General features: G+C 39.4%; 5 protein-coding genes across 5 annotated transcripts in view; all 5 read left to right on the forward strand.

Moving 5' to 3' along the window:
* The first annotated feature begins 644 nt into the window (after positions 1–644).
* gga3a (golgi associated, gamma adaptin ear containing, ARF binding protein 3a) lies at positions 645–17,926 on the forward strand. Its single transcript, XM_034688235.1, has 17 exons — positions 645–772; positions 1,436–1,520; positions 1,676–1,751; positions 1,860–1,958; positions 2,053–2,176; positions 6,727–6,830; positions 9,265–9,345; positions 9,505–9,642; positions 9,918–9,999; positions 10,272–10,391; positions 10,956–11,165; positions 11,257–11,330; positions 11,418–11,815; positions 13,024–13,310; positions 15,442–15,611; positions 15,769–15,879; positions 16,351–17,926. The coding sequence occupies exons 1-17, from the start codon at positions 694–696 to the stop codon at positions 16,459–16,461; spliced, it is 2,349 nt and encodes a 782-aa protein (XP_034544126.1). The 5' UTR covers positions 645–693; the 3' UTR covers positions 16,462–17,926.
* Positions 17,927–19,382: 1,456 nt separating this feature from the next.
* sumo2a (small ubiquitin like modifier 2a) lies at positions 19,383–22,900 on the forward strand. Its single transcript, XM_034688933.1, has 4 exons — positions 19,383–19,509; positions 20,585–20,716; positions 20,971–21,042; positions 22,393–22,900. The coding sequence occupies exons 1-4, from the start codon at positions 19,489–19,491 to the stop codon at positions 22,456–22,458; spliced, it is 291 nt and encodes a 96-aa protein (XP_034544824.1). The 5' UTR covers positions 19,383–19,488; the 3' UTR covers positions 22,459–22,900.
* A 935-nt stretch (positions 22,901–23,835) lies between these two features.
* Positions 23,836–36,118, forward strand: jpt1a (Jupiter microtubule associated homolog 1a). Its single transcript, XM_034688620.1, has 5 exons — positions 23,836–24,069; positions 26,472–26,614; positions 32,627–32,724; positions 33,057–33,084; positions 34,651–36,118. Exons 1-5 carry the CDS (start codon positions 24,014–24,016, stop codon positions 34,782–34,784), a joined length of 459 nt encoding a protein of 152 aa, XP_034544511.1. The 5' UTR covers positions 23,836–24,013; the 3' UTR covers positions 34,785–36,118.
* Positions 36,119–37,775: 1,657 nt separating this feature from the next.
* On the forward strand, positions 37,776–52,803 carry zgc:174863 (uncharacterized protein LOC100136852 homolog). Its single transcript, XM_034688755.1, has 8 exons — positions 37,776–37,886; positions 44,255–44,327; positions 44,401–44,739; positions 45,175–45,486; positions 46,979–47,107; positions 49,379–49,417; positions 49,503–49,543; positions 49,642–52,803. The coding sequence occupies exons 2-7, from the start codon at positions 44,264–44,266 to the stop codon at positions 49,535–49,537; spliced, it is 918 nt and encodes a 305-aa protein (XP_034544646.1). The 5' UTR covers positions 37,776–37,886; positions 44,255–44,263; the 3' UTR covers positions 49,538–49,543; positions 49,642–52,803.
* Positions 52,804–58,575: 5,772 nt separating this feature from the next.
* The window catches only part of sept9b (septin 9b), an 83,149-nt gene continuing 70,462 nt past the window's right edge, over positions 58,576–71,262 (forward strand). Inside the window, exon 1 of the mRNA XM_034688403.1 lies at positions 58,576–58,762. Coding sequence (XP_034544294.1) covers positions 58,741–58,762 — 22 coding nt within the window. The 5' untranslated portion in view covers positions 58,576–58,740. The remainder of the gene's footprint in view (positions 58,763–71,262) is intronic.

Genomic DNA, 71,262 nt, shown 5'->3' on the forward strand with positions numbered 1-71,262 from the left:
TTTTTTTTTTTAAAAAAGGAGCTTCATATCATGTCATAGGTTCCACTATGAGACTCATTATGGCGAGAAATACAACAGCTGTATTTCTAAAAAGATAGTTCATGTAAAGTGGACATTTTCAGAATGTACTTGTACTTTTTTGCACTAAAACAAAGGGAAAAATTTGTTGTTGTTATTTATAGTTTATTAGGTTATGATTTTACTGGACCGGCCCACTTCACTTTATGTGGCCCCTGAACTGAAATTAGTTTGACACACCCCTGGTCTAAAGCATTTTTATATCACATTCACTGCTTGTTTAACTCTCAACTACTCATAAAAGTAACAGGTCCTTTTGTTAAAATTCAAACTGAAAGGTTTAAGATGGGGTTTGATAAAGACAGTTTTAGAGACCGCAAAATGTGCTCACATGAACATCCACTGCCCGAGTGTAAGCACCTAAACTATTTTTACAGCAAACGTCCTGATCCCTCATTAGCTTTACTTTTTGCTAAGAGAGTATGGCAAGACGGATTTCTAATATGTTCGTATTAGTGTGCGTGTTGAACAGTAAAACAGATTACCAAAATGATCCAAATGTCATCATCAGTAGCATTATATCAAAGCAATAAAGCAAACACAGCCATGATCCATTCACGTAACATGTAGTTGAGGTCGCGAACAACAGCTTCTGTATTCTCCGACAGGAATTGAATGCAGCAGGAGGAATCACGCGTTGTTTTCCTGGGTGCAAATATGGCGGACGATGGAGAGTCTTTGGAGTCTTGGCTCAGTAAGTTCATACTAAAAGTCCTTTTTTTATTCAAGCCACTATTTCAAATTGTTGATTTCCAATGAATGCTAAACAACCGACAGTGTCTGATACATTAGTTGGTCTCTGGTGACATGTATTTAACTGTCAAAGTATTGCGACAATTGAACTATGTTGTCAGAAAGTGGCTAAGTGTTAGCTAAATGAGCTCTCCTGTGTATGGTTGTGTCTAGTATTCAGAGTCGGTGTATTGCAAACATTGAATTATAATGCGACCTGTGACACATCGTGTGTATTTTGCTGCCCGGAGGTACATCCTACTATTGTAAATATCTGCAGGCGTCAACTTAATCCAAGTTCAGACAGTGCTGTTAATAACAACAACAAACTGGATCTAAGAAGAATCTGAAGTCTAGGAAAGACGGAATTCATAGCTTAAGATAAGCTTTAATCGAAACAAAACATTGCTGTGTATTATTGTCATGTAGTTTCTGCAGGGACGGTGTGTGATGAGCCGGGGTTGAATTCAATCTCTGACAGATTTATGTCATGTTATCTCAAAACTCCAGCTCTCAATAGTTTTCCAGTTTAGTCAGTTAACCACATGTCTTAACCTGTATGCTAATATTTGCCAATCAGAGCTGCCTGCATGTTCATAAGCGATCATCTCCTTTATATTTACAGACAAAGCCACTAACCCATCCAACAGACAGGAAGACTGGGAGTATATAATGGGCTTCTGTGACCAAATCAATAAGGAGCTAGAAGGGTATGGTCACATTATTTCAATAAGCTCACTCACACAATGTTACATTTGTGTTCTCATTTTGGTAAACATGTGAGACTTATTACGTAGCCCATGAACCAGGCTTGCTTTTGTCATTTAACTTGCACTGTTTTGCCTGTTTCTCTTGTATTTTGCAGCCCTCAAATATCTGTTAGGCTGTTGGCTCACAAGATCCAGTCTCCTCAGGAATGGGAGGCAATACAAGCATTAACGGTGAGCAGGTTAATCAATTTACTGTTTTTTGGTTTTTATTTTAACGCCTTTATAATGAAGTGTTTCACAATTAGAAGACGTTTTTGTCAGCTTCTGATTCTTTTTTAGGTACTCGAGGCTTGTATGAAGAACTGCGGACAAAGATTTCACAACGAAATTGGGAAATTTAGGTTTTTAAATGAATTGATTAAAGTTGTTTCACCTAAAGTAAGTTGCATCAATGTTTAACGTCATTCTCATGTGTACATTTTTCAAAAACAATGTTTGGTGCTACTCTAATCTGTGCATCTTTTATGTTCAGTACCTGGGAGATAAAGTGTCTGAGAGAGTGAAGGCAAAGGTGATCGAGATGCTCTACAGCTGGACTCTGTCTCTGCCAGATGAAGCAAAGATCTGTGAAGCGTATCAGATGTTGAAGTCGCAGGGTGAGAGACTCACTTGATAAAAGCTGTTGAAATATTATAAAACTAGGGTTTGGCATCAAGAACCAGTTGTGAAATAGAGCCTGTTCCATAATTTTATATTACTAAGTCAACATTAACGTATTGGAATTCAACCCTGCCTACAGTTTCCTAAATAATGTAACTCACTCAATAAAAGGTGCACTGCAGATACTGGATATGTACCAAGACCTGGCTCTCTGTTAGCTTCAAATTGAATGAATGCTTATGTTTCTGTCCCCTAATCTGGTCTGTTGAATTGTTGTGAACTAACTCCTCTCAGACAAATTTTGTAGTAGTCTTGGATAACCTTAACTTATAATACCAAGATGGCGCCACGGACGGTCGCCCTGGTACTGCGCTCTCTCGTACTTGTTGCGTTTTTCTCCTTTTTTGTATCTTTATGCTCCGCTTCTCTGGTTTCTTTTACCAGAGAAGAACTTGTTAACATTGGACAGTCCTCTGCCGAACTTTTTACACCGGTTTTCATTGAACCTGGAAGTTACACAGAGATTCTTGCTGGTGGAGCCGCAGCTCTCTATGGTCTTTGCCGGAGACGCCGGCGCCGGGGCAAGCGAGCAGGGGTGCTCGTCAGACTGAGACAGCGGGGGTTACGCAGTGCGCTCCCGTCCATTCACCTGGCGAATGTCCGCTCCCTGGCAAACAAGATGGATGAACTGCTGCTCCTCAACTCAAGAAACACGGACTTTTGCAGATCCGCCGCCCTGTGTTTCACTGAAACCTGGCTCAGTGAACACATCCCAGACAGCTCGCTGCACTTACCGGACTTTCAGCTCCACAGAGCGGACCGCGTAAAGGAACTCTCTAGGAAGGCGAGAGGAGGCGGAATCTGTTTCTACATAAACGAAGGTTGGTGTACAGATACCACAGTGTTGAAGAAGTCATGCAGTCCAAATCTGGAGACTCTTTTCATAAACTGTAAACCCTTCTATTCGCCGCGGGAGTTCTCCTCCTTTATTCTGGTCGGCGTCTACATCCCACCTCAGGCCTGCGTAACGGAGGCGTTACAGCACCTGGCTGACCAGATTACAGACGTGGAGAAAAAACATCCTGACTCTCTGCTCATCATTCTCGGGGATTTTAACAGAGCAAATTTAACCCACGAACTACCTAAATACAGACAGCATATTAAATGTCCCACCAGGGAGTCTAACACTCTGGACCACTGCTACACAGTAATAAAGGACTCATATCGCTCTGTCCCCCGTGCAGCTTTAGGACTATCTGATCACTGTCTGATTCATCTCATCCCGACCTACAGGCAGAAGTTAAAAACGGCTAAGCCTGTAGTTAGGACTGTGAAGAAGTGGACGGAGGAGTCAAAGCAGGAGTTACAAGCCTGCTTTGATTGCACTGATTGGAGTGTTTTTGAAGCTGCATCAGGAAACCTCAATGAACTCACTGACACTGTGACTTCATACATCAGCTTCTGTGAGGACATGTGTGTGCAGACCAGGACCTTCCGCACATACAACAACAACAAGCCCTGGTTCACACCTCAACTGAGGAAGCTGCGTCAGGCCAAAGAAGAGGCCTACAGGAGTGGGGACCGGGACCTGTTCAAGCAGGCCAGAAACAAACTGACGAGGGAAATCAAGGTAGCTAAGAGGAGCTACACTGAGAAGTTAAAACAGAGCTTCTCTGCCAACGACCCCTCAGAAGTTTGGAGAGGCCTGCGTGAAGTTACAAGCTACAGGAGACCCTCCCCCCACCCTGAAGGTAACAAAAGACTAGCTAACGACCTGAACAGCTTCTACTGCAGGTTTTCACACCCCACACCCGAACACTCTGATTTACCTGGCCCCCCCACAAGCCCCTCCCCACCCCCCTCTGACCCCCCACCTGCGCTGACGATCTGTGAAGATGAGGTAATCCAGCTCTTCCAGAGACAAAAGACCAAGAAGGCTCCAGGACCAGACGGCGTGTCCCCCTCCTGCCTGAGAGTCTGTGCTGAGCAGCTGGCCCCCATCTTCACAAAGATCTTCAACACATCGCTGGAGCTGTGTGAAGTGCCCTCATGCTTCAAAAGCTCCACCATCATCCCAGTCCCAAAGAAACCCACCATCACAGGACTCAATGACTACAGGCCCGTCGCCCTGACGTCTGTGGTCATGAAGTCCTTCGAGAGACTAGTGTTGAGCCACCTGAAAGACATCACAGGCCCCCTGCTGGACCCCCTGCAGTTTGCCTATCGGGCAAACAGGTCGGTGGAGGATGCAGTCAATATGGGTCTGAACTACATCCTGCATCACCTGGACTCCCCCAGGACCTACGCTAGGATCCTGTTTGTGGACTTCAGCTCTGCGTTCAACACCATCATACCAGACATCCTGCACCAGAAACTCACCCAGCTCACAGTGCCGGCCTCCATCTGTCAGTGGATCACCAACTTCCTGACGGACAGGAGACAGCAGGTGAGGCTGGGGAGCATCAAATCCAGCACCCGGACCATCAGCACTGGCGCCCCACAGGGATGTGTTCTCTCCCCACTGCTCTTCTCCCTCTACACCAATGACTGCACCTCAGGGGACCCCTCGGTGAAACTCCTGAAGTTTGCAGACGACACCACCGTCATCGGTCTCATCCAGGACGGAGACGAGTCTGCTTACAGACAGGAGGTGGAACAGCTGGCTCTCTGGTGTAGTCAGAACCATCTGGAGCTGAACCCGCTCAAGACGGTAGAGATGACAGTGGACTTCAGGAGAAGCCCCCCCCCACTCCCCCCCCTCACCATCCTGAACAGCACTGTGTCTACTGTGGACTCTTTCAGGTTCCTGGGATCCACTATTTCCCGGGACCTGAGGTGGACCTCCCACATAGACACAATCAGAAAAAAGGCCCAGCAGAGGATGTACTTCCTGCGTCAGCTCAGGAAGTTCAACCTGCCCCAGGAGCTGCTGATCATGTTCTACACCTCCATCATCCAGTCTGTTCTGTGTACCTCAATCACTGTCTGGTTTGGATCTGCAACCAAACTAGACAAACACAGACTGCAGCGGACTATAAGGACTGCAGAAAAAATCATCGGTGTCGACCTGCCCCCCATCCAGGACTTGTACCGGTCCCGGGCCAGGAAACGGGCAGGGAGCATTACCGCTGACCCCTCACACCCTGGACACAAATTCTTCAAACTCCTCCCCTCCGGCAGGCGCTACAGATCACTGAGCGCCAAAACAACCCGCCATAAGAACAGTTTCTTCCCCCAGGCTGTCACTCTGATGAACACTAAACCATAACAGTGTCACACCTGTCAGATAAATACTCTCTGTAAATATACATGTAGATACACAATGCAACAATTCTCAAGCAGAATTCCATATTTCTATTTTTTGTATTATTTAACTTCTATTTTATAATGTAAAAACTACCTCTGCAACTCACCACTGCACTTTATCATATTATTTTAGCCTGTACATATTAGTCAAGCCTATTTGTTGTTTCTTTGTATTTATAGCTAAGGTTATTGTTATTATATTTTTATTTTATTTTTTATTGTAGTTCTTATTCTTATTCCTATTCCTATGCCTTGTACAAAGAGAGCACAGTTTACCAAAGTCAAATTCCTTGTGTGTTCAAGCATACTTGGCGAATAAAGCTGATTCTGATTCTGAACTTCACACATGCAATGCTGCTGAGACTCTTGTATTTGTTGAATAGAGCTACCTCAGAAATGTAAGATATTCACAAAACCAGTTATAATTTCCTTATCCAGCCAGCTCAGCTTCTTTCTGCTGGTCACAATTACCTGTGTTAGTCAGCGTGACACACGACTCTGTGGTGAAGAAAGCAGGAAAAGGTTGGAACATTGCATGAACAGAGACTCTTGTTACAGCTGATTTTTTGAACAATGAGCACAATCATAGATTTTCAGGATATACAGTGGGTACAGAAAGTATTCAGACCCCTTCACTTTTTCTACATTCTGTTGTTACAGCCTTATACCAAATTGGATTAAATTCTTTTTTCCCTCAACATTCTACACACAATACTCTATATTGACAAAGTGAAAAATGTTTTGTAGAATTTTTTGCAAGTTAATTAGAAATAAAACACTCAAATATCGTATGTACATAAATATTCACAGCCTTTGCTTTGAAACCCAAAATTGAGCTTACTTAGCCTACTTGAGCCCAAAACTTACTTGTTCAAAAACCTGTCAAACTTTTTAATTCATTTATTTCTTCATGTTTCTTGGCCTTGGTAGATACAAGGAAAATACACGTTCTCAGCAAAATGATTTAAAGCAAAAGTAACACATCGTGTAATAGTGATCCTTGAACTGTTGAGTTTTGCATGGAAAATAGTGTTTTTCAAAAGAGTGAATTATACATGCGTTCTGTTTTGAATCTGCCCCTAAGCGCTAGAATCTAAAGGCAGAGTCTGGATCATAGTTGTAAAAAAACAAACGAAAAAAAATCCTAAAACAAAATCTCCCATGAATTATACAATCAGCACTCCTCCCGGACTGTGCATAGTGTTGCACTGTTCTCATTTTGTCATCTGTTTTGTTTAAGGTATTGTTTTGGATGACCCAGAAATCGCTATTGATGCCACATTGATACCGTCACCTTCTCCTCGACCCAAGAATCCAGTTTTTGAAGACGAGAAGAAAAGCAAGGTAAGAAAAAATTATGAAGTGGTGTGCACTTGTGCAAACAGTACAACTCACTGCAAATAGTGCTCTCTTTTTTGTCTTTGTTACAGATTTGTATTTAATGTATTCTTCTATTGACACAGAAATCTCTGAAATCCTAACTCAGTATGTTCAGTCGAATATGTACATGTTGTTCCATGTAGGGGACACTCTGTACTGCTGCAGCTTCCCTCAGAGCCTTCCTGCTGATTACTGAAAGGAATATTTTGACATTTCTGAAAATAGCTTTAATTGCCCCTTGCTGAGAGTAACACCATAAGATCAATATGTCTCTCATGTCAGCCCGTTATACATGCAGCTATGGGCAGAGACAAGTAGCTCAGCTACACACTGTAAAAAAGGATTTTTGTGAGTGGTAAGTAAAACCCACTCAAATTGTTTAAATTATACATTAGTATATTGGTTAAGGAGTGAACTGTATTTTAATGGGTATAATATACCTATAGTACTCATTTTCTAAAAGTAATAATTGCAACCCGCCAAAACATGATATGTTCTACTCAGAAACATTGGGTCTGCACTAAGGAGTGGGCTTACATTCTTTGCTGTGGGCCAGTGTTGGTTTTTAGAGGGACTCTGGAGTGACTGGGTTGAAGGTAAGAATCATATATTGCTGTGTATCATGTTATGAATGAAAATTATAGCATATAATTATATGATGGAAGATTCGTTGCTAAGCCTCAGCCCAGGGCAATTCAATAATCCGTAATAAATATCCAACCAATCAGAAATGAAACACTGAGTCATGTGCACACATGTTCAACAAAACTACTCCGCTCCTGCTCAGACCATCTCCTGACGTCTCAGCCAGCCCCCCTCAGTGTTGCCTTAGCTGTTAGCTTGTTTGCTAATCACGTACTGCCTGTAATCTGTCTGTAAAGTTAGAGTGGCTGTGGCTCAGTGGGTAGAGTCAGTCGTCAATCAATTGGAAGGTTGGTGGTACGATCCCAGTGTCCTTGAGCAAGACACTGAACCCTGAATTGCTTCCTCTGTTGAACTTCAGAGGTGTGTGAATGTGAATGAATGAGAATAGCTAATACTGATGGTCCCTCACAACATAGCTGCCTCTACCATCAGTGAGTGAATGGGTGAATGCTTGACAAAGAGTTGTTATTACTTATTTTTAATGAGTTGTGAATAAGTTGTAGAGTATTCGTATTAATGCTTTGATTTAATTTTTTTGTAAGTTATATTTTTTGGGCTTTTACATTTTTTACTTTTATTTATAGAGGAGAGGTCAGTGGATAGTGTAGGAAACTGGGAGAGAGTGGGAAACAGGCTGCAGGCTGGATTCGAACCTGGGCCACCCGCTACATGGGCGCGCAAATCAACCATTAGGCAAGGTCTGTGCCCTAACTCATTGATTTTTAGTAAGTGAACAGATATTCGAGCATTCGAAAATCATGTCCCATCCCTACTATGCTTCAGCCTCACATTCAACAGATGGATACCTAGGTGATGCAAGTTACAAAAGGGATTAGACCCCTTTGTAACTTGCAGCATGAATGTTTTTGCATTGATGCACCCAATAGTCTTTTCTGTTATGTTTAGTTTTGGGCTTTGTGCCTTTTTGAGAGGACAGGACAGTGGATAGAGCAAAATACTGAGAGAACGAGTAGGGAAGGGCCAAGCGTTGGAAAAGAAGCTGGGCTGCCCGCTTGAAGGACTCAAGCCTTTGTATATTCGGCTCGGCATTCTGCCAAAGCAATTCAACTGCGCCCTGATGCACTCAGTTCTTTTTTTTTTTGTTTTTTTGTTTTCTATATTTTTGGGCATTTTTGTTTTTGGCTTTATTCCATAGGACAGCTGAAGAGAGACAGGAAATGTGGGGAGAGAGCAGGGGGAGACATGCAGGAAATTGTTGCAGTTTCGGGATTCGTACCAGCGACCCCTGCAACGACGACTGTAGCCTCTGTATGTGTGGCGCTTAGACCGCTAGGCCACCAGAGCCCCAGCACCCAGTTCTTAAAAGAAATGAAACACCCTGTCCCCAGCGTGTGTCATGAAAATTTAGTTTAAATAACCAGGAATTTTTCACCTAAATTTCTAATTTGAGAGGTAATAAGAATCAAAATGGTAAACTGATCTCTCCCTTTTCCCTTCCAACTCTGTTACACAAGCATCCCACAGAAAAACAGTCATTTTTAATGTGCCATGACCACACAAACTGCTCTGATTATTATTATTATTATTATTTGTTCTGCCCCATAACCTCAGTGGTTACTGCACACCACAACAGGTCATTACTGCATGTTTACTCTGTGTGGACTGTGGTTGATCTATGAATGAAGTATGTTTTTTCAGGGTCAGGGAGCTGGCTTGGGTTTGCTGCATGTGTTTCATCATCTGTGGGAAATGAGATTGTTTACACACCGAGTGTGCTCTCATCTGTGCGCAGAGATTATCGGAGCTGCTGAAGAGCAAAAAGCCTGAGGATCTGCAAGAGGCGAACCGGCTCATCAAGAACATGGTTAAGGAGGTGTGTTGTGTCACAACGAGATGATTTGTTTTTAAATATTTGATTTCTGGTGACTTTTTTTTCAGAGACACATGAACAAACTGCTTCACCCTTGTCAAATGTCATTTAAGAAACATGAGCTTCTTGAGTTCTTTCAATGTAATTTATTTTCTTTTTCAGGATGAGGTAAGAACGCAGAAGGCTTTAAAGCAAAAAGGCACACTGGAGGCAGTCAACAACAGTGTCAAACTCCTTAATGAGATGCTTGCTAACTTCAGTCAAGAAGACTCAACAGACGGAGACAAGGAGCTCATTAGGGTTCGTTCTGTATGCAATGTGGCTCAAATAACCTTTGAAACATGTGAAATTATTTATTTTGCACTGGTTAACCTTTTTAGAACATTGTTACTTTTGCTTGAACCTTGCCAACACATCTCAGAGAGCAGTGCAGCGAGATTCATTTTGAAAATTAGTCTTGGCACTCTTGATTTTCAGTGCACGGGAACCACTTCTCTTTTATGTCCTATGATACAGCAGTTTTTGTGAAAGCTTTAAGAATGGAATATTGACTGTTTCTCTAACTTCTTTTCCAGGAGCTGTTTGCTGATTGTGACAGGCTCAGGCAAAGTGTGTTTCAGCTTGCTACCGAGACCGAGGATAATGACAGCAGCTTGGGTAAGAACTTCTGAACATTTAGCCTTGTTATGACTCATCTTATGACATATTGTATCCATCTCAATAAAAAGGTTGAGTCCTCATGTACAGATGTCATGTGCTAATGTAAGACATGCTATCTAGTCAGACGAGAATGACCATGCAACTCATAAAAAATATCCTGCTCACACAGTAAATTGTTGACTTAATCGGGGGGAAATATCATTGTTCATGTTTAAGAAAAATTACAGACCCTTTACCCCAGTCTAACCTTTTGAAAATGCACTCCTCAGGAGACATCCTGCAGGCCAGTGATGACCTTTCCCATGTCATTAGCTTGTATAAGAAAACTGTGGAGGGACAGACAATCAATGGAGAGTCTGGGGAAGCACAACAAACAACTGTAAGACAAGGTAAATATGATCTGAGTTTTCATTATAAAAGCAGTGATGATATATTGTGTTTACATGTATCACCTCTCATTAAAACACAATGAGCACTGATAACACCGTGCTCGTGGAAACGCAACACAAACCGAGTAGAGTCGGTTCAAGTCCAGTAGAGTAGGGCTAAGATGGGCCGGTGGAAAAGGGCCATTAGAAGGCCTTACATGCAAACAACAACCCATGAATTTGCAGGTGAGAACAATAATATCAGCAATGGAAAGTTTGGATGGAAATGTATCAAGTTTGTTGCCGCACATCAAGGTGATGATTATATTTATTTAGGGTTGTGTGTGGATTTCATACCCAAGGAGCAGAACCCGAACTTTGAACATTTTATAGATCTAAGATTGTCTTAAGCAGCTAGGACTGGGCATTGTATCTTGAAGCAAAGACGGCTCTTGAGACCTCCCACGCCAAATAAATAACCATCTCAACTGTCTGCATGGCTGGTTTAAGCCCTCTTTCATTTGTCTTCTGTCAATCACACGTTTGTAGATAAAAAGACTGTTCTTTTATCTCCCCATGATGCAGGCAGCAGTCACACAAACCAGTCAGAGATTCTGATTGACCTGTTAGGTTTGGACAACCAGAGCGCTTCTCCACCAGAGCAGCAACCTCAGATATCTCTTTATTTCCCCGCTGATGTGCTTTGTGGACCTGCTGCGACTGACCCACAGCATCCCTGCCTCAGCACACCCTCTGCAGCACTCTCTCTCTTGGACGAAGAGCTGCTATCTTTAGGTGACATGCATTTTTAGATTGCAATACTTTGTATACACTCTGAGGATGTCTTGCTCGCTTGGAGATGTGACACATCTATGTTCTTTTGCAGGTCTTGATGAACCGAAACCTGTTCCAAGTAAATCAACAAATGTAAACCTGAGCAGTTATTTACCCTCCTTACAGGTATTAAATTGAGGTACTATAACGTATGCTCAAGTCAAGAGTTATTTTATTGGTAATAAAAGTACTCTTTTCACTTTGTATTTCCAGGACTCAAGAAAAGATTTGGATCTTTTTGACACCACTTCATCTTCAGTTGAAGAGTTCCCTACAGCTTCACTTTTCCCAGACTTCCTCTCAGCAACAGCTGGCTTAAACAATTCTTCAACAAATAACTCTGCCTTAAGTTACCCTGGTGACATCTTGTCCAGGCATCCAGCTTCTACAGAATCCATCCTAACAACATCAAACATATTCCCACAGCCCACCAGCTCAGTATTGAACACCCCGGCCCCTGCTCCTTTTCTTGAGTCCTTTCCTCCTCCATCAGCCACCCCTGTGACTTCACATCAGGTCTCTAATTTAGCCACAGGCTCCCACTCTGCTGTAACTTCTCTCAGTCACAACCTGCAGGACCTTGCTTTGCTGGATCTGGGCAGTACTACAAAGTGAGTGAAAGTTTTTACATGACGCAGAATTAAAAGATGGAAAATGTTGAAGCACTTATTTGTACATCTTTCTCTCCCAACATCTTTAATGGTGGAAAAAAAAGATTACTGATGCATGGCCTTTTATTTGTTTTTGTTTTCTTGCTCTTAATTGCAGGGATGTGTGATTTAACAGTTCACTGAGATGCTTAACTGTAATTTTATCAATGCTGCGATGTTAATGTCAAGTGAATGTCAACAACAGCACTCCAAATGATACATCGTCCCCCTTGGTTCTCTTAACCTTTGATTCAATGTGAACTAAGGGTCATACAGGCACTAATGGAGACTTGTTAAGTGCTGTAATTAAGGAGCATTGCTCAGAGCAATGTGAAACTATGATGAATGTTTTCCATAGATATCTCTAATTACAACATCATTGCCTGAGTCTAATTAGAATGCAAAGATTGTGAGTGATCATTTTAAAGTGGTCGGGCTAGCTGCCACTTCAGACATCAGAGTTTTTGTTGTCTAAGTTTCAAATCAAGTACCTTTTCATTCATCTAGAGTTCACTAATCCTGACTGCAGGATGAATGTCCCTTGAGTGTCTCACACAAGCACTGGCCAGAGAGCTTCCTGTTTTTAATGAACCAAAACTGTGGAACTGTCTGCCTCAGGACATCAGAATGGCGAGCTCTCTGGGTGTTTTTAAAAGTAAACTTAAGACTTACCTCTTTAATCTGGCTTCTAATTTGGAGTAATTATTTTAAGCCCTGGACTGAATTATTATAATCATTGTTTTAACATTGTTTATTCATCTTATTTATTTATCTATTCATTTCTTGTATTTATCTGATATTTTTTAACTTAAACTGATTTTTAATTATGCTTTCTACTCCTCCTTTTTTAGATTAATTTTACTGTATTGATGTTATTTTATTTTTAAGTATTTTATCTCTGATTATGCCTTTTATTTACCTGTTCTGTTTTCTGTCTCTCTGCTCTTTTGGGAAGCACTTTGGGCTGCATGCTTGTATGTATGAAAGGTGCTATATATGTAAAGTTGCGTGAGAGTGGTTGCTTTGAGATACCAGCTAATATTTCTTTCGTCCCTCTGCTGTTACCTCTATCTTATTATAAGTCACCGATGTTTACGTCTTTCATAAGTTTAAGCACAAGTTTGTGGCCTGTACTGTCTTTGACCAACTCATTTTGATTATCTTCACAGCACAGCAAGTGCAATGGATGTTGGCAGCTTGGTGGTCAAGGGTAAGGATCTTCATGCTCCAACTACTCTGTCTTCAGGCTTGGGTGTCCCTGAAGCCACTTCTACCTCACTGCTCCCAGGAGGGATGCAAGGCGGGCCCAATCCACCTCCCTTTAATAGTCAGGCAGACGACAGCCCTCTGTTACGCTCTCTGTCCCCTATCCTCCCCCTCAGCCAGCCCAGTCCAATCCGGGGTCAAGAAGTGTCCCTGGCCAATGTTTTTGTTCCTCTTGAAGCCATCAAGCCAAGTGAGTACCACCATCTCAGCTGTTAATTCTTATTTTATGCTATCTATTTGGGTTTTAGATAGTTTTCCAATCAATCAATCAATCAATCAATCAATCAATCAATCAATCAATCAATCAATCAATCAATCAGTCAATCAGTCAATCAGTCAATCAATCTTTGTATAGCGCCGAATCACAACAAATGTTATCTCAGGACACTTTTACAAACAGGTCTAGACCACTCTGTCAAATTATGAACAGAGACCCAACACCAAGACAGGGTAGGACTCAGTCTTACCCCACCCTAATCCATCAAGAGCATTGCACCTCTCAGTATTTGGCTAGTTACAGCGGCGAGGAAAAACTTTGTTTTTAACAGGCAGAAACCTCGAGTAGAACCAGACTCATGTTAGACAGCTATCTGCCTCGACCGAGTTGGGGTTGGAAAGGGGGATAGAGGCGAATAAGAGAGAAAGCGATGATAGTCTGTCAAAATTGTCTGTTGCAGAGTAATTACAGAAAGGGACACCACATTGACTCATTTTTCTATTGCTATATTTGATCAATGCAAATCTACTGTATATCTAAGTATGTATTATAACCAGTCTGCAATCATCATCTGTCATTATTTAATGGCGATAGGCAACATGCCACTGGGAATGCATTCCAATTTCTCAGTAATTCCAGCCATGCCATTGGTTAGTATGAAATAACTTTCAGCCAAGACTTCCTTATCTATGCTGCATCTGCAATGTCAGCCATCATTTCTTGGTTAATTGTAACCCCTAGAGTAGCGGCCGTTCATCTGTTTGCTGTAGGTTTCACTTCAACAGTAACACAGATCCTTCACTCTGGCTTACTTCAGCAGTATGAGGCCAAGAAAAGAACAAAAACAACAACAGCTTTTGATTTAATTAAAATTAAAGGGTCTCAAGTCTGCTGAAATTACATCATAATGCAAATTTACTTGAAGTTAAAATGTAAACTTTGTCAGTTCTGTCCTCAAGAGGAAAAGAAAATAACTTTTAAAATGCGTTTATCGAGGAATGGTGGATCAACCATATTTTGATGCATCTGAATTGTTCTGGAAATCCAAGCACTCATTGGCTTTCAGATTCATCACTCAAATTGTTTTTTTATTTTTTATTAAGAACAGATTGTTAGCTGCATTTGCACACATATGTGCCTATAGAGGCAAATCAATCATCATCAGATTGCCAGGATGCCATTACAGCAATGTGCATTCTGCCTGCTTGTGTTCTCCACATAGACAATTTATCCTACATATCCTTTACAATTTTATGTAGAATCTGTTCATGTAATAATGTTTTGATTCTAACATTAATAAGGGTCCATTGAGTTTGACCTCAACATCTTTAGTGAGAATTTTTTTTGAAGTGCCTTTGTGATAAAGACAGAGATTGTCAGAGCTGTTTGAACTGAAGTAGACTGCAGAAGACATTTGATTGCATTTACCAAGGATTTGATTTAGCATTTTGAATCTGTCACAGATTGTATCATGTTGACAACAAGTGGGTTGCCCTGTAGTTCAGAGCAATTCAACATGAGGTACGAGTTTTGCATCCTTAAATATCAAGCATCTGACCAGAATTCTTAGTACCAATGTCAAAAAATAGCAGTCAATAGATACAAAACTGCTTCATCTTCCAACCTTGGCAAAATGCTGAGGCAAGTATAACAGTAATTCAATTATGTTTTAACTGAGAAGGTTAGTTTATATAAGTGCATATATATATAAGTTATATAAAACAAATAACTTAGTGAAGCCCTAGTCACAAAATAACAGTTTTTTTTAGTAGGGACCATTCAGTGGTTGTAGCTCTGATTGCTGGATGCTACTGCCCCTCAGTGGTGACAGTGGCAAAATTGATACAACTCAAAAGGCAGTGGTTTATATTTTCCCATAATCACTCTTGGTATTTATTTTGAACAATATAATTGTGGCAATCATCCCAGCATGTGGTAAAGACTAAACATGTATCTAAATATTGATTGCACCAAGATTAATGAGTGGGGGTGTACTTCTCAGAACATTGGCTGACTCACCTCCTAAGTGCTGCCATGGTCGGAAGTGGCCTGTCCATCATAGTAATAATCACTTTTTATTTCTTCTGTGTGTGTTGTGCGTCAGGTCAAGTGTGTCCAGTGACAGCCTATGACAAAAATGGGGTGCGGGTTCTGCTGCATTTCGCCACTGACAGTCCACCAGGCAGACCTGATGTACTGGTGATGGTGGCGTCCATGCTGAATACAGCCCCACTACCTCTCAAAAACATTGTTCTGCAGGCTGCTGTGCCCAAGGTAAACAGGCTTACTGCACAGGAAGCAGATCCAGCACTTGTTTTTAAATGTATCTTTTTTGGCACATGTTAGAAGACTGTAGATTTAAATACTTTATGTAAATGAAATTCATTCAGTTTTCTGCCTCTCTTTTGTGACTGTTCTGCTGATTCTCCAGACCATGAAAGTGAAGCTACAACCCCCTTCAGGGACAGAGCTGGTTCCTTTTAACCCAATCCTTCCTCCTGCTGCCATCACTCAAGTCATGCTGCTTTCCAACCCTCTTAAGGTACAGCTGAGCCTGGAGTTTAAAGTGTACATACTTTTATTGATGCATCAAATCATGTATTCAGTACCATTGTTTTTACTGATGTTAAAAGGCATATTGAAACGAAAGTATAAGCCTTTCTTTCAGTCTTGAATGCCAACGAGTAAGCTTTGCATTTTTAATGATGACTGGCATTGATAGAGCATGAGACAAAGAAATGGCGTGCTCACTCTAAAGTACTCAAAAAGTCATTTGTTGCTGACCCAAAAGGACAACAAGTTGAAAAAATGTCAGCACTGGCAATAAGTTCAAAACTTTTATAGTAGAAATAGACAGCAGCTCAAAGAAACGAAGCTGTCTATTTCTACTATAAAAGATTTGCACTTATTGCGAGTGCTGACATTTTGCAACTTATTGATAAAGCATGAAACTTTATGTGTTGTAGCATGCTATTATAAGTAACCAAGCTGCACGTGTGTATGTGTTTTCCAGGAAAAGGTTCGGATGAGATACAAACTGACATTCACGCTGGGAGACCAGCAACACACAGAAGTGGGGGAGGTGAATGAGTTCCCGCCTGCTGACAGATGGGGGTTTCTATAGCCGCTTCTCTGACATGCTAAGACTTCTTTTATCAATTCAGGTTGTTGGGGAGTTCTGTGGTCAACACAAAGGGGAGTATTGGAAAGCTTTTAGGGAACATTTTTGAAGAATCATATATAAACTTTAATGGACCTTGAAGGAGTTTTTCTGCTTGAGATGGCCCTCTGAAGTAGCCAAAGTCCTGTAGCAAACATCCATCTTCACTGCCAAAGGTAGTTGTTGTGGATAATGGCTTTGAGAAAAAAAATCAATTGTAATGTTGAATTTTGTTAAATTATTGATAGTTTTTCCAATTCTATTGATTTTTCTCTCATTTTAAGATCCATATGCACCTGCCCCTCCGTTATGACACAACGGATCAGAGAAAACATTCACATTTAGGATGTTGGGACCATCTTAGAATAGAGAAAACTACTACTTATATGTGGTTGTGGTGACAGGTTTACATGAACAAGTGGGTCTACTTACAGTATACTTCAAATGATCTGCTTCTGACTGTGTATCTTGACAATGGTATACTGAAGAAATTGGACTAATAGAAAAGATAGATATTGTTACCAGATAAAAGCATCATTAAGAGGCAGTCACGATAAGTTTACTTCCTCAATACATCTCACATAATTTTACTTGTCTGAGTTCTTTTACTAACGCAAACTCTGTTTGTTTTCAGTATTTCAGTATTTATTATCATCAATGTGTTATTTATTTTAGTTTTAGGAAGAAGGTGTTGCTATTGACAGCTCCTTAAGATTGATTGACACTTTCAGTATTGCATTAAGAACAGCATGCATCAGTACTTGCTGTCTGAGTGCTTTAATGTTGTAAATACCCAGACAGGCATTTAATGATGTAATATATAATGCAAGAAAATGTAGTGTTTTTAGGAGTTGCGTGTCAAGCTGTGCTATCTGGTTGGCATATTTATTTTTAAAAAGTCATGTCTGCAAGATAAAATAGCAGCATTGTGCCACAGATGATGAAACTACTTTCTTTTCAGGCACAATATGAGACATGAAGGGCAAAGATCAACATGTTTTGTGGAAGTACTACTGGAAGTGAAGGCCAGTAGACAGAGAGTCATATCCCAAGGCATAGGTTAGTTTAAGTCCTTGTATGGCTTTGTTCTTTGGTCTGATGTTGCATATATTTTTGGAAATGAAGCTAAAAGACTAGATGGGTTTCAGAATGTCATTTGTAAAAGTTTAGCTCATGAGGGATTCGCATTGTACTGAAATATTTGTGGTTAATACATAAGGCACACCTAATGTTTTTCAAAAACTGACTTTTTGTCTTTCGTGGGTTATTAGTGCTCTAAAGGGGAGATTCTATATATATTTCGTACAGAATTATTTATTTGTCCTAGATTGTTATACAAACTTATCATTACATATTTTTGAAACGGTATTTCTTTGCATGATAAAAAAAAATAAAGATTGAGATGTACCTATTGGTATTACAATTTTCATATATTTTTGCCTCATTTTTATAATCAGTAATCTAGTAATGTTCACACTGAAGCTTTGAGTGAGCAATATCAGAATTGCTGGTAGTAGTAGCAGCAATACTCATGATCCCTGTCATGTTATACTGTTGGTTTGTTGTTTGATATGTAAACAGTGCAGTAATGAAGCTGGTGAAGTAATAATTTCAGGGTTGTTGATAAGCTTACAATATTCTTTATTTACAAAACCATGCGTTTAAAGGACATTTCATTTATGAAGTATGGTTATATAGAGCAGGGGTTCCCAAACGTTTCAGCCCGCGACCCCCAAAATAGAGGTGCCAAAGACTCGTGACCCCCACTGTCCCTCAAAGTTAATTAATGTGGCTTCATTTAGATGGTCTGCAGAAAATTACCCTACCTACAGTATATGAGCATTTGGCTGTTTCCTGTGCCATTATGAATTAACCTGCTGCTACTGATGCTTTTGATAATTCACTGTTCACTAACCCTAAACTTAGTAGTCATCTGGCAAAAAGAAAGGCAGAAAACTCATTACATTTTCTATTTTCAAAGTTTTATTTCAAGTCGAGCTACTACTTTTGTCGATATTTTTTACTATAATGGGTAAGATGTCCTATTTTTAGATAACTTTGTCATTCAACTTTTTTATTGCATGTTTTCAGTATTTCTTTGTTCACCACAAGTTAACAAATTACATATAAGTTATACAAAACCAACATAGAGAAGAAAAAATAAATACAAAAATTACAATAAAATAATGATAATAAAGAAAGAATAATAATAAACAGTACAAAAAAATGGGAAAATAAACATGAGCAAACTCAAGTACTTCATGGAGTGCCCAATTTTGACATAATCTGAGGCGACTTTGAAGCTACAGTTGAGAGCTGTGGAGTGGCCTTGTTTAAACTAAGCAGGTGTATAAAGACCTTTAGTGAATACACATACACAGTGGGGTCTGCATTGAGTGCACCATTTTTAATGTAGTAATCATCTTTTTTTAATCGATTTGCTGTTTTCCTTCCTTTTAAGTTAAACAAATTACATAAATTAAAGAAAGAATTACATTTTTAGCAGAATTAATTTCATGTTGGTAGATTTCTGTTATCTGATTTTTAATTCTGTGATGTCTTTATTAAACTTTAGTAATGGGCTTCTAATTATTGTTAAATTCTTAATGGTAAAACAACCCTTAGAAGTAGTACGTTTAATATTTTTCATTGATTTATTGTAGAGCTTCATTGCTCTTAATGAAACTCGTTCCTGTAGGACACCACATGTAACAGCCAGTAGGCAGTAGTGCACAAAGTTTGCTCTGAATACATATATGATTTTTAATAAATCAGCCTTAAACGAAGGTAAATTGAAAAATTAATTAAAAAAAGATATATATTTTTAGATAACTAAAAGTTATGGTCTCCCCCACACTTTGGTAACCCCTGATATAGAGAGTGCATTTCTAGCGTGGCTGTGTGGAGTGCAGAGGAGCCGACGCAGAAAGTGGCGCGTCAGACTGCGCAGCCGCAGCAGAACAGGCGCAGACAGACTCAGCAGCAGCAGACATGGCAGACGAAAAACCCAAGGTGAGGAGATGTTTTTGTAACAGGGTCCAATGTGTGGGTTTCTCTATGGATGGCAGTCAAAAAGCCACGCGTGCAACCAATCCAATAACTAACATTTGCATGCAAAGAAGACTGCAGCTGAAACTATATAGCCACAGTGTTAGCTCGCACGCTAACGAAGCGGGTGAAGTTAGCATAATAAGCTAACGTGGCTAACTTAGCCGATTCCCTTATGGTATGGAATAAACGAATTATCTGATTATAGTTATGTACACGTGAGGAAATGAATCTCAGTTGGGGATTTTACTTGTACTGATGTACGTCCACCCCTCAGCGATGAAGTGATCGTGCCCAGGCAGCGTTAGCAGAACCAAATAAAGTCCATAACGTTAGCAACAGAGGTTTTCCAAGTAGAGCCAAGTGAGGAGCTTGAGCTAAAACAGTCATCGGATCAAATATATGTATTTTTTTTATTATGCACATTAGAAACACATCCCAAAATGTAAGAGGCCAATAGATTTTGTTGTTGTTATGAGCTTGTTATAACTTGCATTCTGACCAGGCCGTCGGGCATTATCAGTTGTAGGCCATTGATAAGCTTGCTAATGCTAACGCTAATGATGAAGTGGTTGTGTTGCTTGTCTGAGTTCTGTAACCACAGCTCACCTTAAATTCATTTTCAGCGTGCAAAGATGAGAAAAATGTCAAATAAGAATCAGCTTTTTAAAAAAAGGACCAACACAAGTGATGTTTCAAAGTAATTTTGTATTGAAGTTCTGAGTTGTTTTAACATAAAAACATTTTGTACATCAATTTTCAGAATCAGAATAATAAGAATAAGACATACAAATAATAATAATAAAAAATAACAATAACATCAGCTATAAATACAAAAGAACAACAAATAGGCATGACTAATATGTACAGGCTAAAATAATAAGATAAAAGTGCAGTGGTGAGGAGCAGATTTTACAATGACTTAGGGGAAAACTCGGTTATGCATTATAAATGCTGAAAGTCTTTTTGAATCTCTGTGTGTTTTCAGTCTTTGAACGCATCTTGACTTTATGCAAACTTTGATTTGTTTTCCTTACAGGAGGGAGTGAAGACGGAAAATAATGAGCACATCAACCTGAAGGTGGCAGGGCAGGATGGCTCAGTGGTGCAGTTCAAGATTAAAAGGCACACTCCTCTCAGCAAACTGATGAAAGCTTATTGTGAACGGCAGGTGAGACTGCGTCACAAGTACTACTTCGACTCAAAAAGAGCCATCTCTGAGTTTAGTACAGTGGTGGTAGATTGAACATGTACATGTTAAACTGAAGACCAGAGGATCAGCTGAGGGGTCCAGGGTGTTCCAACCAAATATGTAATAGACCACTATTACTTGTGAATACTCATGTAATTGAATCTTTTATCGTGTAAATTAAGTCATCAGGGTGTCTTGTAATGTTAACACATAATATTCCTCTCTCTGTCCAGGGGCTGACAATGAGGCAAATACGGTTTCGATTTGACGGTCAGCCCATCAATGAAACAGACACACCCTCACAGGTAAGATTGCAACCTCTTGTTTAATCTGTATCAGCCCTTACACTGCTGGATCACCCTTCAGTCTGGTCAATGATCAAATGATAATGATCATCCAAATTATCTTAAAATAGGGTTCAGATCAAAGGTCTTGAGCTTGCTGTGTTCCAAGTGGCTAATTTACTAGCTATATTACAACATTTGCTTCAACAATAAATAATCTTGCAAAGTCAGCTGGTCAACTCAGAGAGACACTGTGGACTGTTTTAAATGGCAGAGTTTTGAGGAAAAGGAAGAGAAGATCCAGTCAGCAGTTTGATTTAGGACACAAGCAAAATAAATTTGCACTCCCCTCCACTCGACTACTGCCAGGTCTCAAAAACAGACAGGCACATAGGAAATTGTTGCAAGTTTCAACTTGTTTGATTACAAATGTCCTCTCTGAAATGCATTTTACCATATTCCAACAGCAATCAGGAAATCAAATGATTTGACCAAAAAAAGACACCAGTTTTTTGTTCCTAAGGCAGAGCTGTCCAATCTCTCCCGACTGAGTGGCAATATTAGATTAGATGGCTTTCCTTCTTGTCTACTAACCTACCTACCTCTGCCATAAACACTGCCAGTGATCTCACTGCCTTTCACAAATGTGAAGCAAACAAGCTAGTCACATTAGAGTGGCAAAGAAAGGTTGTTGGACTCTAGTGGCAGTGTCATCAGCTCCCTGTGTAAAAACATTTCAATGTTTGTGATAACTTGCCTCTAGTATTTAACTTATAATAAACCACAATTAAGCATGCATTCAATATTGAAGATATGATTCTAAACATTTCACCATCATCTAAATTTGATTTAAGAATTGGTCTTTAACCAATTAAACTGTTGAAATAAAGCACAGCTCACCTTACACTTGCTGTGAGGCTACTCCTTATCTGAGAGTCTTGTGTGATTGGACACTTTACGATGTTATTTGATCAGTACATGTGCAAAGATTAAGCACAGGTATTATAAACATCAGAGTGGTTAAAAACAGCTCAAAGTCTGAGCTGCAGCTGAGCTGTTTTTGTATGTTGAACAGATACGTTTACAATTTTGTTTAGAGCAGAAACTCTCCACTTTTGAAACCTGTATCTTTACCTTTATAGAGCTCCATTTTATGTTTTTTGTGCTCAGATTATGTCTGATTTCTGATGCACTCTTCACTACCATACTTTTCAAAAGAGCTATGAAATGAGGTTAGCCCCCTTTGAACCAAATTCGAGACAAATGTATTCTATAAAAGCGAGAAAATTAATTATTAGAGTACTGCTCAACAAACCAATTCAACCACTATCCAGGCAGATTCTTATTTAACATTTGAACTTTTTCTTACAGCTGGAAATGGAGGACGAAGATACGATTGATGTGTTTCAACAGCAAACTGGAGGCTCTTTTCTTTAAAGACTGTTTCCCTACGAACATCCCTACCTCCCCTTTTCCTCCCTGAACATCTCTTGTGTCCACTCTTCAAATGCTCATCACCAGTGTTCATACCATCCAGTGGAATACTTTTACAGAATGCTCAAATGCAGCAGTACAGTTGGTGTAGATAGATATAATCACACTGTCTTTTGTATGTTAATGTGTCTGAGCTGTGCTGTGTAGACAGCATGTAAGCTTCAGTGACTGATGTGTAGAAGAAATTAAAAGCTTATCTTGATTTTTTTCTTTTTCCCAGAAGCTTTGGAGAAAACTCCTTGGTCCATGTATTTGTTTTTATACTGATGTCAACAAAGTTTTGATTTAGGTGGAGTTTTGTTGTTGTTGTCTAGTAAGCCTGCATTTTAAATTCACATCAGTTGTTATGAAATGTACCATTGGAATAAATTGAGTCTTTTTTTAACACATGTCTCTGATGTTTTATTTTTTTACATAAACTTAAGAAAAGGTAGTAGGTAATTTGGTAAATTGGGCGGCAGTAGCTCAGTCCATAGGGACTTGACTTGGGAACCGAAGGGTCGCTGGTTTGAGTCCCAGTATGGACGAAGTTTGGCAAGTGGACTGGTGGCTGGAGAGGTGCTGGTTCACTTGCCAGGGCACTGCCGAGGTGCCCTTGAGCAAGGCACTGAACCCCCAACTACTTGGGGTGGGCTGGTTAATGGCAGCATCCTCACTCTGATTAAGACATCTCTCCCTAAGTGCATGTCCACTGCATCTGTGTGCATTGTATGTATATACCAAACAGTGCGTGTAGCATGAGCGAAAAGGGAAAAAATTGAATTTCCCCCTGGGGATAAATAAAGTGCGTTCTTCTTCTTCTTCTTCTTAATGCCAACTAAAACTGTCCTCTGTGATTTAGTCAGCAGGAGGAAACATCTTAACCAGATGTGTCTGCAAGAACAAATTATAGAATAAGATACAAAAAATGACCTGTTTGAACACATAGTAGAAACTTGTCTTAGACTTTTGAAGAGAGTGTATGCTTAAAATATATTATATCACGGACTGGCTTTAAGTGGCTGGGTAAAATTACAGATTCTGACCTATGGAAGGAAATGTTGAAAGAAGCCCTCCTGCAGCCGCAGTACTGTGTAAAGACCATGGACCTTTCCGGAAGAAAAAAAAAAACATACACAAACCGGAAATGGCTGTTTTTGTTTTTCAAATTTTATTTTTAAAAAATCAAACTTTTTTGTTACAATGTCAGATCATTGTGAAAACATTTTAACTAAAATTCACAAATAAATCAAAAGTAATGAGGTAGGATTTGTATCAAATCTGATGACGGAAAACATAGATTTTTTGACAATTGTAATGTTTTATTCTGAAAGTAACCGGAAGTACAACACCTTCTTGTGTCCAGTTTCCCAAAGATCCACTCAGACTCGAGGCAGGTTGACTATTAGGAACAACCGGCAGCGATAGACAATGATGAGACGGTGAAGTGCTGCTTTTTAAAGTGTTTATCGTGTATTGCTTGTGAGGCTAAAAAATACTCCACGACTTTTAGAATCAAATGACGACGACCACGACATTTCAAGGAATGGAGCCTGGTTCAAAAAGCAGTTCAAGGTAAAAGGCGTCGTTCAGAGCCCTCCATAAACCCTTACTAGCCCCCCTTTGCATCCAGAAAGAACCTCAAAGCTTCATAGTGTTTAATTTAAGACCATTTCCTGACCCCTGCCCGGGTTGAGTTAACTGATGCCTTATGGTTGCAAGGTGCTGGATGCTGCAAGAGGATGCTAAGATTAGCCCAGTACCACACCTTCTCTGTTTGTCTGGTAGGGATGGACCATTCCCATCTTTACGTTAGCTAGCAAGATAGCACACATGTACCCTCCCTTTTGTAGGGAGGCTGCCTCGCTAGCCCTCTCGACACGAAACGATGCGGTTACATTTAGGCCGTGTACACTGGCAGAGTTCATATTTACTCCTTTCTTTGTATTCTGTTTGTTTTGACAAAGAATCATTTATCATGTCTGTCAATTTCAGCTGGGTGCGGCCCACGCGGATTTCAAGATCGACCTGATCAATATGTTATATTAAGACATCTCTTACCACCCTGTCCTGCAGATAACCTCATTGAGATAAGAGCTATGTTGCAGCTGGTTACACCCGATAATGATTTAGAATCGCTGATGTTCTTGTATTTTAAAAATTGAAAAAATAATATCAGAAAATATTTACCACTATAAGGGAGTTAATCTCATGTTTTATCCTACTGAAGGATATTTTCTTTAACAAACAAACAAATAAAAAATGTATTCAGTTCAAAAATCACAAAAATTTAATGACAGCCTTTCTGTTTTTCTCATCTTTTGTCTAATTTTTTTTTGCATTTCACAGTTTTCCTTACGATGTATGCATTTAATTTAATTATAAAGTGCCAATGTATTCTGAAAAAGAAAGTTTCTGTTTGGGTGTGTAAAAACAGACAGATCTGAGCCTGTGAATGTATAGGAGCTAAAAAGGCTACAAAAGCTGGGTGTTTCTCCCAATTTAATCAATGCGTGAAACGTGGTTTAATTAATATTGAAAGGTTATTTTTTTTCAATTTCTATAATTTATTTTTTTCTTATTTTACAAATGATCTGAAGACCTGAATGGCTGTTTATTTATTTTTATTTAACCTTTATTTAACCAGGTGAGTTAATTGAGAACCAATTCTCATTTGCAATAATGACCTGGGCGAGAAGGGAACACAGGTGGCATGACAATAAATAAAAGACAAAACAAAAAAACAGAGAGGACATGCAGAGAGACCTAGAGACAGAACACTACAATACAAAAATATGACAGCAGTGAACAACTTAAAAGCAATTAAGGAAGTGCAGTGATGTTGCATTATGGGGTGTATTAGGTTTTTGAAAGTGGCGAGTGGAGTGAGAGAGGTCAGCTTTAGGGATTGTTGCAGGTGATTCCAGTCAATTGCAGCAGAAAACTGGAAGGAGGTGCGACCAAAGGAGGTCCAGGCTTTGGGTGGAATTAGTTAGCTAATTGGATGCAGATACATTCTTCTCATTGGCCCAGAGGAGGGTATTATATTTTTCACAACAAAATTAAATGTGAAGAAGATAAAAAATATTTCTCTAAATGTGATAAAAAAAAAGTGAGTTTTAAAAATTCACTCTACATTTTTATGACATTTTGGAGCTAAATGTGGAGAAATGTTGCTGTTTTTTCAGTGTGCACCATATAAAACTCCCTCTGAAATAACCACTCTTTATTTTCCTTGATTTAGAGGCAGACTGTTTAAGTTTGAAAAGCCAGGCTTGCTGTTTTATTGTGATTCCAGTCGTCCTGCTGAGCTAAGCTAAGCCCAGCTAACTGGCTGTTATCTATAGCCATATTTTGAGAGAAAGATATTAAGATTCCTCCAATAACCTTCAACTTGAAGAACATGGCTATGAGATTTATTCACTTGAAGCATGTTTCATAATTTGGTGCATCCCTATAAGTAAGTTATGCAAAATACAACAAAATGAATTCAAACCACATGTTTCAGTTTTACCTTTCAACTGAAGAAAAAAATACAAAATCTGTCTGGATATGTAACAGCATAAATATGCAAAAAGATAATCTTCAATGCAGATTTATCAGGTGCACCTTGCTCAAAGTAATGCAGTCCAATACAACAGTACTGCTGTTTATGCTACCATCTTAAAGGGCATATTAGATGCTGTAGCCTGTGGTCCTCTGGAACGGCACATACTGAGTTGTGTTCTCCATATTCAGTGTGAAAAATAACAGAAAACCTGTGATAATAGGACACTTCTTTTATAACAAGTTATACCATTGTAACTTAACTTTTTTGACACAACCAATATTGTGCACAAACAATAAATTCTTATTGATTTAATCTGTATATGTCTTACTTTGAGTAAATGACTTTCTAAAGGCCATTAGACACTGCAGAAAAATCAGCCACAATAATCGATTTTTCAGTGATAACGCCCATTGTCTTTCTTTTCCAGGGTTTTGCGCCCACCCGGTGGCGGTTCAAACATTTCATTTGGGACAGACGAGGAGAAGCCCCCCGCCCGGAAAAACAAGATGGCCTCCAGTGTTTTTGCTGAGCCAGAGGACCCCTATGCTAATCGAAGGAACAACCCACCAGGTACCTTCTCTAACTGATTGCTAGTTTTACATTTTATATACTCAGCAGGTAACTCCAACTTGAATGGAAGATATTACTTAAAATCAGAACCAGAGCATAAATCTAGTGACAGGGAGGGAGTTTGAGAATGTTTTTTTTCTCTTGCTGTTGGATCTACCCATCCGCCCCTCTATATCTCCCCAGGCTATTATAAAAACTCTGACTGCTGAATACATAAGAATAACAAGTTTAGATTTATTGATTTCTCTCTCTCGGGCATGTCATTATAGTCAACCTCTCATGTTGCTCTTCTAATCAGGATCTTTCCAAGCATGCATAAATGTGAATTTTCATGTTGAACTGAGCTGCCTCTAGTCCTCATCACATCATAGTTTATCTCACATTTGAAAGCATAGTTTAGAAGAAAAAAGAAGAGGAAAAGGAACTTCATACACAGTACTTAGGCCGATACTCTGCTTCTTGTTGGGAATTATGATCCCTGTTCATGTGTAACACACACCAATATTAAAAAGTAGAACTGAAACCTGAAATGAAGCAAAGGTGAGAGTGGATTTGCAGTCACTTTGACTCAGCAGTTGTGGATTTTTTCATGTCTGGTTTCAGACATATATGTACAAATACATATATATATATATATACATATATGTCTTTTAATTCTGTTGTTTTATTTCCATTAGAAAGTCAAATTGCTCATGTCTAGTTTCAACAATGTGAAAGAAAAAAATGAATATCAATGAAGTGTATAAAGAATACACACATATATTGTGAAGAAACAACAAATTATGGGAACATTTTAAGGCAACCTTGGATCACCACCTGTAAGTAGGTTTAGGGCAACTGTGGCTCAGTGGGTAGAGTCCGTCGTCCAGGTTGGCGGTTCAATCCCAGCTCAGGCAGTCACATGCCGAAGTGTCCTTGAGCAAGACACTGAACCCCAAAGTGCTCCTGCTGTTGTTCAGCAGTGTGTGAATGTGTATGAATGAGATTATCTAATACTGATGGTCCCTACTATACAGTATAGCAGCATCTACCACCAGTGAGTGAATGGGTGTGAATCATAGACCGTATCATTAATGGACGTAGTATCTGTGATGTCACCCATCTGTTTTGAAGCCAAAGAGACGGGCTTTGAGCCTCCTAGCCAACAGCTACAACTCGGGGTGCAACGGATCAAAAAACTCACGGTTCGGATTGGATCACGGTTTTGAGTCACGGATTGGATCATTTTTCGGATCAGCACAAAAAAAAAAAAGACAAGACAAATATAACTTTGTCCTCCATTTATTTTGTAAACTTTTTCCCATTAAATAAAAACAAGATATAACTCATAATTTACTGCTTGTGCAAAGCACCCCACATGTGGGCCCAGTCCTGCCTCATTCACTGCATTTCATGGCATGGCAAGTGAAGGAGCAGAGGAACTTCAAAAGTTTCACTCCATTCTTCTTTCATTTGCTGATTTTCACCGTCCACTTTTCTTTGAGCTGCAAACTTGGAACAGACCGTTTTCGTGCATTCTAGGGTCCTACAGCTGGCAAAGTGCCAATATGCGAACTGCTCCAGAAACGAAAGTGAAAGTTAAAAATTGCACTGGCAGCAGTGGACTCTAAGTGACCCAGTAACAGCCTGTCTGCGTATCGTTGACATGGAGACAAGTCATGCTAGACACTCAGTGACCCGACCAAAACACAGAGTGAAGGAATAACAGTTCAGGGGCCACAAAGAGGCGGCCGAATGCGGGCCGCGTATTGACGGAATTTCATAACGTGTCTCAAGCACATTCAGCATTCACTGTATTTCACAGGGAAACCAAAATACTCCCATACATGTGACTTAAAAGATGCAGGAGGGTTTTCAAGTTCCTCTGCTCCTTCACTTGCCATGACTACCGCTGCCCTTGACGAGTGAGTGTGGATTGAACATGCGGTCATCACGTGAACATGCGCAACTTTTTTCATCAACCGATCCGCGGTCCACGTCTGTGCCGAACCGTGGAGAGGCATCCGTACGGATCACGGATCGACGATGATCTGTTGCACCACTAGCTACAACGTTCCCACCTGTCAATCAAGTCAGCTGTGCCTCTCATAAAGGAAAACTCGTAATCTTAATATCTTCGAAATTGCCACATTAGGAAAAAATTCACCCCCCGTACAGTGTGCCGATCAAGAAAGGAGCTATCCAGACTACACTCGTTTTTTGTACCAGGCTGTAAACATGTTTATTTCTGCTGTACATATCGTCTTTTTTGAATTTGTGTGTATGTGGTTTCTGGTACTTCCAGAGCCAGCCTCAAGCGGACACTCGAGAAACTGCAATTTTTAGCACTTCCGCATTGGCTTCAATTCTCGCGGCCAGAGGTTGCCGCTTGCTGTGAAAGGGTGAATGTGACGTCAAGTAGTGTAAAAGCGCTTTGAATGGTCAGAAATACTAGAAAAGCGCTATATAAGTACAAGTCCATTTACCATTTAATTAATGGAGGAAAACTTGTAGTTGATAATATATTGGGGGGCTTGTACGGTCTGTTTGACCCTGTCATCTTTTTTTTGAAGTGGTACTATGGTGGTGAACTTACATTAAAAGTCTTTACTTTGTGTCATTTGAGGAGACGTCTGAAAGCCTGGGGATTAGAGTATGCCGGGAACGCAACAGCACAAATTGCAGGTTTTCGAGAGCCTTAAGCCTACGTGTTGCTTTTACAGAATCTTATCAGAGCACCAACAGCTTATCAGTCCCATTAGCTTCTTCATCACCCTCATATCCAAAGCTCAATGATAGTGTTACAACATCAACCTAGATTCTATAACACTAAAGGGCTCATATGTCAGTCATCATCGTCATTTGTTATTCATCTACAAATCAAGGAGTGTTGAGTTCGTTAAAGTAGCCAGTTGATGGATGTTTGTTACAGCATGAAAAAAACTTTCAACATAAACTTGTACCTCAAGATTTACACCTATATGAAGGTGTTAACAAAAGGGTAACACAATTAAAGCTGGATGTAGCAGCCTTCTTTGAAAAGACATTTTGGGTCATTTATGCAATCATATGAACTCTCACACATGGATAAAAATATCTTGAACTGTTTCTTGAGACAAAGAAGTGAGTTAAAGCATCACTGAGCTGCCAAAAACAGAAATACAATCCTACAAAGTATCTTCTTTTGGTCTTTGATACATCAAAACAACACCATCTAGAGAGGATATTTAAAGACTGTTGTTGTCTGAATGCTTGCTGAAGTTTTCACACATTCTTCCTTGAACATTTCCTTTGTCCTCCTTTCACTTCTCACAAATGTCTGATTAAAAATGACCCTGACCTATCTTTTGAACCTTGTTTTAATAGAGTCTGAATGGCCGTCTACTCGTGGATAACTTATTTTAAATCTCAACCTGCAGTTTCCTCATTGAGTTAAACAGTGCCTGCGTCTGATGTGCACAGTCATGTATTTACCAAAGCAACTGGACCTGAACCACACTACGGGGGGTCTTAGTAACTACATTTTTTTTAAATGTGGCGTCCTTCCAAATAGCTGTGATTTATAAAATTATTTTAAAAAAACACAGAGGGAAAATGTGTGGACTTATACATAAGCTCTGACACATGCATGTGAACATCTTGGTGTTGGCACAAACTGGCAATGCAGCTGAAAAGTAGCTGAAGCAAAGCCAAATTGTGTAATGATACCTCTCAAATGTCTAATCTCGCCTTATATGACTCATTAGGTAAAGATCCATGTTTCTGCTAAAATACAAACACGTAATTATGTGTTCCTGTCCATACACTGTATAATATATGGATATAATCTTAGTGAGGTCAAACTTCATGGATTGATGAGATCATTTTGGCGTAGTTTGTTATAGTTACTGGATTGTTGTAAACGTGCGTGAGTGTGTGTGTGAAGTTGCAAGATGCAAGAGAACGTAATAAATAGGAGGTGTGGAGGAAATTACTTTTCAGAGCACAATAAGGTTGGATCAGAGCGTTTTGAGTTTTTGCAAATAAATCACCTCCTTCACCAAAAGCTAAACAAAGACATCAATGATCGAGTCAGTGGTCTGACAAAAAAGAAGTATTTCTCAGAGTAACCTTTCTTATTCAGACAATAGGAGATTGTAAATGAAACACTATATTACATTGTTGGAGTTTGGATAAAAAGGCCTACCCAGCAGCACATAACAGCATAACTTGGGTTGTAAATGACCAATATGATTGTACTAATGACCTTCAAAATGAAAATAAAAATACCAAGATTGGAAATTTCCCCCAAGACACAGCAGGAAACGTGGGAAGTGTGTGGGAGAATCTTGCTTACACCAAAAACTGCTGCAAAATGAGGGTCTCACGAGGAAGTGATCGCAACTGTGAGGTCTGTTTGAGATTGGACTTTCCCTTGCTGCCTTCCTTTTTCATTGGCATGACCGAGATACAATACCCCAAGTTATGTTTATCTGTTTGAAAATTGTTTGCACAATTGTTAGTTTTCACAGTTTCTTAATTTAATTCTTGGATGAAACTGAGTGCTCTCAGTTTGCACTTTGAGCAATTAAGATTCTAGCCAATGAAAACAAACAGTGTTTCCTGTGATTATCTGAGTGCCAAAGTCATCACCCTATTGCCAATGAAAACATGAAAACAAACAGTGTATTGGAGCTTAGTCTGGTACTAAAGCTGCCAGTGTGTTTTGATATCTCCCGGGAATGACTTGGCTGACACGTTGTACTGTCATAAGTTTGTCCATATAATACCTTTTGCTGTAGTTGTTGAAATAACAATTCTCAGGCGTAACTCTGGTTTGCAGCGCAAAACAATCCATTTATTTGCATCACCGTACGAAGTCTTATACAGCGTCCACAAGTTTCCCATTCATTGAACGAACAAACATTTTGAGACACGGTTCTCCATGCCGCCTGCCGATGCAGCGTCGTAGCGTCACAGCATCCAACGTGACAACGTAACAACGTGACAACACGACAATGATCAAAAACCAACTGCCCTTCCGGGTCAAGACACACATCTGATACCTAGGTGGTGACGTACTTTTATACTTGTGCCCTTAATCAGCAAAACGATGACACCCAGTGGCATATGGCTCTTACACAGTGTTTCCTGTGATCACCTGAGTGCCAAAGTCATCATCATATTGATGCAGTGAAAGCACTGTTGGTGTTGTCTTCCTTTAAGAGGAGTTGTTTGAGGCAGTTAGTAATAGAAAGTGTATGAGCCAGAAGATGCCGGTCGTCTCGGCTCTTTTGTTGAGAACTGGCATCGAAGCTAGGCTTCCATTTGTGTCTGACCCAAATATTATTGTAGTTGTGTATGTGACATTTTCAGCGCTTTCCTTTGCCATCAGGATTTCCGTTTGTTTTAACACCCAGGAACATGTATTTATTTTCTCCCTTCAATAGCGCCATATTAATACAATTAAATAAAAATGACACAGTCCCTTCCTGCATCCTCAATATAGCAACACACCACAGCTACACAAGACCACACCTTATGTGTGGCTTGTATATTGTTCTATGGTTATGCTTAATGTCTGTAAAGAATGAAGTAGGGAGAATTGTGTTGCATGATGGTTAATACAGAATATGAAGCCTTTTCTGCATTGGCACAATTTTCCAAGCCGACTTCCCTAAATTGGTTTAGTCTCCAATTGTCTCATACTGTTTATTGTTGACATGCTGTTGCCAAAGGATGGCAATGTTCGTCCGTCAACCTGTCATTCTACCTCTTTAGCACAGACGGAACCAGTTTAACAACTATTGGATGGGAAGACATGGACTGTGCTTCAGGTGTCTTTGTGGTGCCTAAAAGATGGACCCTGTCATTTAAGTGACTTTGGTGAATGAATGTGTTGTGTGATTTGAGAAAATAAGGTTAACTTAATCCCTAACCTCAGCTGAGAACACATTTATTCTGTCTGCATTGATTTTTTGATTGGATTGTGTCTCTGAACCATGAGTTTGAAGGCCCGTAAATCTGAGCTGTTATGTTCGCTTGTTTCTACAGGTGGCAGTGCCACAGGCGTGCTGTGTGGTGAGCCATCGGCCCCCTTGAGAAGAGGAGGGAATCAAACCACCAACAACTCTCCAGACGCCCCCACCACGGTAAGGTCAGGCCTCACATGAGCAGTGGTCAGAAGTCATAAGGTGAAATCATACAGCAGACAAAGACTGTGAGGAAGCAGCTAAATACCATGTTATTATTATAATTATCATGTTTCACTTCAGTCTTTTCTCACAGTGGTAGACTGTGTATCATGTATGAAAGAAATAAGCATCGCCCAGTGACATTAACGTACAACTCAAGAGTTCATCATTCAGTAAATACATGTATGTGCTTTACCTCCAAGACTTTGATGTAATAGAGAATTTCCCGTTTGATTTGTGAAGACTGATATATATACATAATCACTGCCTCTTTTCTGCTCTTTTTTTAGGATGTAGAAAATTGTGTGCACAATAATGGTGAGTATGTGTTCTTTTTCTGGTTACACTCATTAGTTTTTTAATATTTGGATAGCTTAGAGAGGTTTGAGCATTCATTTTAAATGTATCAGTTTAACACCAGCCCTTAAAGGAAATAAGGGGTAAGAATGTGAAAAACACACATATCAGCGTTAAAAGCCGTAATATTAAATCAGTGGTCACAGTGTTGTGTGTCTTCTAGCAGGTTTTTCTTGTCATGAAAAGCTTCAACATTTACAGCCTAACATTATTTTAAACTGCTGATCCTTGGTCATGGAGGTAGACAAAAGCAGCTTGTTATGTCTATTTTTACAAAGTGAAATGACAACTGTTGCTTATAGATTTTAAAAGCAAGAATTTGCATCCATATACTTAATATAGGGCCATATTGTTCAGTAAAACAGCTTAATCTGCTTGTTTCAGGCAAAACGTCAACATCCTCCTTACATGTCGGTGATCCAAATAAAAGGAAATGAGGAAATGCATTTTTTTGTATTGCAGAGTACAAAGGTAGTCCTTGTATTAACAGTATGATAAGCATATGGATTACAAGACTAGTTGGATTCTGAGTTTGTTTGCAGCAATGATACCAGTGTAGCTTAAAAGTAATAGAGAATCAGATACATCTGAATCTGTAATCGTTTAATAACAACAAGGCTTGAGGGGAAGAAAACTGGAATTATTAGTAGATTAGTGGTGCATTCAATGACCAAATTAGTTTTCAACAACTGTAAATGAAATGTTGATAATTGGTCAGTTATGTCGCCACACTTGTTTTTCACGTTTTGAGGCGACAACATTTTCACAAAGCTTAGGTGCTGAGGAGTGAGCCGTCTCACATCCTTACTACCTGCAGAGAGCAGTGCAAGCCAAACACTGACTTTGAAGCAACAGGTAAACAGAACATTGCAAAGTGTTGGCGCTGATTAAACGCCATCACGCCCTAAAACTTTAACATTCAGGAGTAAGGAACATTTTATGTCTTCCTATGAAACATAAAATGTCATTCATTTCAACAGTCCAAAGTTAAAGTCACGCTGGTTAATTTTCAACATTTTCAGTTCCTCACCTCAAAACCTTCCCCCTAGAACACTTCAACCTTTTCTGTCCTTCTCATCTCTTTTTCTTCCTCCTCTCCTCACGCTATACAGTGAAGCAAACTAACCATGAAGTAACCACTCTACATGAAAAAACGGAATCATCTGCAAACGCTAGTTCTGTTTAAAGTTACGCTTATAAGCTAATTGACGAATAAGAGCCATGAAGTGATGGTGCAATTCGTTTTCCATAAGTTGATTAATCCTTTTAAAAAATCAGTGAGTATTTGATGTCAAAAAGTGATTAGTTGGAGACCTTTTGTAGTTGATATGTCTGTTACTGATGGAGTGCAAACATGTTGACAGTCCCATATTAAGTGGATAAATGTGTGTGCGAAAAGACAATGTGCGTCATTAATAAAAGGGTTCAGTTGAAACTGGCACACACTGGACAGGTCAAACCTGTTGACAAAATAACAGTGATCTGATGTTGATTGCTCCCTGTCACTATTTCCCCCTTTGTGCTCAGACATCAGTGCTGCTGAGCCTGAAGCGGCCCCAGCTCAGCAAGATGAAGCACCTCCAGCTGATGATTCGGCTCCAGGTTTACCCTCTGGCCGCAGGAATCCCCCAGGAGGCAAGTCCAGCCTCATCCTGGGTTAAATCCCAGTCATCTGCTCTCCTTACATCCACTCATGTCTGAATTCATCTTTTTTTTGTAACCAAGAAACCCCAGCCCATTTGTGTGTACAGCAGGTACTCTATCTGACGTCTACCAGACAGCAGTCTCCTCCAAGTGCATTGTTTTGATACCTCTTTTTTGAAAACTGTTTGTACTGTTTTTATTATTTGTTTCTTTTTGACAGAAGCACTTTATGTAATTTTAATTACATGGTTCAAAGTCTACCTTATACCCTTGTAATGCATTAAAACTGCCAGAAAGGGTACAAGGATCATGTCTCATATCAACTAGTGGAATATCACCCCTAACTTTGTTGCGACAGCACACAGCCTGTATGTGATTATACTGTAAGAGCAGTTATTAGAACACAAGCAAAGAAAAAGCTGTTTCTTTTGCACTGTGTTCAGTTTTGACCCATCTTGCATGCATGTCTGATCTGAATGTGAAAGGAAACATAACTGTGAATTTTACTTTTTTTCTATTTTAACCTGTTATTAATTTTTTTGTGGAAAAATTGTTGTATCGTTGTTGCATGAAGTTGGAAACTTTCTACTGATTAGACTCATATTGTCCACATAGGAGCCACATAAATTACTGTTATTGTGATCTGAAGGATGCAAACCTTTGTCTTCAGATGATTACTGTAGGTCCCGTGTCAGATAACTGAATTGGAACAAGCCTTTTTTGTATTGTACTCACCAAACTTAGGTTATTGTAACCCCAGTGCCAATTTTGAGTGCCCTGTGTTTTTATAGGTAAAATTTACTCTGAAATAAAGTGTGCCTGTTTGTGTGTTAGGCTACAACATCAAACAAGGTTGGGTTTTTCCAGTTGCATCCTACCAGTGTTACCATGGCACAGGAATGTGGTTGGTCCTGATACTGAAGTGTTTACTGCTAAACCCATCCTAGATTTGACAAGTGACCTTATGACAGCTCAGCCTTTTTTTGTATAGTTTGCCCGCAAATTCATTTTTTTATTACCCCTCTGGCTAACTGGAAATATAATGCAGTCTTTTATGTACATTTCATGTTACATTATTTGAAACAAAATTCAGATCCATTCTTACTCTGGTTCTGTTAAGTCACGTGTGTCTATGACTGCTGTGTCAGCCAGCCGTCACGCGACAAAACCTACATTTCAGGTTCATGAGATGTAGTTCATGTGGTGTATACTTTTCATATGTGTTACAATGCAAGACATTACTGTTTGCACCCTCTGTTGATTCCTGTTGCTGGATGTAAGACACTGCGGAAATTTGAAATCAAGAAATGGCACAAATGGAAATGAAAATTAAAAATCAATTTTGACCATGGCTTGTATTTGCAGTGTGTGTTTTATCTGTGTTTTATGTGTAGCTCAGGGTTCCCACACGTCCTGGAAAACCTGGAAAACAGTTGCGGGTTTTCCAGTACTGGAAAACACCTGGAAAATGGGAGAAAATGTCAAATGTCACGGAAAATCACAGATTGTCCTGGAAAATTATTCCAACATGACTGCGTGCAACCTGAAAAGGTTAAAAAAAACACATCCCCATTCAACATTTGTGGCCATTTTTGTCATTCAGTTCTATTTAGGTCAATTTATGCACTGATCCTTTAATTATTATTATTATTTATTTGTTTCAGTAAGGCAGCTTCCAGAGTCCTTTGCTGGCTCTTTTGTTTTTTACTTAGCAAATTTTATATTTTTTGAGAAAAGAGAAAGCTGAGATGAGAGTTGGCCATCATTGTTACTTGGTTGCACTAATAAAGTGCTTTACATCTGTGGTTGCATTGTTCAATTAATTTGCCATCATTTTGAAGAACTTTCATAGATAGCCATAGACTGCACGTCTTTCAATGTAGACTTCCACTGAGAGGAATATATTAGACTATTTAAGAACTAAATTAGGAACTCAATTTAGACTGTCATACCAGCTTGATCATCACTGAAAATGTCCTGGAAATGTCCTGGAAAATTATCTCTGGAAAAGAGTGGGAACCCTGGTAGCTGTTACATTCCCCCCTCATTATAACGAAAGTGAAACACAAAGCTGAAATTTCTGATAATGAAAGTGCAATATAAAATCATGGCCAGCATGCACAGGAGGTTTTAAAGCAAGAAAAACAATATGAAGACGAACTGTGTCCTGTAAATATTTAAGGGAAAACAGAAAAGAAAGTGTGTAATGCTGGTTGATATGTTCTGCATTCTTGGGACACATTATGTACTGATTTTAATATCACATGAGAGGGTGAAATATAACCCTTCCGTGCAGGGGCGTCGCCAGACCCCCTTTACTGGGGCATGTGCCCCAGTATAAATGAGCTGTGCCCCAGTATCAGGGGCTGACTGGCCATCGGAAGTAAAGGAAAAGACTTTAAGCGCAGTTGTTAATATGTTGCATCCACCGCAGTGTTTCCCATACATTCATTAATTCCTAAACAAGTGAAGTCCCACTATACCCAGCACTGCTTTGGGTTAAAAAAAAAAACATCATTAAATTCACAATGGTTTGAAAGCTTTCCCTGGTTATAATATTCTGAAAATAGAGATGCAGCTTTTTGTTTCTCATGTATGATGTTTGGTAAACACATGAAACATGACACATTTGTGAGCACTGGTTTCACTAACTGGAAAAAAAGCTCTGGATCTCTTTAGAGGGCACAAGAAAACACCTGCCCATAAAAGTGTGTGTGTGTGTGTGTGTGTGTGTGTGTGTGTGTGTGTGTGTGTGTGTCAGAAAGGGGAAATAGTAGGGGGCCTGTGCCCCAGTAGAGCTTTATGCCTAACAATGCCCCTGGGTACTAGGATTTGTAACTCCATCACTGACAATGAAAGTGCAATATAAAATCATGGCCAGCATGCACAGGAGGTTTTAAAGCAAGTAAAACAATATGAAGACGAACTGTGTCCTGTAAATATTAAAGGGAAAACAGAACGATCGAACGAACAAAAAAAAAATCCCCGCCTCCTAAGTTTAGTCATAACGAAAGTGAAAGTAAGAATGAGGTTAACCGGAGGGTTCAGTGTCTACAGCAGTCAGTTGACGTTTCATACATCCAGAGACGTCGTGGATTCCCTTTAGAGGAGCGTGTACGGTGAGTTTCGTATAGTACTATTGTTGTGATGACGGTGAACTCTTATTACATGTACGCTTGGTGGATATGATTTTCGACGTGTGAGGTTAGACTGTAGGCACAGCGGTTTGACGATCGACTTTTAACATCTTTTTAATTCAACCAACACATGTTCATGGGTTTAACTTATGTGTATATGTGTTTTATGTTATAGTTTAAATTACTGTAATGGGAGTTTTAGGCTTGACTACGTGTCTGAGTCATTTCTCAGCCAGTCCACACGAGGGAACGGTTAGACCTGATTCACCGATCTTGAATGCAGCTCCTTCCCCCAAACATGTCCCCACAAAATTTGTCGGTTATTGTTCCACAATGGTTTGAATGCACGTGGATTAAAACCCTTTGTGTTCACCTTGGCCCAGACATAAACCTGCAGAAATGACCAGGTGTACTTAACAAAGCTGATGCAAAAAAGAGACAGTCTGTGAAGTAGGGCGACTGCTTTATGAATATCCTGTGTCTATGATTTGAAAAGGCGGCATTCAATGTAAGGAGCAAATAAAATGTATTATCCTGACATAGAAAGCCTACCTTTTGCGTTATTTTTGTCTTTGCAAGGACCTATTTTTTTATTCAACAGGCCTTCTATATTCTGCAAAAATCAATAGCATCTATGTGAGAACCTCTATTTAACCTAATGAAAATAATCTAGGTTAATAAGCTAAATTCGGCTTGCAGAAAGTACTTTAAAGCTGCTGTGAGGAACTTTTGATTTATATCAATTTTGGTGCCGCATTCTGGACAAAGTGATACCTCTTATCTCTTGTTCTGTACATGCAAAAGTAGTGTTTTCATCAAAAACCTCACCCTGCTGTCTTTTAACAGTCAGATTTATCACTCAATGTGATTATTTGCCATGAAAACAGCCGAAAAAGGATGATTCTAAAGCCAAATGTCAATCATGTGGTCTGACACCTACCCCCTCTGAGTGGTTTAAGGCATTAAAAATGACAACAGAGAAGGTATCAGTGTTGTTGTCTATGGTTTTGTTTGCTTTTGAAGGTCATAAAGAGGCATCAGTGTTGGTTTGAGTCTCTTTCTCAGCTGGTGAAAAACTCCTCATAGTGCCTTTAACTAAACTTATTTTCAGCATCTGATTCCCGACACTGTCAGCCAGAGCACGCAAAATATTGATGTTGATGTTACATTTTTATATGAGCATAACACTCACAAAAAAGTAATTATTGTCAATTAATATTTTTTGCTCTGGCTTCCCTAAACAGTGCTCATACAAAATGTGGCCTTATAGGGAAATCATCCAAGTAAAAATTAGAACGCAGGACAGCAAATTATGCATGAGTAAAGTAGAGTAAAAACATGTGATGTATAAAAAGACTTAAGAAAATATGTGGCAAACATGTAAACAATGTTTCCTGAGTGCCAAATTAAGTGTCTTTGAAACTTTATTGGTCACCTGAGCTTACCTCGTGCTGTGATGGCAATAATTCTTATGCAGAATAGGGAACAATAAAAGCCCAAATGCAGTCTACAAGCAATGAGTATATTGTGCAATATGTATTCCATTCTCCTTTAATGCATTAAACAAAATAACTGTCTGCATCATTTTATTTATAAAAAATCTCAAAAAAGAGAGTTTCACCTGTCAAAAGAAGAATATCAGCAAATATTTTAAATGGAAATGCATGCCGTGTTAGAGTTTCAGTGTCAACTGCCAACTCAGCCCTTCCTCAGAGCTCCTCCGTCTTGTTTATTTTAAGGAGCTCTGTATAAGAGGAGCTGTTAGGATGTTCGCACACAGCTGTTGTGCAGACAGGAAGAGTGCTATCAGCCCACCAGGGCCTGAAGTCTGTCCTCTTTAATGGAAAAAAGAATCAGGATGCAACGGCTCCTGGGTGACAACTAAGTTTCAGACGATACATGTGCAGTTAAATGTGACCTGTTCCATATTGTGGTGCAAGTCTGTAATGGTTTGACCAGCAGTCTCAGTGGACATTTGAGGCTTGTTCTGCATATGTTCAGTACATAGGTGTCACAATAGATTTATAGTGAAGTCCTTGCTTGGTAGCTTGGGGAGTGCAGATGTTTCACATTCATCTTCAAGAATTTCAGACAGGAAATCACAAACTCACAGCTGCAGTAGTTAGTTGATCGTGTTGGGAAAACACTGAGACACACGTGTGTATTATTTGTTCAAACTGGCTTAAGTTCAACGATTCTCTATTGTAAGATCCTGATCGCGCCCACTGACATAGGTCTCTGCCCTTCTGTTGATGTATAATAGGGGTCAATTCTTGTTTTCAGTTCCTGCAATGTGGCAGGACTTTAGAATGCATGCACGAAAAGATCACATCCTAGAACTAGACCAGGATTGTGTATTTGGAAATGTTAACAAAGGCAAAAAGTGGAACAGCTTACATGAGAAAGAAGTAAACATATGATGCAGAGCAAGCAAACAATTCACAAAAAGGCTTGTAGCAACACCTTCTAGATTTCAAATCAAGCAGCAATATAAAGTGAGCAGGTTTATTTATCATGACCCTGAAGAGAAAACAAAACTACAGAGACGCATTTGGCAGAGAACTGGTCAACTGTCATGCATTGTTACTATTTTATTTGAAGTGAGGAGGATATTGTGTCATGTTTGGCAGTTAAACTCAGTGTGGTATGAGATAAACATCTTAGGGGGACTTTCTCTTTCATTATGAACCCTTGTCCGTTTAATGTGCAGTGAAAAGTGACTTTTTGAGTGGTTGGTATACACAGTAAAGTGAGAGCGCAGCCGGTCAAACAGGTTTCTAAAGCAGCCCTGACCTCATGTTAAACTTTGTAGAAGCAAAACGCAAGCTTGTAGAAAAGTGGGAAAGTTTTTGTTGTGTTTTTGTTTTACTTCTACAGCTCTGAATACATACTGGAGTACTTGTTTCAATCCTAGTGCCTTGTTAGTAAACTGGCAGTATTGACCTCATTCCTTATAGGCAGTTCCTTAAATTGCTTCTTAAGAAACAAAACTTGATGATGAACACGTCTGACTATGACGAACATTGACAGCTGTGAGTACTACGTAATCATAAAAAAATCCCATACTGACCAAAGCACCAGCACCAGGTTTTTAACACAAATTAAAACAAAATTGAATTACTGGATAACGAAGCAGCACAGCAAAATATAACGTTAGGATCATTATCCTTCTTTCACCTCTTCTCGAGCACTTTTAGAGCCGCATCCTGTCTTTCCCTTCCATTTATTGAATGAAGAGGTATGCATGCAAGGTATCTTCCCACATGGCTCTCTCCCTGAAGGCCTGATACAGTCGAGTTACAAGAAATGCTAAACAAAAGTGAAAACAGAGACCAAGAGATGGAGATCCGATTAAAAGAGATGGCAAGGGTTCAGGGTCCACAAAGTTGATCTACCAAATGTATTACTAAATCAAGTCAGATTAAAACATAACTGCTATTCGAGCATATTTAATAATTAATAAGCGCAGGCCTTGATGCATCACCAGAGCCTGTAATGACAGTATTGTGTTTTCGTTTCAGTATCTTAACTGGGTGTACAAGATCTATTCTGCAGTAATTCTTTTCAAAGAAACTATTTCCCCTTTGTTTGGAACAGGACAGGTTTTTTCATGCTGGATTATGAGCTGTTCTTTGTTCAGTCATTAATTCAGGTCATCGGTCATGGCACAAGGAAAAAGAGTGCTTTGATACAGACCAGCAACAAACAATCTCAGTGAGAGTTCACTTGGTTCTTTACTGGGTTTTTTAAATTTATTTTTATTTTTATTTTTAATTTAATTTTATTGATTGTTTTCAGGCATTATACCGTAAATATACTGTCAGTATTTTAATGCTGGACCCACCTTCCACAAAAACATACCACACAACTGTGAGTCACTTGATTTAATAACTCCTTCACATTTGTCTTCTTTGAGCCTAAAGGCCCAAATGCAACTCTGTCAACTACCAGTGTTACAGTATTAAGAGTGACCCTGTAAACTGGTGACTTTAAGCAGAATGTGTCAGTGGTTGTCGAGTTTATAACAGCTGTTGAAACACAGAAGGAGTCCTCAGGAATGCATCCGAGTTTAGTTTTTAGTAAAATATCAAATGTTTTCATCAGATAAGTATTAAATGCAAATCTAAAACCATTTCAGAGGAACGCATCCATCAGATACTCGCCAATCAACAGGGTCGCTCTTCAAACAAAACCACCGGTCGGTCTCTGCTATGGCTTCTAAAATCCATTTTCTTGCTTTAGGTCAAGCTTCTAAGGCATTTCGAATCTGCTTAGCACTTGTCTTCGTCCAGGTGTTGTTCCAAGTCCATTTTTCACTGCAATAAAGCATGATTAAAAACAGTACAAGCTGAATCTCCTCCATGCTACCAGCCTAACTTTAATGTCATCTTTGCTGTATGGCTGCCTTCCTCCTGGTCTGGCAGTGTAGTGCAATTACTTGTATTGCTTTTCCTTACATCACTGGCCTGATTTGCACAATCTTCAAGGGACTTCAAAAAACAATAGGCCACAGGAACCATTTCTTTCCTAGAGGAGAAGTTCCTGAAACTAAAAGTTCCTGGTACATCTGGTCAAAAAGCCCCTTTTGAGCTACAAGCTTTTTCATTTCCTTCAGAGAATAGGATGGAAATGATATTGCCAATGTAAAGACACATCCAACCAGCCATTCTGAAGCCTGGGCTGAGTAGGCCAGACATTTCTCCCTCTGTTTCACTAGGTCCTCACTAGTGCTCCCTGGAAGATCTTCCCGGCACATAGGCAGTTAGTTCTTTTCTCTGTCTGCCAAGGTAAATCTCTGGTACCAGGCTACGCCATTAAGTTTTGCACCCTAGCAGCTGACAGTGTCTGGAATATCCTCTTGCTGCTGGAGGCTTTCTACACCAGCCAGTCTGACGCCCTTTAATACCACGCCAGGCATTCAACAGAAATGAAATTCTTGCGTATAAGATGTGTATCAGATGCAGAGGTCTCGGGCCTACTGGATCTAATACGGAACCAGAAAGCAATGGAGCAGAGCTAGTGGAAATAAACACATTGACTAGAATGGAAAGCTATAAGATGCCGTGATGGAGCGGAGATGGACCACACACGGATCTAGTGGAATTTCCTTGTTTGTTTTTTTTATTGGAATATCCATGGAGTCTGTCACTTCGTCTTTTCAAACCTGTTAGACATTATATCGTAATCTAAATGTTAAACTGCTGAGACGTTATTCTGTCTCATGTGATTGAGTAGGGTCATGTCTGTTAAAATATAACTTTAGTTGGCACTAAAATTGCATGTTGTTGTGATGAGAGATAACAATTTGTTCAAGAAAATGATCCGAGAGTAACCTGTTTATACAATAAAGCAATAAATAACAAACTATAAATTCACTTTGTGAGAAGAGTGCAGCTTCACAAGATGATAACAGGAACATATTGACCTCTTGGTAAGACAGTCTACAGGGAAAGGGTTGTAATCAAAGACTTTCATCAGTTTTATAGCAACCTTGTATCCCATATTTCTTATATACCTCTCTTGCTTTATCAGCACTGTTTGCGTCTCATTTCACTGTAAACAGACCGACATCAATATCTATATGAGGAATATCAAGAGTTGACCTTTTCCCTGAAAGCAGTTTAAATGCTCTCACATATTGCCAGTTCAAGGAAGATATTTGCACTTCCTTAGTGGAATGTAGTAAAAGAGGCGCAAAAGGGTGGTATTGTGTTTCATCAGAGGTGGCAGGGCAGAAATGCACTGTGTGTATGTGGATCTCCTGCTGTGGTTTTACACACCGTGCCTCTTGTGTTTCTGCGACGTCATGATTGAGTGTGAAGTTACACACTGGGGCACCAATATTACACAACTGAGTTTGTGGAAGGAGTTTTTAAGTATAAAGATGTAGTGACAGCGGAACGTCTTCATGGTAATGTTGCAGAATTGCAGTGTGTAAGTGGCTTAAGAGCCAAAGGGAATTCTTTTTGGCAGAAGATACAACATCAATAACATCCTTTCCAAGTCAATATTGTGCATCAAAATATTAATTTATTTTGGAAATAGAGGTGTTAAAACTGGATAATGAACAGTTAGCAGGTTGTTACAGGGAATAAAAACCTGAATCAAAACAAAGAGGAGGACTTATATCTCAGTCTGAAGAGGTTTCATAGAAGGTTGTTTCCCCACTTGGCCTTTGGTTTTTCAGCCACAGAAGATAAATCGTTCATTCAGTGCACTGGCATGAAGTACCTGAATGTCCTTTGCACCCTGAAGTCTGATCCTTGTGTATAGACCCTGCTTAAGATTAAATATGCTGGTTATATTACAAATGAACCTGTTCCAAAATAAAGAATGTTTTTTCATTTCAGGTAAAGAACATGGCCTCCACTAGTGTCCTGCTCTTTATCATTGTCATCTTCATCAGGGAAGCGAAAAGCAATTGTAAGTTTCACCATAATCTCATAATATGAAGTATGTGATGCTGCCTGGTATTGACGTAATATTTTCTTTACAGCTTTTGTGAAAGTTAACTGCACGAAGGAAATCATCGGAGGATATGATCATCAGTCACTGCTCAACTGTGTAATCCAAACCTCGGAGGTTGTAAAAGATCCCGAAATCCGGGGGGTCACCTGGGGGAAAAAGGGGAATGACAAACCCGTACTAGTCTTTGATGGAGATAACATAAAACCGCTTTCTCGCTATTCGTTTGCTGAACCATCCTGGAACAAAAAGAACATGAACATATCCCTGCTTATCCACAAAACTGCTGTAGAGGACGAGGGAGTTTACACCTGTATGGTGTATACAAACAGTGGTACAAGTTACATTGAGACCAGCCTGAAAGTCAACGGTGAGAGCTTTGAGCCATTGTATACCACTAAACCTTTTTCACTGTGATTTGGCACACAGAGGTCATTTTGATTATCACAGAAACAGTTTCTGTTTGTGTAGAATTTTTAAAATATAGTTAAAGACAAAAAGATTTCAGGAAAGATTTAATTGAAGACTTGATGGAATTAAGTTTATGTAAAGGTGGGGACTTTCCTTACCCATCAGACTGGTAATCCCCTTCATCAGAGTCATTTCCTTGTCTGTCCAGTGCATGTGGCAAACAATACCATTAAAGTATCTGCTCTTATGGAAACTACAATATTTGTCTGGCTTGCCATGTATCATTACATTTTATAGTCATTAAATATTATTGTGCTACTTTACTAATGTCATTTCATTGAAGTTAATGTGCAAAGTCCAGCTTGACTGTTTATCCTCTATTTTGTCTTTGCAGCCAGATACACCGTACCAACTTTTCAGTCAGATCCTAAGACCATTAATTTGGATACAGGTGGTACTCTGACTTGTCATTCCACTGGCTACCCAAAGGGCCAACTGCGCTGGTTTGACAAGGACAACAAAGAATGGATCAAGATCCCTGAGACAGAGGTGACGCAGACAGGAAGTGGTCTGTTCAGTCTCTCAAGCACGATGACTTTAGTGCCAAGATCCATTTTCACCAAGTATATCTGCAAAGTGTTCAATGCCGGAGGAAACATTGAGGCTGAGAACACTTTTGAAGTGAAAGATCCGCCAAGCACTGGAGGTAATTTCTTGTTTTACACCACACTTGATACCTTTTAGGACTTAAGGCTTAATCCTGCTACAAACTTTTCATTCCATGTGGGGACTTTTAGTGACAGGGACGTGTTGCATCATGCTGAAATTTGAAGCAACAGGGATGTTGTTACATAAACACACCTTCTACTAGGATTGCTCAACTAGCAAGTGCTCGAACCCAGAGGCATCATAAAGGGAGAAAGCCAGCATGATCCCTCAGAAATACATAGAAAATTAAGCACCTGAGGAAACGATTTCCTATTAAAAAGTTTGAATTGTGGTGAGTGTAATATACTGTATATTTCTTGCTATATTTCCCCAGGTAGCCTTCTTTATCACACCCATCAGTACAAAAGTGTCTTTAAAGTGTCCACCGAGCGCTTTTCATAAACAAACAAAAAATGTCAAAACCAGACTAAAACTTTCAGACATGGTAGACCAGGCAGAGGAGAGCTGAAAGAAAGACCACAGGGTGACAAGTCCCCTTGTAGTGTCCATTAAAAAATTCAACACAGCCATGTCCACATTTTTAATAATATCCTGGCTTAATGTTCAATCAAGACATAAAGACGCTGCAGAGCAATGACCATAATGTTTAAATTTTAGCTTCAAGACACTCCATAGATCAACATCATTAAATTCCAACACTATCTATGTTTGTCACTTCTTCCCCGTCATATTATTATAAAGAAACGTCAGTCCTTCCTCATCCAATCAACAGCTCAGTAGTGGGAGAAGGTTTGCAGTATTCATCTCATAGGAGCTGAGTATTTCTTGCAATATCTACTCAAAATAATCCATTTTTAAAAACTTTTCTCTTTTTCCAAAATTCAAGGAGTTTTTTGTTGCTGCAGTGTCATATCTGGGATCCCAACATAATATCCCTTGATAGGATCCAAAACCTTTGGCCTGTATAAACCACAAGCTGTCTCTCGCTGAATTGACTGACGGTAACACAATGAAAATTCTTCAGGAGCTTGTTGATCTCATGATCTCTTGGCAGCTCAGAATGACCTTGTAATAATGAAATCACAAAAAGGCAGAGGCTTCCTTTGATATCCTTCCAGAAAAGACAAAGGTTTGTGGGAACAACTTCTCCCCCTCGTGTTGCTTCAGTACTTTTTGTTTTGCAAACTGTGAAGCCGCTGTGGCCGAGCTGTTATCAGAGTTTCTTCAGCTGCTGCGTATAGTGAAAGGCTGCTTATCAACTTTTCTGTAGATCAGTCACTCGTCACGCTCATGTAACAGAAGTGCTGCCATGTTTACTTTCTACCTTGTCTGGGAGGGTTGTGTCTGAACTCAGAGCTGATGTCTAAATCCTGCTGACCCCTCAGGGAGAGAAAGAGAAAGTGAACGTATGAAGCTATCAGAGGGGGAATTTCCAACCATTGCATGCCTATCTTACATTTTCATTCTTACTGATGATTGTTTGAAGCATTAGAGGATTACATTTTTAATCTGCTATTGGATTTATTCAGAACAACGTGGGCCGGGGAGCGATGCCTCCGCTTTAGCCACCAAAATCGGCGCCCCTGTGGTGGTTATCGGATCTCTGATCGTTGGATTGCTGCTGATTTTGCTTGTGATGCACAGAAGAAGATCTCTTCGTGAGTACTATTAAATACAAATCTATACATGTTATGACAGTTTAAGTCCAGAAGACTCACAATGTGGAAAATTTTACTTTCATTTGATCTCTTTTTTACTGTGAATAATACCATTGTGAAACACAAACTGGTCATATACCAATTCAGTGTTATTGATATTATGAACACTAACAGTTCTGCACCAAAAGAGGATGTTGAATTTTGTCATTCATTGTATGCAAGTACATTATGGCTTAGATCTTTAAGTAGCCAAAATGAGCAGTAGGAATGGCAACACAATATTTATCAGTCTGACAGAGTCTGACTTCAAGATCTAACAGTATATGAATACAATAGATGAAGGTGTAATGGTGAAACAACAGAAGGTGGAAAAACCGGACCAACCGTTGGAACACAGCCATGTTATTTACAGTGGGAAAGTACGCTCTCTTTTGTTGTTGGGTTGGGTTTAATGATGAGGCGACAACTGATTTTTTTTCTCAGTCTTAAACCGTAGCGTGAGAACATTAGCATTGTTTGAGAAAAGGTTTCACAATGACCAGTGAAGATGGTTTGAGTAGATGTCTTTAATGTATGAGCATTCACTCTCATTTTCATTCCTACATCATTTTCTTGACAGAGGCCCGGAGGCACTCAGCAACACCACTTATAAGTATGTCCATCTTTGGACAAAGTATTTTTCCTCTCCTTTCGAACTGGAAATTAAGGGCTAAAAATCAGTGTGTCTTTGGTGGTTTAGAAGAATAAATAATCTTTTGATTATTCTATCACTGACGGATCAGTGAGTGGTGTTTGACGATTCAGTTACATTTAACTGGTTCAACAAAGGTGCTAAACTTTTGGGTTTGTCTGTTCCTTCCAGTTTTGTCAATATCATGGAGATTTATCGGAGATATTATCTAAATACCTTCATCAAAATTTAAAATCAAGCCCGAATGTGGTTTGGACTCATTGAATAGCCGGTGAGACTTTGGTGGTGAAAGATCATTTTTGAACACAACTCCAGACATCTATACATTTTAAACAAATATCCTGAAGGAGAAAATAATGAAGTCACAACATTTCTTACCCTAAATGTCAAAAGTCAACTTATCTGTGACATCAAAATTGTTTGTGAATACCTAAAGGAAATATTTTACACAAATTTCCTGTAATTTCAAAGTATGATTTATGAGATTTTGGTGGCCAAAGGTCAAAGGTAACTTAAGGTAACTTTGATTCATTTATTCATCCAACCTACATTCAATCTTGAGAAATCTGTAAGGGCATTCCCACATTTTCAGTGATGTGGAGAGAAATTAAAATGGAATAGCTGCATCATGATCATGTCTTCAAATTAACACTATTGAGGATACCATTTCTGACAGAAGAATTCCAGACAGAGTTTTATAGATAAATAGTGACCAATATCAGTGTCTGTCCCATCTGACTGTGAATAATGGCCAACCAACTTTTTCATGAAGGCTGCAATGATGGGTGGAAAAGCTGTCAGCAGTGATCAATCTGTCACATTCATACTATCATGTACCCTACTCTTGTGTACCTGTTTGTTTCGCTGTCATGAGCCTTAAGATCATAAGTTTAAAATATTGACTCAGAGACAGAGAGATATGATCTCTAGTATCATTTCTCCTCTGATAAATAAGTGTTGTACAACCTCTCCTTATTAATGCAGTCCTGCTTCCAGGACTCAATTACACCATCATTATGTGGGAAACCACTGGGTGGATGCAAAATGCAACGTGACAACTTGACAAAGACTTACAACCTGAGGCTGTTCTAGTCTTTTTTTTTTTCCTCTCTTTTTTTCTGGTGGATATAATTTAAAGTGGCGGCATTGGGGCCTCTTAGACTACATGTTTTGAGACAGCTTGTAACCAAATAGCCAACCACAAACAGGTTTCAGATCTCATTCCAAACTTGTTCAAGCATGTACTCTTGATGTGTTGTGAACCGTTGTTAACTTCTGTGCAATCACATGTGGATGTGAATGACCTAAAAACACAGACAGCCTTGTGCTGAAAGGTCTCCTAATATCTAATCTGCTCACTTTGTTTACCTGACTTTAAGGTGTCCTGGTATGTAGACTTGTATGTACTAATCATGACATAGGTTTTATCTTTTTTCAAAGGCTTGTGTAAAACGAGCTAGGCTGTCAGTAACTCGCCTGTGGATAATTTTATAACTAACAATAATCATACTCACTTGTATGGTGATGGTTTTACTGTTACCGTCATTGCAACCCACAATAAAATTATTCATTTTTTCCAGGTGGCCAACGAGCCGTTCCAGTACAAGACTGTGAAGAAGGTGAGGCTCTTTAACAGTCTTCTTTATCTGATGATGAACTCAATATAAAACTTATTTCCGCCTTTAACAGTCACCTCTCTTGCAGATTGTTCTCTGGAAACAATTGCCATGACAGCCTGATTTCAGGTGATTATAATGCTCAAAATAGAGAGAATTCGATCATTCAAAACAGTGTCAAATATGTGAACCTCCCTCCTCTTCTTTCTTTCCCTCCCTCTGTGCAGGAGAAACTGCGTCATGACACAGTGTGCAAACTTACTGGCAACCTCTGAAATCAACACATCCTTGTTTGCTTAACTCCACTCAGTGTATGTACTTTTCCTCCTGCAGACAACTGTGCGTGTCACCAGGTAAAACTTTTATCACTGTGATTTGATAGAGACACTGTAAGTTCTACTTTCACCTAAACTTACCTTGTAAACATGCTTAAATCAAGAGTAAATGTTCAGACAGACTGTTTTATGTACTGAGGACAAAACACCAGTGGGGGCCTGCTCAGGCTGTTTTTCTATAAAGCAACCACGCGGGGAACCATTTCAACACCAGGGAATCTCAGATATAATTATTTTTTAAGGAAATCCTTGTTTTATTTGATGATTAAGCCCATGCACTAACTGTAGCCTTAGGCAGCTCAGCAGCCTTCTCTTACTTCCTCTTTTCATGCTACTTCAATGCAAAAGAGAAAGAGGATGTTGAATCATGTTTCAGGATAGGAGGAACGGGTTAAGATAATATGTATGTATGTGTGTGGATTTCTTTTGAAGTGAATGCAATGATGCTAGTTCAGTGAAAAGAAATCCTCTTTTTTTATTGATCTTATTGCCAACAAATGTCATAAAAGCACGAAAGGCCGGCATGATACCCCCTGACCCAACTCAGCAGGCAAAACTGAATCATGAGTAACACCATGTGGGTGTGATTCATGTGGATTAATCTGTGTAGCATTTTACAATGTCTGGAGCAAATAAATTGATAAGGAGGTGGCCATTTATTGTGGTAAAACCATAAACACAAATGGAGGTCTATAGCAAAAACTATATTTGTATTAGCATACAGTGAGCAGACTTGTTAGCTCATTAAGTCATTGGGCCTCATTCACCAACAGCGCGTCAAACGAATACGTGCTTAAACTGTGCGTAGCACACGTTTGAAGCACAAATCTGGGATCCATCAATATATTCTTACTTGAATTTGTTCTTACACTACGAACAAATTTAGAACCTCCTCAGACCATGCGTACGCACAAATGATGAAGACAAACTTTCTCAGAAAATGTAAACACATACTCTTTTAACTAAATGCATGACATATTTAAACTACTTTCAGTAAAAGAAAAAAGGCAGATGAGTCATATAGCCATCTGGCAAAAAGAAAGGCAGAAAACTCATCCTATTTTCTATTTTCAAGGTTTTATTTCAAGGTTAGCTACTATTTTTGTCGATATTTTTTTTACTATAATGGGTAAAATGTACTATTTTTAGATAACTTAGATAAATTCTGGAAGACATCTCACAACCCCCCATTTGTGTCTCGCGACCCCCACTTTGAGAATCCCTGCTCTAAGAAACGGATGGCTAGTTGGTGAGCAAATTTTTTGTTTTATTTAGATTAAGTCTCTAGTGTGTTTACGACAGTCCCTGAATGCACCTCGCAGTGACAGCGAGGCACTTGACAGACAGTCGGTTCACGGCACTCTGAAATGCATCTGCATCTTTGTTGACTAGGAGTTGATCAAAACTTACTAAATGGTGTCTGATGTTTCACCAAACTGGAATAAAATCAAGCTGTAGATGCGGAGCTTTTTACGGTAATGGCGGCAGAAATGTCAAACCTCAAATAGTAAACGGACGTCCCCAGGTTATGACTTTTTCACTAACGCACACCGGGGGTAAAAATCCTCAATGAAGATGAGACAGATGCATGGAGGCGGGGAGAGCTGGATCACACAGCACACCTGCTGCAGGTAGGTGACCAAGCTAACACTGTGCCCCTCAAATAATAACTCTAGTATCTATAAATAACAACGTTGTCATCTTCACTTGTCCTGCCTGCTATCCTCGCTTTTCACCCGTTCTCCGTGCGTGTTTTGCTGTTGAAAAGTGCCGATCAAGTGAGGACTTACGTTTATGTTCCAAGGAAGTGAAATTGATTACGAAACCGATGACGTACAGGGGCTGAGGTTAAGATAATTGGTCAAATTTGCGGGAAAGTTGCGGTGATTGTATAAAATTGCAAGGCCGCGCAAAAATCGCGCTGATTGGTTGAATTTACGTTGATAGTTGTGATCACGAAGTCGCAACTTCCTGGAGGGACTGTTATATGGATGAATTGGAGCGTGGCAGTATGCTGATAGCAGGTTGCGGGCACGCGCCTGTCAATTTAGAATGATTCTGACTCACTAATATACGCAAGGTGGTGAGAACAAAATTGGCTGGTACGCACGGTGATTTCGCGTAAGCACTTATTTTATGCGCAGAGTAAGAACACTTCTACACATTTATTAGTGAATGAGGCCCAATGTCAGTTTTTGTCTTTTCATGGAATTCATAGTGTAAGAAAGAATACGGAACTGTGTATGCTTCATCCTGTAACAGTGCTTTTTAAGAAGATTTTGTTAAGTTCAGAACATTGGAGTTATTTTCTGCTCGGAGACACATGATGAGGTCAACTGGTTTGACTTTTAGTCCAATGTCAGCCCTTGCATATTTCACATCCTTTTTCTTACCACAGAGAAAGCTTACCACAAAGTGGAACTGTCTCCACTTGATCTCCACTTGATCACTATTGCAAAATGGGTTGTTTTAAAGCCAAAAAAAATTTGTTCCTCTAACTGTCATTTGAGAGACTTTGCTTATGTAACTTTTGGCAGCAGAGTGAAACTTAACCATCAAACTCACTGTTATCTTCGCAATCTCGGACAGGTTCTTAGTTTCTCTCTTCATATTTTCTCTGTCAGAGAAGCAGGCTCACACGCTTTCAAAGTCTTCGGATCGTGACTTCTGTTTGAATACCTGCATGGTTATGGAGCTGCCCAGACAAAATATCATGTGCTTAAAAGTAATCATTCCAACCAAAACAAAGCCAGGATCATAAAATGAAACACCTACACAACATCTGTAAAAGTAAATGATTGATCGTGTTCTGCAACACTGAGTTAATCATTGACTAAGAAAGAGAACATTTATACTACTTTTAAATGTAAATTTGTTACTGAATCATTGAAATGGAAATGCAAATATACTTCTGCACTCCACATAAAGAGGTTCCTTGTCTAACATTTTTAAATCAATGTGAATTCAGATTATGTGTGTCGTGGTAATACAGTTAATATGTCATTCCAAAATAAACAATGCAACCGGACTTCAGACCCTGACGTCCTGACCTTTTTTATTGTTTGTTTTTTTTACTATTATTTTAATCATACTGTACAAACTGTAAACAGGTTTTGTTTTTTTTCACTGAATAAAATATACTTTAAATGATAAAAAAAAAAAGTGTCATCATTTTTGTCATGTTGTATTTTGAAAATGGTAGTTCCTGCTGATCCATACAGGCAGTACACATGTATAGACATCATCAAAACATCATTTTCTTGGGCATTGCGTTTTGTGTAAACAAATCTTTATTGCAAAACATGTTAAAGCTAACATTAAGTTGTTTTAACTTTCTTTTAATTCCCCACACTCATATAGGTTCTGTTTTTTAACACATTAACATCTCCACTCCCAATACAGATATTTTGTGTCATCACTCCTCTCCCAGCTGCTGGCTGTTTTGTTGATTTCACCTTGTGCGTGTTACCATTTTTTCTTCCTCCTGATAAGCTCATCAGATAACACGGCAGATGACATGACCTTATTTATCCTCCTCCAATGAAAAAAAGTCATTCTACTTCCTTTTTCTCGTCACTTCCTTTTTACTGAAAAACTGTCATATGTATATAAAAGCATAAAATCCTCACTTTTTGCCCTTTCTTTCTCTGTTTATGGAAGTTTATGTGTTTAGATAAGAGATTCCTGATACATATAAACTGAGACTATCTGAGGTTTATTTTACTATTTCTAATATCATAATAAGGAGGATTATTTTGTTTTTTATACAGGTAAAACATACATAAATCATGATATATAATTCTCACCTAGATTCAACTTAAATGAAGACTTAAATTCTGCCACCTACTGGACAAATCCCTCTACAGCAAGCCGGTTGATGTTGCAGAACAAATTTAGAAGAGCAGATTTATTTATTGGGGCTATTATGCCTTTATTTGGAGAGGATTGGACAGTGGATAGAGCAGGAAACCGGGAGAGAGGGGAGGGAGTTGGGGAAATGGGTCGCAGGCTGGAATCAAAGCTGGACCGTCCGACCCATTCATGACTAAATTTAGCCTGTTACATCTAAACATCTGTTTGTTGATGGACACACTATGCTTGTTGTGGAGACTGAAAAAACATGTGATTACAGAAAACAAAAATAACACTTTGATATTCTACAGTTATCATGCCATAAAAAGAAAACACACAAATTAGTAAAACCCTAAATTAGTATGTGAATGATCCAATACACACTGAAATCATTGTACATGAGTCTGTTTAAGTTTTTCTGAATCAACGGGTTTGATAGGACAAATGTGGCAAAACCCAACCTGCAATTAAACTTTAAATTGTGTCAAGTGTTTTCTGTTGACTTTTCTAATGCAAGAGTCAACAGTTTCAACATCCACTGTACAATACTCTTGAGAATGAGAGAAGTGTTTCCATTGTCTTTGTAGTCAGGGCATGCACATGAAACCAGCCTGAAGAACAAGTTTGATAAGCCCCTATTCACTGCAGTCAGAAGGAAACAAATTCTGTTTTGGCTGCCCCTATAGATAAGTCAGATAAGTTCTTTTGTGAATTAAAAGAAATGCAGTCCACTTTCCGATAAAGAACTCTTGAGTGCATATAAGTTTCACTATACTTAAAAGAAAGCAGAAATCTTGACTTGACCGAGCAGGAAAAGTGCAGGTCAAACAAAAGTCATTAACAACAGCCCCAGTTTCACAAAGTGTTGAGGTAAGTCACACCTGTAAGGACCCCAAAATTATAGCGTACCCTGGCTGTAATCAACTGTAGAAATGACATTTCAGGTTACAGGGAGGCAGGTAAGAACAATCAGGAAAGCCACTTGGTTGGAGCAAAATTACAAAGCCCCAGTTTAAGTTTTGCACACAAAATTTGATCTTGTGCACAAAAGTTATTTAGTTGTGTGCACATGATATAAGTTGTTTGGGAAGCAGCTCTCTTTGGCCTTGGTGGTGATCCTGGCATGCACTTTTGGCTCTAACATGCTATTTATTTTGAAAACAACAGGAGCATATAAGTTCAGTCAGACAATGGCACCCTTTAATAGTACTTAGCTAAAAAATAATGCTTGATAAAATACAGTAATAATTAAGTGGACCATGTCTTAGCTCAACATTGCTAAGCAGAAGGCTTTTCACACTAAAAACTAGTCATAGTGGCACTTTTAGAATTATAAGAATATATAATAGAATAGAATAAAAGTGGCACAAAATAGTGGTGCCAAATGTTGGCAAATGATGGAAAATAATTACCACTGCTGCATTAGCACAGGTTAATAACTTGTGTTAACAAGACAATTTAAATGCTTGTACAAGATAATGAAATTGTCCCCAAAAGACAAATATCTTGTATGCACAAGATAATAACTCAGAATCTATTTTGAGTTTTATCAGGTAAACACCAAGTGAGGAGTTTGATTAGGGACAAACTTGGTGCTGTAAACTAGCTGAAGTGAAAATAAGTGGATCAAGTGTTGTTTGCTGTGTATCAGATACATTAATGAAGAAAGCAATGGCATTAAAGAACATCTATTTTACACAAAGTTGCAATCCTACCATCCTGGACGTGTGCATAATGTCACCTAGATTGAAGATGGCCATTTAAATGTCAAGTACATCTGAACTTTCTTATAATGACATCAGTGTTAGGATGGGATGACTGGTTTGAAAAACGAGAGGACCACTAGTGGGGATGATCTGAAATTAAAGAACAAAGTTGAGGGGAAAAAGGGAAGAAAAGGCATTTTATTTCTGTGAGCGCAGCAGCTCATAGATGATAGCAAGGCCATTTCACTGCAGTCATAATAACTCATTAGAGAGAAAAAACTAGGGTGCCTCTCCTTTTAGGAGTTGGGTGTGCTGTTTTGGAGAGAGTTTGTCGTTATATGTGGACTGAACACCTAAGAGGACAGACTGGAGTGTACTAACCCCCCCTTCTGGTGGATGGCCCTTTCCTTTACTAAGTACAGGGTCAGGGCTAAGTAAACACCTAGTACACACAGAACTGACAGAGATGAGATATTCCCAGGATGTAAAAAAAAAAGAGAGAGAAAAAACATTTGACTTGAATCACATAACCCACCTTTAAAGCTGGGGTTGGTAATCAGATTTAGATACACTTTTTGTCATACTGGTTAAAATTATCTTTATGTCCTGATGGCAATCAATACATGATGTGTTCCTAAAAAAGAGTGAAAAAAACTGCTATCTACAGCCAGAGTAAACCTGGGAAAACACCAACCAATCACCGTTTTTTGGCTCCCCAAATTTTAAACCAATCAAATCCCGTCCTGCCGTTCTGCCCTCCTCCTGCGCGTACATTTCCCCGGCGTGCACTCCTCTGAGTCCCCTTCTCCTGCCTCTACTTCCCCTGACTCTATTTACTGCCCCTCTCGCTCGTCCTTGGGCCTGTCCCCTCTGACCTGATGAGGTGCTTTGCTCAGGACTGTAGTCCGGATTAGAGTCTAAAAAGCTCTCACCAACAAGCAGAATAATTAATGACGTTCAGTAAGTCCTACAGAAAATATATATTTATTGTAGCGTCCGTCCGGACGCTGTAGTGATGACGAGCCGATTCGTGAACACGTTGAGCTTTAATAACCTGTCACTGTCGGCCGTGATCACGCCAACCAACAAAGCAACAATCAATGTTTGAATGAATGAAAAACTTCTCCTCTCCTCTCTCCCACTCGCACACTCTACACCTCTCCTGATGCCTTCACTGACCGTCAACACTGTGGGAATTAAGAACATCTACACTGAACACGTTTAACAAACAGTAGAGCTGTTACAGTATTATATGTGTTATAGCTTTTCTCCTGATATCGTGTCACTGGTACAACTGGATAATGCTAGCATGATAGTTGTGAGTACTAACAGCAGCCATGTTTGTTTGTGTTTTTAACTTTCACTATGATAATGTTTTGGTGAGGACCGGTTTTGAATCAGTTACGATCATATGGTCGAGAATCAGCGGCGCTCTTGTATGTGAGCGGGGGGGCGTCGTTTTGGAGGAGCTCCGAGGGAGGAGGGGAGGGGTTAGACGGAGTCATGAGGAAAAGCTACATTCAAATTCATGCTGGTTTTCCGAGACTACCAACCCTAGCTTTAACTATGGCCCTTTTTCAGTTGACGAACTGAGCCAGCAAAATGGAATATACTGTTTTATTATTTACACTCCTAGTTTTCTAATCAGGACTTTTGAAAATGTCGTCAATGAGATTCAATTAATGATGCAGTTTACTGGGTGGAAGAGTGCTTGAATGTAGTTTTAAAACTCTTAATATGGTTGTTTATATTGGTTGTATATACTCACTCATATGCCTTTTATTTATTCATGAAATTATTTACATTAAAAACAACCTCACTGCATCGTATGTAGTTTTCTTCTTACATAAAAAATTTGCAAAACAGTGTTATTTGCTTATATAAATACGTTCCCTAAAGAGTTGAAAGTAGCATGAGAAAAAGTGAGGTGTGTTGAGGATATGTGAGGACACCTGGTGGACATCTTAAGGATAACAGGTCTGTGGTTGAGGAGGAGAGTCCAGGTCTGAGAGAGGTAAGAAGGGGCACACTGCAGAGGTTTGGACTGAAACATTGGGTAAAGATAGAGGACTAGGTTTAGGGGTTTAGGCCCAAGTGTAGTATGAAGTGAGCTTAATGAGTTCAATATTGTCAATCTGACTGTGGCAGTGTAAAACGAACTAACACAAACCCTTTAAAAAAGATACTGATGTCATAGCAAGAAAAAAACCCGCATGTGTTTCTTATTACATTCACTGATTAGAGTTCGTAATGAATGCTCCAAAAACAAGCTGACACTTTACTGTCATTTCCTTGGTGTTATTGAATCCACCAGAACTTCGTATTCTGCTACAACCAGTGAGATGTCCTCGGTGTAGTTCAATGTTAATTTGATTTCTTTCTTTTTTCTGGATGGCCACGGAGGGACGTGTAGCTGCGACAGCCTCACTTATGGCCAGAGGAGGGCAGCATTGGACAGGCGTGTTACTGCAACATAGACTTCAACTTCCTAATTGTGGACTGATGATAGCACTCAGCTCATCCAATCGGCTACTAAACTGTTTTCAAACAGATTTGACTTTTGAATACACAGTTTCGTTTCAGTCCGCAAATAAGCGGTTTAAAAGAGATGAGAAGCGACGGCTGTAGATGTCAGACAGATTTCAATCATAGGAGTAATACAGAGACGCTCTGCTTAGGGAGAATTTAAGCATTTTTTATCTGCAACATACTTAAGTGAGGACAACAGTGTAAAATATCCAAAACAATAACCCAGACCTCAAGGTGACATCCTCACTGTTTGTTTTGTGTAGCCAATAGTCCAAATTAAAACACATTTAAAAGATTACATGTATCTAGATTATTAATAAAAAAAACAAATCGTTTGATTTTTGAAAGTGGAGCTAATAAAAGATGTGTGCCAATGAACTGAATTGAAGTTAAAATATGTAAATAAAATAAGTCAAATTAATAAATTGGCTCGTTTCAGCTCGTAAATGGATATAAGGAAACATCCGAGTGTTGAAAAAGAATAAGAAATGTTCTCAGATACTGTATTTGATCATATTTACTTAGATTACACTAAAACCTGGAAAGTTGCTGTATTACATCTAAACAGGATTCATGCGTAAAAGCGCGTCAGTGGAACTCCCCCCTCCTCGTGCGTTCACATCTCTTCCAACATGCTCGTGCGGTCTCTCAGAATCTCAGCGTCCCACTAAAGAGCAAATCATCGAGCTCAGCTGATCACACGGCATTTTTACATCCGCGCTGCACGCAGCCACACAGTGTCATCACGCAGTGGGAGCGAGCTGCACAAGAACAAGTGCAGGAGAGCTGAGACAACAAAGTACACTCCGGTATTTTTGACGGACAGTCCCCAGGTTTCCTCTGAGGACCGAGTCACTACTTTCTCAGAAGACTGATTGAAGTAGACAAGCAGCAAACACAGAGCATGAAGAAGACTCCAAATTCAGGTACAGATATTTTTTGTTCAAAATGAATGCTGGTTTACTCTTTGATGCATTTCAAAAGCGTGGTGTTTTAACTAACTCAGTCCAAAGTCACATGATCCGAAAATTATTTCACTTATGAATTATGAATTGAGTGTGACCTACATTTGTCAAAAGCTTGGGAATCATGTATTAAATACTTTTGATGTTTTGAGTTGTACCACACAAGCTGTGTATGAACTTGTCGGAAATATTTCTAACTCATGTATTGTATAGATATCTCTGCATTTTTTAATTTCCAAAAAGACTTCCTGTGTAATAAATAAATAGGTAAATAAATGAATAATAATAATACAAATAATAGTAATAATAAGCAAGACAGCAAGCACTGAATTTTCTTTGGAAAAGCTCTCTCTAGAGCACTGTTGTACTGAATATCAGCACAGTAAACTGCCAAAGATAATCACTGGATGCTGATATTCAATATCAAAGCACAACCTCCAGTGTGGTATTATCTTTATACAAAGTTCTATGAGCATCATATTTAAAAAAAAATATAATACAAAAAAATGAAAGATTAAAGAACAATATTCAGAACACCTGCATGGGAGTAATACATGTAGCAAAAAGTCCCTGCGCTGTTGTTCTTCAATATAAGCACACAGGCAATGCCTCTTGCCCAATCATATTACTTAGTCAGAAGTAACTGCGTATGATTCCTTTCATCTTGCATTTCTTTTTATCCATTTCAAACTTGACAAACTCTTTCACTAAGTGTTCACCCACTTTCTGGTTTTAGCCAGTTTGTTTTGCAGCTGAGTGTACAGCCCCCATGGGAGCACCTCGGGGTCCCCTGGCTATTAAAGTCTGATGTGCATCATCATCTGTCGTTCTCAGCCTGACCCTCTGTATGGATGCACTGGCCCCTTCAGGCTGCACTCTCTTCATGGACTCATAGCGCTGTTTGTGTGTGAGTGAGAGTGTGTGTTTGTGTGTGTGAGAGTGTGTTTTTGTGTGTGTGATAGTGTGTTTGGCTTTCAAAAACATTTTAGACATTTGCTTGCTCATGATGTCTGTGTACACGCTTTTGTGTATGCTTGCTCATGTGTGCGTCTGTATTGTAAATGCGTGGCACAATATGGTGCGTGATTAAGTTTGTGTATTTGTGTTACACAGCACCTCTCTGGCATTGCCCAGGCCCCATCTGTGCGTCCCCACTCTTTTTGAACATTTAGACAGACTTACTCTTCTCTTGGGAGAAAATTAGAGTGCTCTGGATGAAACAGACCCAGAAATGTGGTACAAGCTGGTTCCAGAGAGACTTGTGTTGAAAACAGGCTACTTTAAAAATTTGAAAGAAAAAAGGTGCAATGTATATTCATGCTGTAACTGATACAAGTGTTTTAAACAGAATTGCTGATGTTTGAGTTTGAGATTTATGAGCAAGTTGCAGTGGTCTTTTGTTTATTACTTCAGATAACATGCAATACACTTTTAAATGTGTAATTATGTGTGTAATGTAGGTGCCTTGCTGTAATGAGGAGCTGCAGCTTAATATGTCTTATCTGGTAGAATGTTGATTAGTTTGCTCAAAATTAGGTTTCACATCCAAAACTCATGAGCTCACCTAACATTCTGTAATCTTCCAGTATTTCTCAGTAAATCCAGAATATTAACGAATGTGCATGGTAACTATCACAAACACAGCAACAGTCTGGAGCATTTAGGAATCAACACTTGACCCTTTTAAGGAACAGAAATGTGGGAAGGTTAACCCTAGAGGTGAGAGATGGACTTGTTTAAAGAGTCTTATCACTAACTGTCACTTTGTATCTCTGGAGATCCTCAAAGCTGCACCTGCACTGACACTCCACCACTATGCAAGCGCCCTCAGACTATTTACTGTTGTCTTTAGCCTTTTGGAGGATTGGTAGCTTTTAAGGGATCACAGGACTGCTGAGACGGCTGGCAGAGAGTATCGACAGAGGTATAATGCTTTAGATGTGGGATAATGACAGTTTACAGATGTTGTTTCGTTGCATTTTCTCACTTTTCTGATAAAATATGCAAAGTCCAGCATTTTGTATCAGGGTATGATTGTCTTACAATTCATCAAATAAGGCAGAATCACTGCATAAGATACTATTGTTATGGTGGGCAATGTTTCAGGTATCATGTTGTATCACATTGCAATGCCCCGTAACTTATCATATCCTATAATTTCATATATCATCATATCATATCTTATTGCTTTGTATCGTATCGTATCGTACTGTATTGTATCATCAGTTACCCTGCAGTTCCAACCTAAATGTAATAATGTAGTGCAATATCATATTGCACTGCACTGCATTGCATCCAGTTGCATGGTATGGTGGTGTGATATTGTATTGTGTATTGTATCATGACATGTCATGTTGTGTTGTGTTGCGCTCCGTTGTGTCGTATCGTATTATATCATATTGTATTGTAGCGTATCACTAATTACCCTAGCCTAAGTCCAAATATAATTAGCTATCCAAGATGCCTATAAGTGAATTGTCTGTCAGCGTTATCTGAATAATGTCAAGTGCTCTAACTCAAGGGCTTGATTCACTTTGATCCCTGGATTAATTTGTTCTTCGATATCTCTTCAGGAAAACACAAACCATGAGTCCAGGCAACTTTGTCTCCTCTTCATTTCAAGGCTCATACATAGAATCTCTGGCACCTTCTCCATGCAGCATCTTGACCTGAAGGTGTCAAATTCTCTTCTGGCAGGAGTATTTCATGGCTGAACTGAGAGGGAACCCAATTAGCACATTCAAAAAAAGAGACTTGTAAAGGCAGTATTTTTAGTCTTTCCTCTTCCCCTTATCTTACATTAAAGTTTCTCTTATTTGAACAGGAGTGTGATAAAACTGTCGAAAGCAGAGTTTTGAAGTTGTGCAGATGTGTAAAAACAACAGTTATCTGTTTAACTGATGGATAAAGACAAATTACACTGGTACTTTGAAACACCCTTTTTTTATTAAACTTTCTTGTAGCTGGTGTTTTAGTTTTGTATCCTGTAATCTATATTTGTATTTAAAAATAGATAATAAAAGTATTTACTGTCTAGAAATATGTCTAAAAACTTTTTGAATACAACTCCAAAGTTCTGCATTGAAAACCATGCTTTTTTTTTTACATAGTTTTTGAGAAGAGTGCATTAGATCTATCCTCTCTCCAGTGATTCCTGCTTAATTTTGCCCTGGGAGCACCTTGTTGTCCCTTGGCTCCCATTTAGAGAGTCCAGTGAGACGTGGAGCTTGTTTTTGGGGCTTAATGAACTGGATGTACCCACGTTGTTCTGTAGTTTTAAAGTAAAGTGACCCTGAATGAACAGAGAGACCCAGTGGAGTAAATGCACCATTATCCCTTTTTTTCTGTCCATCTCCCTACGCATGAGAGATCCCAGTCAGCTGTGCCGTATATTCTCATGAGTGCATGTTTTTATTTTTGCAAAAGGGCTCGTCCTCAGCTTGAATAAATGGCTTTGTGTTGAACATTTGCTTCAAGCTGGTTGTTTGGATTTGTTAAAATCTTCATCCTTAATATTCATTTTTTTTCTAAACTGACACATGTGATGCAAGCAAAGATGACATATTTTTCTTCATCTTTTATTTTTACATTTCATAAGGTAGCTCAAGGTTATCATGCTAGAATCAAAGACTTCATAAAGATCATACACTGAGTACCACATTGCTGGATGTCTCATTGGAACATTCTCATCACTGCCAATTTTAAAAAGGAAATGACTAATTACTAAAATGACTCAACATCTCAATGCTATGTGCAGCAAATAAAGGAGGGATAGCCAGGATTAAGCCTGACAGATTAGATGTAGTGGGAGCTGTGCAGACTTTGGCCCACACACGACAAAACTTGACTCAGCTGAATTTTGCTCTAGGTTGGGATGTAACAATGATATGAGGTTATTGCCATAATAGAAGGTCATCTGCTTAAAAAAAAACAATAATTACTTTCAGTTAGACCTTAGAGATGCCTCATTATTCAGTAAACTGTTGAGTGTCCATCAGAGATTTTCAGTGGAACTGCATTGGTATGATACAAAAGTGTCAAAGTATTAATCAAAATAATTCAGATTTCCCTGATAGCAGTTCTAGATGACACGTTATAATATTGTGAGCTGCCAAGATCAGTTATTATAACAATGTATTGAGTAACAATGGGACAGTGTCAAAGGGGTTACTGGAGGGAATACCTCTATAGGAAATAGGCACCTCAGTTTGTAGCTCTCCCTGGTTTACAGAGCTGTACGATGAAGCTCATGGTTCAGCTGTTAACTCTGCAAATTTCCTCTTCATCATCAATCAATCTGAACATTCTTATATTGTCTTTGGCTGCAGCAGCCAGATACTATAGGCTCTTTACCATCAATACACTGTGACTGTGCACCAGATAACACAGTCACAGTTAGTGAGTATAGTCGAGTGTTGAAAAGACAGTTGGGTATATCTCAAGAGTTAGTAGAGACCAAAAACAGCTGAATTAGAGAGAATATTGGATATCTATTTGTGTGTGTGTGTGTGTGTGTGTGTGTGTGTGTGTACTCCGCTCACTGCCAATGAAACTTAAACCATCACAAGCTGAGGTCAAACTGGTCAAAGATAAGAGCAGTCAGGCGTCGGTTCAGCTCAGTGGTTAATCATGCGGCCCATTGAAAGAGTGTGCCTACAGCTGGCTCGGGTTCAAATCCAACCTGGGGCCCTTTGTCGCCTGTCATCCCCCATTCTCTCTTCTCAGTTTCCTACTTCATCCACTGTCCTCTAAAAAAACAGGAAAAGCCAAAAATCAAAAGATGAGAGTAGTAAATCATTCTTCTAAATGTGTCAACAAATCAAGCTCTGGCGATTCAAAGGGCCTGGCAACTTTCTTGTTTGGTTAAACTAGTTCTTAAAAAGGCCACAGCACTGAAAACTGCAGAATCTATCATGTCATCCATACTCCCACTTAAACACACCAGTAGATCCCAAAGAGAACCAGCAGATGAGGGGAGTCAATACAGCTCTTTATTTCTCTTCAACAATGGTTCCTCAGTGACAGATGAGCTGGAGTCCCTTCAGTCTGACTCATTTATTGGCCTGGACTGTCACCACACTCACTACTGCTCCCTGTGATATTAAAGCTGTCTTTATCACTTTAGTAATCATCTAATTCACTACCTAAGAGTCAGGCTGCCAAGTTCTTCAGTATAATCCTTATCTTTATAAAGCAGCTGCTTGCCTCCGTGAGTATTAGACTGTCTCTACCAGAAGTATAAAAGTTCCAGCTTTAGAAAATGAGGATTTAAGAAAAGTTCCCCTCAGTGGAGGGACTGAACTTTTCCCCTCAGACAAACTTTCCCTCAGCTATTAGCCTGATCCTTTTCCTCCCACTACAGGAAGTGACACGTGGTCTTTTTCTTCCTCTCATGGTTTCATCCTTGAGTTTTTCTCTAATCACAGCTGTAATTCCTATCTGATTAAACTGTGGGATCCGATGTGCTGACCCATCCTTCAACAATGAATTCCTACATGACGGAGACCTCGATCCATGCTGAATAGACCCATAGCCTCGTGAGCACATCCATGCACTAATGCAACTATGACATCATCTGCCAGTGTGTCAGAGTAAGGCTATAAATAGAGTTGGTGCACGATGACGTTTCAGCTTAACAAAGCCCCCCCTTGTGAATAACATAAGGACGAAAAGAGGCCATGTCACTGCTGCTTATCGTGATGAGCAGCCAGTCAGTCGTAAAATGATTCTGCCGCATGTTCATTAAAGAAACACCTGATGTTACAAGCAGCTGCCATTAGGAAAGCGTAGACTGTTAAAGAATCATTGTTATTTTGCAGTGATTGTTTTTGGGTCGTATTAATTCTAATGACGTGCTAAATGCTTACACATATCCTATTTCAAGTATAAGGTTAGATGAAAAACAGTCATACATGTCACTGTTACCTTATCAATAATCATACTAGAGTTGTATTAAATTCTTTATTTTCTCCTTAAGTCCATCAGATAAGAGCTGTCCTAATGATTTTATGTCCACAGCTGAGATTTCGCCAAAGGTCAAAGGTCAAAGGTCTTGATCTTTTTCAGATCAAGCTCTGGAGACAAGGAATAAAAGCACATATGAGTCATAAATACTGAGTTGTGAAGGGTATCAAATGACATAACATAAAATGTGTATTCATGGAGAGAGCTCTCAAATACTCTGAACACGTCCATGTCATAATGGATTAATGGTAAAGGGTCAATGGACTTTGTTTATATAACGCTTTCTCTAGTCTTCTGACCACTGAAAGCGCTTTTTACATTACAAATCACATTCACACCACCATACACTATTAGTAGAGATCAGCAGCACCGGGGGCAGTTCGGGGTTAAGTTTCTTGCCAAAGGACACTTCGGCATGTGGAAAGCGGGACCTGGGATCGTACCCCTGACCTTCTTATTGAAGGTAGGGGGTAGATATTTTCCTGATTATTTCTTTGTCTAATAAAACAGAAAGGGAATCTTACCTTTACTTTTGACTGAGTGGCAAAAATAACAGTTTAAAAGCATATTAGGGTCAAATTTGAGAAGCTTGAACCAACAAATAGTAGGCATCTTAGCTTTTGAACAAATATCAAAATGATTTATTTGTTACAACAATGAAGAGCAACTTCAAAAATGACAACACTGTGGGTAGGTGTGAGCAAACATGTTAGCCACACTTGAAATGCAAATATGTATGTTTGCGACAAGGTCAGTGGTGTTCGCCTCATTTTACTCTCCAGGGCCTTTTAATTGGCTTATGTTAGCTTTTCCAACTTTCTCAAATCTCTGTAACTTAATCGTAAAATCAGAAAACTCAGACGCTAATGAATTAAACACGTCAACTACTGTTACTGCACGCCTAGTCATTTCTTTTTTATTAGGGACCTACTTTATCGCCAAAGTCCACATGAGCAGAGATAACCACAGAGCTCATATATCAGTAGCTTTCTGTGTGTTTGTGTGTGAGAGTATGTGTCTAGGTATATCTGTGTATGCGTGTGTGTGTAGAGTATGTGTAGACCGTCTGGGTCCGAGTTGTGGATTTAGACATCAGGAGCTTGGCATGTTGATTACAGAGGTCTCAAGCCACAGGGAACCACAGTAACTCTCTCTCTCTCTCTCTCTCTGTCTCTCTCTCTCTCTCTCTCTCTCTCTCTCTCGCTCACTTACTCTTCCTCTAACTCTGCAGCATCAGGCTAATTTGTAGAGATGGAGGTGAAAGGAGCGGGCCTCAAATCACATAGCTCTGCTCCTCTCATCCATAATCTATCTAAATATCTTTACTCAATTAACTTACACTCTGTTATATTACTCTTAAATTACACACTGCAGTTCACACTAAGCACTACTGACAGACTGTTATTGTTCCAGTTTGACTCATTTCACACGGATTTGTGAAGCCAACATTTCAGGCTGGTTGTCTTGCTGAAGTGCCACTCACAACCACAAGAAGAGTTCTTAGAAACTCCTGCAGGCTGAATGAAAGGTGCCGAGACTTCTACACTTGCTTCCAATATTTCTGCAATATCCACACACTGACCAATCGCTACAACAGACTCTTTCTTTCCTGCGGCAGATCTGGAAATTTGAGGATATCCCATTTTACGTAACCTGCTGCTGCCAGCTCCCTCTCACATCTAATGATTACCTTATGTTGAGGGGAAATAGCCGGCAGTGTTACCACAGCTATCCTGGGGCAGACAGACTGCACTACGAGCACTTTTACAGCTGACAGTCCCAATGACCTGAGAGTGGGATTAGGATTGTCAGTGAATTGGAAGGAAGGAGCCTCCATGAGTTACATGTGCATGTTATAAATGGAGGTTTAGGTGAACTGGATTTGACTGTGTGAACAGTGTGTGAGTGCACTTGGATTATTTGTAACAGGGTCATGTCTTGGCTATCATCATGGCTTTTGCTGGATGGTAGGATTTATAGGATTGGTTGAGCACTGGCTGGAAGTTGTGTCAGCTGCTGGCCAACAGCAAAAATTTTGACCCTGAGATTTTTCACTTTCTTTTGATGACTGAATGTGTGAGTTGTGAAACATCTTCAGCATTTGGGAATTTGTAATGGACTGGACTGTACAGAGTTCAGGGATTCTTTGTATATTTTGTATTTTTAAGGAGTATTTAATGTGCTGGACGACATTTAGCTTGTTGCAGATGTTGTTTTAAAGCTATGACTCTGTGGATGTTGGTTGGTTGGCCAGTGTTTTATCTCTTCCAGAGAAAACACGAGTGTGGTAGCAAATGAGGATGAGAAGAGGGTAAATCTTGATGCTGTCAAATGATAGTTTATTTTAATCCCAATGGCATGATTGTCCATAGTTAACTTGCAACTAACCTAAATGTTCCTGAAAAGGTGTTTCTCAAGTATTTAACACTTTAATCAACATGGAAGTAGACAAATATGCTTGCCTTTTTACTTTACCTGTCATCAGTAGTTTTAATGATGCATTTTAAGCTCATTAGAGTTCATGTTAGGAAGTGAAACTGAATGTAATTACTTCTGTAATGTGTTTTATATTAGGTTACTACAAAACAAATATCTCCTTCAAAAAACTGTATTATTCAAGTTTGTCACCAAAACATGAATTTTCATATTTTCAATGTGACATTTGAACATCATGAAAGCATTTTATTGACCTTCGCCAAACAGTCATTTTTCTGACCCGACTTTGAACATCTCCTAATGTAAACCTATGTTACCAGTTAGCTCACTAGCCTCCATCTTGCCGATTTTAATGTGGATGTCAGCATTGGATTAATATTTTTTATTCCTGGGACTTTCTACAAAGTTTGGATGAGATACCATTACTGCTTTGAATGGAAGAGGAGGATGACTTTGCAGCAAGAGTAGAAGTTTACCTGCTCGTGCATCAAAAGAAAAGCATTGATTCGTTATTTTCTCGTTAACTTAGAAAGTTCTAGTAAATCTCAGTTCAACTTTAATCTTTACTTAATTGTCTTGTGATCAGCTTTAGCTTTAAATAGCTGTTAGCAGATAGCTACACCAATGGGTCTGGTTCTGTTCAAGGTTTCTGACCTTTAAATGGAAAAGTTTTCTGACTGAGTTGTTAGATGATCCACATGTGCTTTTTTCAATCTCTAAAGGGGTATCATGAAAACAATTTATAAATTGAGTACAAATGATGTGTTTTTAATTCTCAGACAATCACTCATACCTTTTATTGAATCCAGACTCACTTGGTTCACTAAACCTGACAGATCAGCGGCTTTGAATCTCTACACTCACATGGAAATACCACACATTTTAAGTGGTAGCAGATTAAAGGATACAGCTTTCATTGTTGGCATGTTCATATTTGATGCAATTAAAAAAGAGAGACCAGAGTAACTTAGATTTTATTAGATAACCACAGCTGGCCTTTTCTCTTCTACAGTAGGTCACATTTAGTGGAAATATTTTTTCGGCTGCCATCATTTCAGGCTGGGATGTCTGTGTGGAAAATAAGACGCAATCAGATCGCCTCAGTCCCACATTTCTCTTACGACGTGTACTTACTGTCTCACGGTGACTGAATAACTACTAGACTTATTTAACAGTATTTTTTGTGTAAGAGGACAGCTTGTCAAAAAAGTTCCAGCTTTAGAACTTAACCTCCCAGTGTAGAAAAACACTGAAAACCATCATCACCACCATGGCTCTGAGAACCATTCAAAGGATCACTCTTAGCTGTATTTAGAAGATGAGTTCTTTATTGTTCTGGTATTCCCCTGCTGCATTACAAGAGCTGCTACAAAATGAAAGGGAAACATTTCTGGAGCATGCGACTGGAGAACTTTGTGTTTACAAAAATGTACATCCTCACGGTTAAATTTGGCTTGTGCGGATGAGTGATGTGAAGCATTGTGTCGTCCCTACACATGCCCCAGGTTGATTGTGTGGGCCTACATCAGCAGCAGGAGAAAGGGACACAATTGAGGAGGACAGACCTCCCCCCCTTACACACACATGCATGTGTGTGACGGAGACAAGGCACGGGGAGGATGAGTGCCGCGTAGCGCTCTGGTGAAGTCATCAGACTGTGGCTAGCAGCACCACATCACGCTGTTTTCTCTTCGTCATTCTCCACCATCTCATCGGTACAGACAGGGTTATTGAACCTCTGCTGTAATGAGAGAAAGGAGGTATTGTTGAGGGAATAGAGAGCAAGTTTAAGGCTAGCTTATTCTGTCAACCTTTCAAAACATCTTTAGTGTAGAGCCACAATATGCTTAAAGAGGGGAAAATACATCAGTGTCAAATTAGTATGAACAGCTGAAAACTGACAGTATAGTAAAGTTCCACACAGATATGCACATAATTCCAAATGTGTATGATTTTACTTCCCTCTCAAACAACTGTGTGTTTTACAACCACAAACACACAAGCTATTTTCTCTCCCCTCCCCTTTCCTCACCCTACCTCCTTTCTTCTTCCCCTCCATTTACCTCTTTTACCTCTACCCCTCCTCCCCCTCCTCTCCCTACTTCTCCTTTTATCTTTTATCGTCTTCCCACTCTTCATTTCTTTCCCCTTCATTGTGCACAGCTGCCCCGCAGGCATCCCTTTAGTATTGGCTGGCATGCTGGTGAGTTTTTTGCTCCACTGTTATATAACTAAATTTAGCATGTTTGAGTCACGCGTTTGGCCATAGGTAGCGTTCCAAAGTGACGTCTTACATTAATGTGCACCCCAAGGCTCACCATCCACCCTTAGTCAATGTGTGATACACAGCTATTTTTTTTTCTTTTTTGGGTTGTGTGAATTTGTCTTACATGAGTGAACAAGCGCACGTGCCAGTCTGTGCCTCATGACCATCTGCCTCGTCGGGGGCAAATATAGGCTGTATGTTTTTTTATAAGTATGTGTAAATTAGGAAAATATAGTCTGAGAGTGTGTCTCTGTATGTGTGTGAGTGTGTTCTTGTGTATGTTTACAGGCTGGACCGTCATGCGAGAGGAATCTGCTCAGATAACCCTTTGAGTTTGTCTATGTGTGTGTGTGTGAGTGTGTGTGTGTGTAGTGTAGTGTAGTGGGAGGGTCTGGCTGTGTCTTCCCAGCAGGATGAGATGATGGAGAGTGGAGGTGGTGAAAGGTATGAGTGAAAGAGGCCCTCTCTGCTCTCTTTAAATTATGTTTGTCTGAGCTATGTCCGTAAAACAGCAGTGACCAGCATCCAGTAGAACATGAGAAAAAATATTTGTAATGACAAATCAAAAGAAATAAAAAAATTTTTAAAGCTCAGACTATTAGTAATGTGTAGCTATAAATCCCCTAACATTAATCTTAGTTAACAGGCAGTCCTAAGTAAATGGTATACTCTTTTTAAAGCTCCTGTGAGGATTTTTTTGGTAGATTTTGAAACTGACTGAAATTAAAAATCTTACATTTCTATGAGCTACAAAAGCATATGAGTTCATAATTTACAAGATATTGTGTTTCTTTTGTTTTGTTTTTAATGCCTGAAACTGTTTTAGTGTCCCTGAGGTAGGCGTCAGATGCAACGATAAACTTCATGCTACCCAAACAGTCTTTATACATTTTCAACAGCAATAATTCTTGATGATTTGACTGTTTAAAAAAAAGCAGCATTAATTGTTTTGTTTAGGAAACACAGCTTACAGATAACACAAATACTGCTGAGGCCAGATTGCACAATCTTTTTGTCTTAAGGTCACCATCTCAGATAGGCGATCACAGCACCCTACATTTGTGCTGTGACTTCACCAAAAGACACAGACCACACTGTGGTACCTGACCAATCATCACAAACAATGTGATGATGTTGGAAGGAGGAGGGAATGGCTGGATGGAGACCAAAAATGCAAAGTGTTGTTTCTGGACAACATTTCTTTTATTTCACTGTGTAGTGGTCGTCCTTCGATGTCACATATCTTAAAAGCAGGGATGTTGTTATCAGAGCTCGAAAAACTTTCCCCTATGTCTGATAAATAATTCAATCTTGCAGCACCGTCTTCATCATCCTTCTTTTCCTTAACCATATTCTTTGTTTACACTTGTGACTTTTGCTTGTGCAGTGTGCTCTTTGCTCTCATTGGTCAACGTCACTGACACTACGGAACACATTGTAGAAGGTAGACATAATAATCAAAACTTCTAAACTGTCAGAGTCTGTCTAGGCCTTGATTGGTAGTCACTGTGACACATTACACTGGATAAAACATTCAATTTTCAGGCCTGACAGGTCCCAACACTCCGCTGGATTGGGCTATGACCATGCTCATAATGCGCAAGAGGTACCACTTTGTCTGCATGGAGCACCAACATTGACACAAACCAAATATTCCTCACAGAAGCTTTCAGTCTTATTTCATGTTTGTTTGATTTAAACAATATTTCAATAGATTAAACTGAAAGGTCAGTGTCACTTTAGAAGATGATACTTCAGAACCCTGGAGAGAGCACTCTAACAGGGAACAGCAGAC

This window comes from Notolabrus celidotus, chromosome 7 (assembly GCF_009762535.1).
Source record: "Notolabrus celidotus isolate fNotCel1 chromosome 7, fNotCel1.pri, whole genome shotgun sequence".
Taxonomy (NCBI): Eukaryota; Metazoa; Chordata; class Actinopteri; order Labriformes; family Labridae; genus Notolabrus; species Notolabrus celidotus.

What these genes read in the sequence shown, in the direction of transcription:
- sumo2a (XM_034688933.1), top strand. Translation starts at nt 19,489, where the DNA reads ATGGCAGACGAAAAACCCAAG. An exon ending in TGGCAGACGAAAAACCCAAG is followed by an intron (nt 19,510 to 20,584) that starts GTGAGGAGATGT and finishes TTTTCCTTACAG; the next exon opens with GAGGGAGTGAAGACGGAAAA. An exon ending in AAACAGACACACCCTCACAG is followed by an intron (nt 21,043 to 22,392) that starts GTAAGATTGCAA and finishes TTTTTCTTACAG; the next exon opens with CTGGAAATGGAGGACGAAGA.
- zgc:174863 (XM_034688755.1), top strand. Translation starts at nt 44,264, where the DNA reads ATGGCCTCCACTAGTGTCCTGCTCTTTATCATTGTCATCTTCATCAGG. An exon ending in GCACAGAAGAAGATCTCTTC is followed by an intron (nt 47,108 to 49,378) that starts GTGAGTACTATT and finishes CATTTTTTCCAG; the next exon opens with GTGGCCAACGAGCCGTTCCA. An exon ending in AGTACAAGACTGTGAAGAAG is followed by an intron (nt 49,418 to 49,502) that starts GTGAGGCTCTTT and finishes CCTCTCTTGCAG; the next exon opens with ATTGTTCTCTGGAAACAATT.
- gga3a (XM_034688235.1), top strand. Translation starts at nt 694, where the DNA reads ATGCAGCAGGAGGAATCACGCGTTGTTTTCCTGGGTGCAAATATGGCG. An exon ending in CGAAGAGCTGCTATCTTTAG is followed by an intron (nt 11,166 to 11,256) that starts GTGACATGCATT and finishes GTTCTTTTGCAG; the next exon opens with GTCTTGATGAACCGAAACCT. An exon ending in TCTTGAAGCCATCAAGCCAA is followed by an intron (nt 13,311 to 15,441) that starts GTGAGTACCACC and finishes GTTGTGCGTCAG; the next exon opens with GTCAAGTGTGTCCAGTGACA.
- jpt1a (XM_034688620.1), top strand. Translation starts at nt 24,014, where the DNA reads ATGACGACGACCACGACATTTCAAGGAATGGAGCCTGGTTCAAAAAGC. An exon ending in CTCCAGACGCCCCCACCACG is followed by an intron (nt 32,725 to 33,056) that starts GTAAGGTCAGGC and finishes CTCTTTTTTTAG; the next exon opens with GATGTAGAAAATTGTGTGCA. An exon ending in AAATTGTGTGCACAATAATG is followed by an intron (nt 33,085 to 34,650) that starts GTGAGTATGTGT and finishes CTTTGTGCTCAG; the next exon opens with ACATCAGTGCTGCTGAGCCT.